The 72,089-nt window shown below is 39.5% G+C and overlaps 2 protein-coding genes and 1 long non-coding RNA gene across 4 annotated transcripts; all 3 read right to left on the bottom strand.

The window, feature by feature from the left end:
* Nucleotides 1–9,063: 9,063 nt before the first annotated feature.
* LOC104414270 (zinc transporter zipt-7.2-like) lies at nucleotides 9,064–10,172 on the bottom strand. Of its 2 annotated transcripts, none has more exons than XM_039299218.1 (2): nucleotides 9,726–10,172; nucleotides 9,064–9,668 (listed from the first exon to the last, which is right to left on the bottom strand). In XM_039299218.1, exons 1-2 carry the CDS (start codon nucleotides 9,931–9,933, stop codon nucleotides 9,346–9,348), a joined length of 531 nt encoding a protein of 176 aa, XP_039155152.1. In that variant the 5' UTR covers nucleotides 9,934–10,172; the 3' UTR covers nucleotides 9,064–9,345. The 2 variants fall into 2 exon arrangements, with proteins under 2 accessions (XP_039155152.1, XP_039155151.1); XM_039299217.1 differs by having other exon boundaries at nucleotides 9,720–10,171.
* A 45,299-nt stretch (nucleotides 10,173–55,471) lies between these two features.
* LOC120287635 lies at nucleotides 55,472–57,978 on the bottom strand. The gene is made up of 2 exons (XR_005545802.1): nucleotides 57,157–57,978; nucleotides 55,472–56,715 (listed from the first exon to the last, which is right to left on the bottom strand). It is a non-coding gene; the product is annotated as an uncharacterized LOC120287635 (long non-coding RNA).
* Nucleotides 57,979–69,282: 11,304 nt separating this feature from the next.
* On the bottom strand, nucleotides 69,283–70,104 carry LOC104414269 (protein RALF-like 32). Its single transcript, XM_010025331.3, has one exon. The coding sequence runs from the start codon at nucleotides 69,898–69,900 to the stop codon at nucleotides 69,550–69,552; it is 351 nt and encodes a 116-aa protein (XP_010023633.2). The 5' UTR covers nucleotides 69,901–70,104; the 3' UTR covers nucleotides 69,283–69,549.
* Between the last annotated feature and the right edge of the window lie 1,985 nt (nucleotides 70,105–72,089).

The raw sequence follows: 72,089 nt of genomic DNA, 5'->3' as shown, positions 1-72,089 counted from the left end.
GCCTTACAAAAAGTTGCTAGAATACGATTAACCACTGGATTTGAAATCAATGCTCATATACTTGGTATTGGTCATAATTCACAAGAATATTCCGTAGCCGCACTTTATTGTGTAATTTTAATGAGCTGATACTTTATCTATAAATCTTGCTCCTTTTTCTTGCGGATTAATCAAACTGATACATTAGCAAAAGATTTCATAATAATAAGTTTTTGGGCTTAACCAGTAGAAGTCTTCAACTTGATTGCCACCTTGGGTTGCCAGAGTTACCAAACATTTGCCGAAGTTGCTTGAATGACAAAGATGGAAAGCATATGCCCTTGTCAGCGATGGTTGCTCTTAAAGCCCTTATCTCTCACTTAATTCTACTCAATTTGTTCACGCACGCCAATAGTGCTCTCAATGAGCTCAGCAACATATCATCTCTTCTTCAAAACCTTCAAATCTTCTGCTTAAAATGTATGGAATCATTTGATCGGACACCTCGAACAACAAATACCATCACATTAATTTTAGTGTACCATCCTATAATATTGGTACACAAACAGTATAGAGAAACTTCCATCAACCTCCACAACACTTCAAGTAGTGCCGTAAGGCGTGCTAACTTAGTAGTGGGCCTTTCACCCACCTTCACTCACCCTAGGTGTGGGAGACTACTATATCCGCCTACCCGGCGGTAGCCAACCTTCACTATCGTGAGGCCCCTTAATTCTTTGTCTATCTTTGTCTTCTTGACAAAGAGGAAATACGGGGGTGACATTATGGGGTCTCTTATCCTAGGGGGGATCTCCTACCTGTTTCTTCCCCTTAAGTCTTCTAAGGACTTGTTTGGGTCCATCCCATAATATTGGTACACAAACAGTATAGAGAAACTTCCATCAACCTCCACGTCACTTCAAGCAACTGAAGTTGTTCATCCAGCGAAACAACGCAAAAGATAAAACCGGCATTTGTCATTGGTAAGAGCCAAAACATGAAATCCCCAAGACACGTTTATGGCTGACACGTCGTCGTTATTGTTGAAGACCCAACTCCAAATTTCCTCTCTTTGCTCAGCAGCCAAAGCAAGGGTACCGAGTTGCTCTGTTATCAAAGTCGGCATTGCAGTCGCGACTTTCGATTCCCGTTCCTATTCTTGTTCTTGTTGCATCATATGCAGTTATGATGCCTCCGGCACTGGCCGTGCACATGGTGCCTCCCTTTGTGACCATGACCGTGACCATGGCGATGACCATGTTTGATAGGTCCACTCCCATAAATGAAAAGACCCCTCAGATGATGCCCATGTCCATGTCCATAACACCCATGACCCCTTGTTATAATATTTTATCATTTCAAATGTGATCTCAGTATTGTATTTCCCAATTAATTTCAATTTATTGTCCAATTTATTACCTGCGTTTATTACGTGATATTTGTCTGTTAATATGTTACCATAACGATCTTGATGGAAGACATCGGTAACATAAGAAACAAAATAAAACGTCAAGTTGTGTAGTCCAAGCCCCAATCACTATAGAAAACACACAATCACGTTTGAGAGATATTGACTAGTGGAACATGATATATAGATCTGGTGATTCCATATTCACATATCGATCATGCTCCATGCATTCGGATAAGCATTTGAGATTTTCCGTATTTGCAGATTTTCATCAATGGCTGGAGGTATGTAAAATTGTTTCTGCAAATCAATCCCAAATTATGCATGTATTTGATTGTGAATAATAGATCGGGATCATCAAGTTTTATTTAGATTTAATCTTACAATTCGTATCAAAGCATGTTTATAATCTCTGCCTTGGTGAAAATTTGGGAATTTTTGTACAGTTTCACTGAATTTTGTATGGGTAAAATTCGGATCTTTGGTGGCTTGGAACATAATTTCAAATTCTTGTCAAATTCGGGCAACCCATCACGCGATAACGGATTTGCATGGTCATACCACCATTAGGTAGAAAACCATTAAGATTATTCAGCATATTACTGATCGTCGGAAGTTAATCGAGCGATGAAATTTTTGGTGGAAGTTAATCGAGCGATGAAATTTTTGGTGGTTAAGATTTTAGGGCAGATTATTTTAGGTTTAATTCTGGTCAATTTATAGGTTGTTTTTGCTGAATCTTAGAGCTATACATTTGTCCCAGCATTGTCCTCGAAACCCATTGATCAATTTGGTTGGATATGGGCTGTGGAAGAAGATCCAGGTGGCGGATTAACAAAAATTGTGGAAAGAAGGCCTCGCACGTGCTCGAGAGCATGGAGGGGCGCACGCGCCCATGGGTCTGCGGCTGCAACGCTCGCACTTGAGAGGGGAGCGGCGGGCGCATGCAATGCACATGCCTAAGAGCCACAAATTAACGCGTGTCGTGGTTTCTTCTTTATGCCCTTCTACATATTGCAGAATTCTGATTCTACTCTTACTTGCGTAAAATTCTGATCTTGCCTCTCCCCATTAAGTAAAATTACGGTTCTACCCTGGCCGCCTAAAATTCCGATTTGCTCCCGTTGGGCGTGGAAATTTACGGTTTTGCCCTTTTGGGCATAAAATTCCCATTTTACCCTTACAAGTGAAATTCCAATTCTGTCTTTGCGGTTAAAATTACAGTTTTAACCATTTTTACACGTGATTTTACTGCTTTTCCCTTACATGTAATTTTTGAATATTTTCTAGTAAAATTAAATGTCTAGTTATCCATATATATTTAATTAATTGAAGATTAGCCACAACATCTTTGATTATATTAAATTATATATATTAAGAGCTTATGGATCACATACAATCAAAAGGACATTGATTGTGATTAGTCACATTAATATTATGAATTTTATCCCACATGAATTTTCAATATTTTAATGTGATTAATTATGATGAAATATTATTTTATCTTTCTTAATTTACCCGCAAGGATCAAGGAATGGAATATAATTTTGATAGTTTCATCGTGAAGTAATTATGAATCTATTTAAATTAGAAACTTAGCCCACATGCAGTTTTTGATATTATGTGATTCATATTTTATAGAATATTTACATTGGTAAAATATGATTTAAGTTTATTTGTCTCAAATGTATTAATACATAAGTTTTACTTTGATTATGATGCAGTCTTACTACCTACAATTAGTTTTGGTATAATTGTTCTCGAGTTTAATGGAAATAACGAAAAAGAATGGAGGGAATTAATTCTTATTCAATTGGGTGCATGGATCTTGATTATGCTCTACGGTTAGACGAACCATGTGAACCTACTAAGGATAGCACTCGAGTTGAGTATACTCTTTAAGCGGTCCAATTGTTTTAGTGTGATGTACATAAAGATAAAACTCACTGCTAGTATTAAGGGTTCAGTCATTTAGCATAACAATGCCAATGAATTGCTGGAGGTTATTGATACACAATTTGAGTCTTTAGAAAAGGCACATGCCATGACCCTGATTATGAAGTTCTCAGAGTTAAAGCCAAGAGGTGTACGTGAGCACATCATAAAAATGAGAGATATTGCAGCTAGCTGAAAAATCTTGAGGTTGGGATATTAGTATCCTTTCTTGTATACCATATCTTGAACACTCTCCCACAAGAGTATGCTTATTTCGAGATCTCTTACGATAGAAATAACACTAAATGGTCAATCAACAAACTTATGACCATGTGTGTTCAAGAGGAAGAGAGATTGCTAATGGAGAAAGGAGAAAGTGTTCATATGGCAACACAGGATAAGTATAATGGCAAGGCAAGCAAAAAGGAAAAGGTAAAATGCCTTTATCTTCCCAAGCTGGGCATTAAGAAAGAATTCAAGTGTTTCTTCTATAAAAAGAAGGGGCATATGAAGGAGGATTGTGCCAAATTTAAGGCCCAGCTTAGGAAGAAAGGTAACCTACTCTCATGTGTTTGGTATAAATCTAATATGGTTGATGTGGGTCATAACACTTGGTGGATTGATTATGGTTCTACAATCTACATTTCAAATTCCTTATAAGGTTTTCAGAACTAGCGGGAAGTGAACAAAACATTTATTCAGGAAACGAGATGCACTCACATGTGGAAAATATTGGGATATGTAAATTAGTTCTCACTAGTGGCTTTGTTTTAAATTTAGAAAGGATCTTTTATATTCCTAGTTTCTCTAGGAATTTAATTTCAGTTTCAAGACTTGTACCTTTAATATACTCTTTTGAATTTTCAAGTTTAACATTCAGTTTATTATATAAATCTAAAATTGTTGGGAGTGATATTTTGTTTGATGGTCTCTTTTAAGTTAATTTATAAGACAATGCCATTTATAATGTGATAAACGTTCACAATAATGCTGGCATAAAGCGATGTGTTGTGAATGAGGATTTCTCTATGTTGTGGCATCGGAGATTAAGACATGTCTTCATCGATAGAATTAAGCGATTAGTAAATGATGAAGTACTTAGTACTCTAAATTTTACTAATTATGACCCTTGCGTGGACTACATAAGGGGAAAGCATACCAACAAGTCAAAGAAATGTGCCAAAAGGAGTACAAAAATATTAGAAATCATACATATAGATATATTTAGTCCAGATATGAGTTCAAATGGTCATAGATACTTAATCTCTTTCATAAATTATTATTCATGATTCATGTATCTTTACTTACTTCGTAATAAGCACAAAGCATTAGATGCCTTTAAGGTATTTAAAACCGAAGTAAAGAAATAATAAGGTTCACTAGGTGGTGGTTTAGTTGTAGTAGTCTATCAACTTTGGTCATATTTTCACTTATTTAGGACCGATACGGACACGGGACACGACAGGATACACCAACACGTCATTTCTAAAAAACTAGAGAATTTTGACATGTTGTTTATTAAATATATTTTTATATATAAATGCTTAAATAAATAAATAATAATAATAAGAGCCTAGAATTAATTTATACTAAAAACATTAATCCAACATTTGTTAATATAATTCATTATTTTAATTTGACAAATTCAACTATATCACATTGCAATAGTCCACAAAATTTGGAGAAAAAAAAAGTAATCCAGGTTTTACTATCAAATTTAGGGATACATGCACTATAGGTCTTAAAACTTATTACAAAAGTGTAATTGAGTCCTAAAATTTATCAAATTGGTGCAATCAAGTCCTTCCGTCAACACAGTTAATTTGTTTGATCGAAAATGCTGAAGTAGTAATTTTAAATTAATTTATTTATCCTACGTGATAATTTTTTATTACTTTTTCTTTAAATCTTATTTAAAAAATAGCAAAAAAAACTTGAAAAAAAATAAAAATAATTCCCAAAAAAAACTAGAAAAAAAGGCAAGGTTGTGAAAGAAAAAAAAGGCAGGTGGGTGGCTAGGAATAATTCTAAAAGAAAAAATTGGAAAAAAAAAAAAGAAGACAAAAAAGGCAAGGTCATGAAAAAAAAAAGAGGTAGGGCCATGGGTGGCTGGACATGCCGCTACCATCGTCGGAGAGGGTCGACGAGGTTGCCGGCCCTAGGTGGCAAAGGGTGGGCGGCCCTTGCCAGCCTAGGCGAGGCTTGAGCGAAGCTTGCCAAGATTTGGGCGATGTAGGCCCTTGCTTATGGCCAGCGAGCCTCCCCAACCCTAGGCGAGGCCTCACTAGCCTTAGGCAAGGGTTGGCGACCCTTGTTAGGCTCGAGCGAGGGCACAACATTGCCCAGATCTGGGTGAGCCTCTCTGGTCCTTGCCTAGTCGGCGATGGCCTCACCTGGGCCGATGAAGGCCGCTCCCTCATTGCCACCTACAACTGGCTAGGTTGACGGCCCCCTCCCTCCAATGGTGGTAGAGGCACCTGGATCCCTACTTTTTTTTTTTCATATATTTATATTTTGACCCCTTAAATATTAAATTTTTTTAGAATTAGCTTTGTATGTGTCGGAATTCGGACTCGCATGTCGGAGCATGTCAATTGACCACGTGTCGGATTTTCCGATACTAATTGATTGTGTGTTGGAACATGTTGAAGCATGTTGGACACGTGTCGAATTGTCGAACAAGACACGAAGGCCCCGAAGAGCATCGGTGTTACATAGCTTTTCACACGCCTCTTAGCTACTAAGTATTCAAGCAATGCGCGTCAACGTTCTTGAAAACTAGGAACGATGGAAAAATGTCGTCGGATGTTGTTTTGGGGAGCAAGTTCCCGCCTGAATAAAAGTAAGGGAGGTCTCCGGTGATGTCGACGCGTTCTGATTTGCGGCTCCACATTTCGGGCTTGGCGTGCACGTTAGATGAGCGGATACTTTTGCTCCTTTGCGCCAGAAAAAGACAACCGACTAAATTGGGGACCACCTATGTGCATCTGATTTCTTTTTGTGCTTATTTTATTGACCATATGTTTGATTTTATTAGGTGTATCCTTCACTGCAGTTAAAATAATTATCAACCGGTTAGAACTTAGAGCTACCACCAATAATAATAATAATAATAATAATAATAATAATAATAATAATAATAATAATAATAATAATAATAATAAGCAATATATTTGTTTCTTGAAAGCATTTTAAAGAGAAACTATGCTTATGTTTACAATGTAACTGTTTTTTTGCCAAAACAACACTATGACACAATTATTGGTTTAATTAAGAAGATTTTAATTATTATAACACTAATTACAAATTTTTTTACTGAAAAAATCGGCATCATATTTTCCTCCTATAATAAGAAATCAAAGATAAACTCATTTTTCTATAAATTATGAATTATGTTACTTTCTGTTTTTTGAAATAAATATTCATATCATCGAGCTAAATGTCACTATTCAATGCATTGACACCTTACTATTTCGCTGGAATTTATCCTGTTATCATATACCTTTCACCAAAAGTCGTTCTTTGATATTTATTTGAAGGGAATAAGTTCTGCGCCGACTCTGAATAGGATATCACATGTAACCAAGAAATCAACAACTTTACTTCAAACAAAATTATATGAACACAAATCGTGCTGAAATTTATTTTATTACAAGCCCTAGAAAATATTGACTCCATAATGAAATTGAATGTAAACAAATTATGTTGAAATTTGATTGATGACAAAACTTGAGAACTCAAAAATGTTAGGTTAGAATGTAATCGATGGCGTGACACCTATGATAAAGATATACACCAGAATTTGATCGATGATGCGGATCTAAGAACTACTGCTAAGAATATGTCGGAATTTAATTGACGCCATGAATCTAAAAGATAAGTATAGTGCATAAAAGTAAAGATAACTAATAGATAGTAAATTTGTTTGATTTATACGAGGGCTCTTCAATAGACTAATGATGGTATTTATAGTGGTTGTGTCATAACCGTCTCTGAGCAATTCTCCTGCAATTGTGCCACATTCCTTTACTCGCGAAAACTTTGTGCTCATACTCTTGTGATACCACAATATTGCCTTTAGGCAGTTGTTCCTACAAAACACGTGCAAGTTGCTCCATGACCTTCATTACTTTGTTCTTAGTGGTTTCAAACTTGTAACAGTGCCTTGCGACCCTTTCTGTGTTTAGCTTTTTTCTTGTACCTTGACAATTTTATTGATCTTGCTATCCATTGTCGATCATTGTTAACTACAAGTTGTCATATATCAACAACTGATTGATAACAATCATCAACGGTTGCCAATATTGACACCAATCTTGATCGTTGATGATGAATCTCGTGTTTGATAATAACACTTCAATCACATGTCTACTCATATCGTCAACCTATCCATTTTTTGGTGCAAACACTTACTAATTCATTGGAATAAGTATCACAAACTTTATCCCCTTTGAATGCTAAAACGACCATTAGTAATACAATATTGTACTACTTATCGTATTTCATACGATGGTAACATTTGTGTAGGAACTTCGGTTGTGAAAATCAAATTATTTGTTGGTGAGCTTTAATGGTTTGGCTTTTGTTCTGGTCTTTTGAGAGAGCCTTGCTACTAAATTACTTTAACTATGCCAAGGCACTTGACCCATAGACAGATTACTTGACGACGGCTTAGTATCTAACTGTAAATAAACTTTTATGAAATGCAAAAATCACTAGATTTTTATAACCTTACTCGCTTGGCTTAGGCCGGGGAAGGAGAGGAGAACTAAAATATAAGATTGCAGGACAGTTCGAAGCAACCAATAGCTTATTTTATTTTATTTTATTTTCGCATAATCAATTAGTATGATAATGATCGAGTAATATTGATTCTTTGGCCCAAATCAAGAAATCCCTTAGATATGATGTAAAATTGTTCTTGTTTTATCGTTTATAAGAGATTTCTCTTACCCTTGTATAGTAAGGGCTTTTGGAGATTTTGACATGATCGGTTAATGAGTACCACTTCTCAGTCACTCAATCGGTCCACTAATCCATCATTCTCTATCTTGTGTGATATCACTCCTAGTAGCAATCCCTAGCCGAAAGAAATACTAAGTGACGCGGATGCATAAACCCCTACTTCTCCTTGATGAGTTCCGTAGGCCAGCAATTCGTTGGTAAGTATGCGCCTAGTTTGTCTCCAAGGGGTTGGTGGAGTGGTAAGGGCTTGGGCGGTGGGTGATTGATCCCAAGTTCAAGTCCCTCTGCCCTCCATCTTACAATATCCTCGACTTAGATGTAGGCCAGTCTATAGGGCCAGGCTAGCTCTCCTCCGGTTGGTGCCTGACCGGTCAGACCCTTATAGTGCGGCCGGTGCAGGAGTCCAGGTCATCGGGAAAAAAAAAAAGGTTTGCTCCTAGTTTGGTTTGGTTAGTTAAATGGCTATTTGATCCGATCAACTTCATAAGCCATAGATAGCGTGCTAGTGCGCATGCTCTTTCCCTATATATGATTGAGTATTCATCCAAACCTATTGTTGGTTGGGCGAGGCCGCCTTCTTTTCTGGCTTAAGCCATAAATTCTATCGTAATCGAAAAAAAGCTTAATCGTTGGGAGATGTTTTGTTTTCTTGATCGCCAATTTGGGTTGCTGCAGTTACTTGAATGAGAAAGAAAGCATATGCCATTGTCGGCGATGGGTGCTGTCAAAGCCCTTTATCTCTAAATTGGATCTGGTAAATTGTTCACGCATGCCGATGGTGCCCTCGATGAGCTCAGTAATATATATCATTTTTGGTTTAAAACCTTCAGATCTGAATAACACATACGGAAATCATCTGTCTGATCCGACGCCTCAGCGTACACAAACAGTACAAGGAAACTTTCTTTAACCTCTGCAACACATCAGCCACTGCTGATCATCCAACGAAATTACCCAAAAAGATAAAACTGGTAGGATCCAATAAATAGAAATCCCCAAGACACAATATTCCTGACACGGCGTCGTTATTGTTCAAGCCCCAATTTCAAGCGTCCTCTCTAATCTGCAGTCACAGCAAGAGTGCCGAGTTGCTCGGTTATCGGAGTGGGGGGCGCAGCCGCGACTTCCTGCTCCTGTTCTGGTTGCACCATACTAGGATGACGCCTCCCGCATCCGCCATGCGCATGGTGCCTCCCTTTGTGACCATGACCGTGACCATGGCGATGACCATGGTGACCATGTATGGCAGGTCCATGCCCATGTCCTAAAAGACCCCTCAGATGATGCCCGCGTCCGTGTCTATGTCCATGTCCCCCATGGACTAAAAGACCCCTCAGATGATGCCCATGTCCGTGTCCATGACCATGACCATGACCATGACCATGACCCCCATGTCCTAACACACCCCTCAGATGAGGCCCATGACCATGACCATGACCATGACCATGACCCCCATGTCCTAACACACCCCTCAGATGAGGCCCATGTCCATGACCCCTTTCTCCTCCAAAACCATTCCCGCAGAGAAGTTCTCCCACTTGGCGACCATGGCCGCCATGATGCCCATGTCGGCCTCTGTTACCCATGCCATGATGTTGTTGTCGACCGTGATGATGCCTTCCCTCGTGAGCCATTCCCATTTTCATCCTCTGTTTAGTCTATCCCCCAACTCCGTTTCAATCTTGACAGAGGAATAGTTCTCTGGTTGATGGAGATGAAAGGAAGAGAGGGCCTTACTTATATAGAGGTTTAGAGGCGGTGGTTTTAACCGTAGCACTAATGATTTCGGCAATCTTTTCACACGCCTCTTCTCTGCCAAATTTCTTGGCTTCGCTAACAATCCGTGTGAACGCGGTGGATGAATACTTTTCAACCATGAACACGGAAAATTTCGTCATGTGTTGCCTTGGGGAGCAAGTTCACGCGTGAATGAATTAATGGAGGCCGCATTCTCTGCGTGGAGATATAGGACCAGAGATGGGGACGGGGGATGTCGGCACCTCCTCATTTTGCGGCTGGACGGTTCTGGCTTGCTCCTCTGGGCCACAAAAAGAGAAGTGATTGTAGTGGTGGAGGCTTGCTCCTCTGGATCTGATTTCTTTTTGTGCTTATTTTATTGACCCTTTATTTGATTTTATTAGGCGTACCCTTCAATGCAATCAAAATGATTATAAACTGATTAGAAGTTAGAGCTACGGAGTGTTGTAACTTCATATTGTTGAGCTAAATCTCTCTCTATTCAATGCATTAACACCTTATGATTTCATTGGAGTAAGCTTCACAATCTCATCTCCTTCTAATGCTATTACGAGATTGTATTACTAATTGTATCTCATAGAATTGTAAGATTTGGATTTAAACTTCGGTTGTGAAATAAAATTACTTGTAAGTATATATCAACAGTTTGGCTTTTTTCTTTTCTAATCTTTTGAGGCAGCCTTACCAAGTAACTTTTGACTATGTCAATGCACCTTGCCCATAGATAGATTATATGATTGATTGCTTAGTATCTAACTGTAAATCGACTTTTATGAAATGGAAAAGGCCACAATAATCACCACATTGATGACCTTGCTCGCTTGACTTAGGGCGGAGAAGGGGAGGACAACTAAATATAAGATTGCGCAGTTTGAAGCAATCCATAGCTTATTTTAATTTACTTTTTGCACAATTTATTTATACACAAAACTGTGGAGAAGGTGAACTTGCACTAAATGGGCCCATCAAGACCAGGCCCATGTCTTTAATAAAAAAACTCAGCCCATCTTCATTTTCCTTCCCATATGATGCGCGTAAAGCATTGAGGGCAGCGGACAACAGGGAAAAAAAAAAAAAAAAAAAGAGATAGAGAAGCTCGACCACGAAGAAGAAAAACAGGGAAAGGGGAGAGAGAGAGAGTGTCGCGCGTAGTGTGGATCCGGACGTTCTGACAAGTCAAATTAGCTGTGAATTGCAACGCCTCGTTAAGTATTCAAGCCCATTACTTGACAAATTAGAGTAATTTTTTGAATTAGGGCACAAATTTGAACATATCAATTTTGAACTATGAGATTCGATTGAGGAATTGTCGAGCTAGGGCATTATGGAGTTATGGGGTTTAACGAAAATAAATTCCAAAATACAAGTTGATCAAAACAAAATTCTAAACTTTCGTGCGTGAGTTATGCTTAACGGACAATGCATTTAATAGAAATGATGAATGTCCATTATATACTAGTCTCTTCATCAGCACGCAGGAGTGGATTCAATGATGAGTGAGCGTGGTTACTCAAGTCATTCATTTGAGTAGTGTTTTACTAGAATTTTGATATCATTTTTTTCGGTTAATTGGTGGGAATATAAGTGTGTCGGCTTGAGTGATTTTCATAAGTTGGTGCTAAGCTTTTCCAAGTGATGCTATCTCTTCTATAAATATGTAAAAATCATGTCTTAAAGTTATAATGATTATATATATATTGAAATAAGAAAATCATATTTTTTTGCATAAAAATTTTGATTGGACATTTAGTACTTTTCGGTTATTTATGATAGGTTTGAGGCATGTTTTAGAAAAGTCGATTCGAAACATCATTGACTTACAAAATGAATTCCAAAATGGGGCGAGAAAGGTCTTGTGAAATGTAGATTTAGTTTGATGAAAGGGGTTGAATATATATATATATAAATTGGTTTGCGAAACTTTTTGATAAAAGAATTACCAAAAACTCTTGACTTTGAGTATGATTTATGAAATGTCATTTGCATGGATTTGTGAAATGCATTATATTTGATAAATTGAGTTACCAAAAATTGATTTGATTGGGTATGCGAAACTGGTTAACAAGATGAGTTATGGTTTTGATTGTGGGATTGTTGGATAATAGGTTTAAGATCATGTCACTATAATTAGAACTCATTGAGGAAGGGGTATGCATATTGCTATCAAGACGTCTTTCTAGGTCGAACCACCAGCTAATATGGGTGGTAGACCTAGCTAAGGGGGGGAAGGGGGGTGAACTTGGTTGTCTTTGTCACGGGTGTTAAGCATGATTATATGTAGATATTAAGCATTAGATTAGTTGATGAAATGGATTATCGACGTTTGAACTGATAGGATTAATCAATGGAGTAGGCTATTGATTTGTAAGTTAATGAGATTGATCAATAGAATGGACCATTGATTTTTTGTTTTGGTATTACCTATTACCGATATTATGAGTATTTTCGATTTGTATAAAAATTTGTTAAAAAGATAGAAGTCGTTTTGAGCTCGTACACATGCTATATCATGGATTTAAAATGAATGAGTTTTAGTATGGCTTTATAAACATGCATAATGGGTGCTTGATCTGCTTAGAAAAACTATGCACTACTCATTAAGTTGTGATTGCTCACTAATTTCCTTCCCTTTTTTTAATTTCTTTTTTCAGTTAGCAGCCAATAAAATGATATCAATATCGACGAAAACTTTTGAAAGTTGGATTTTTTTGTACAGTTTGAGGCTATGCCCTTTAGGAAGAAGGATGACCATGTCACTCAAAACTATTATGCAAAACTAGGAGATACCAATACGCTTGGAATACCATAATGAAGAAGTTGAACACTTAGGCTGCGCATGGTAACATTTCTTGGCCGGGGAACAATTTTTTTTTTCAGAAATAGTTCTTTTCTATTTCTATTCTGGGGAACAATTTCTATGTAAAAAAATCCGTTTGGTAACTACACAAAATTTTTACTCTAGAAATAGAAAAATAATAGAAATGCGTTTGGTAAAAAATAGTTTCTTTTTATATCTATTTGTTTTTTGTTTTTTGCCTGTAGACCGCCGCCACCGCCGGACGCCACCGTCGGTTGGTTGGCCTTCGGCGACTGGTGGCGGTCGTCCAGCGGCGGCGGCAACGGTTGGCTGGCGGCGACGTGCGGCGGCGGCGGCGGCGGTCGGCCAACGACGGCAGCCGTGGCGGCGGGCCACGGCGAGCGGCAGTCAAGGGCGGTCAATGGCGGTCAACAAGAGAAGAATAAAAAAAAAAAAATCACTTATTTCTTAAACTTGTTCCCGAGAACAAGAAACAACTTTTTTTTACTTATCATTATTCCAAAACCATTCTGGACTAACTTTTTGTTCCTGGGAACAAAAAACTAACTTGCCGTTATCAAACAGGTTTTTATTCTTTTTTTGTTCTGGGGAAGAGAAGAATAGAAATTGTTGGGCTGGGGAAGTTTACCATGCGCACCCTTAGTTTACCATGGCGCTTGAAAAGACTAGAAGGACCTTGTGCAAAAGCGGCTCTGACGAAGTAGAAGATATGTCGCGTGCTTTTACAACCTTGAATAAGAAGACGTTTTCCAATTTGATTCAAATCAAATTGACGCGTAGCAGCTACTTTCAAGGTCTAGATCCCACAGAAACAACCTGAAAAAAATCGGAGCAACGTTTCCTCTTTCATGCAAGAAGTCGAAGAATCAGACAGCTGGCACAAGCAAAGGCCTTCCTTTGTGAAAATCTTCTCCTTTGCTTGGGAAAAACTAACTTGACATGTAGTTTGTAGGTCTGCTAATGGCTTTTTTACCTAGAGGTGGTTTCACACGATTAATTTAAAGATTGGAAGGCTCTTAAGGTGATCAAGGATTGCTGAGGACTTGGACAGAAATCAGAATTTCTTTTTCTCTGTTTTTGAATACTCTCGTACTTATACTTGTGAAAAACTGCTTATTTTCAAGTTGGTATTCTTGGTAAGGGTTGTGGTTCTTGTAATCTTTACAGAGGAAGATACTTGTGGTGTAATCCATTAAGTTTTTCCATAGAAGCAGTGGCTTTCGAAAGCTAAAGTGCTTGAAATCCTTGCCTCTATGATTCAAAGACAGATTATAGTGGTGAAGGATTTTCATCTAAAGAAATTATTAGTGGCTGTTATTATGGGAGAATGGACGTAGGCCTAATAAAAAGGTGAATCACTATACATTTGTTTGCAAAATTTTCTCTCTTAGATTGTTATTTGCTGCTTTATAGAAACATTTGTATCCACAACTATTTTTCATTCTACAAAAGATTATTTGCAATTCTTTGGCAAAGAAGTTTTTCCTAAAACGAGCAATTTACTCCTTTTTTATTGCTGTGTTAGCCTTATCAATTCAATGCCTTCAAATGAGTGCCTCTAGCTCTCGAAGACGGTATGAAGTGTAACCATGCCATATTGTCAAACAGAGTCTCTCATCCTTTCTAAAATCCTTCCTTGGATGAACTTGTTTTGGGCTACTTTGATACTTGTTGACATGACTCTTGATGGCGATGCAGAATCGTTAATTTTGTAAGGATTGGAATTGATCAAACTAGCTATTGCAATTTAAAATCAAAGAACTCCTTATCCTTTCCAATTCGATCCTTTTAATATGTGCTATGTGGGAATCTCAACCAACACCGCTTCCTGCTTTGGTTGTCCCTCTTGGCATTTCAGTCAATTAATTCTCTCCATAAGGGCATGGCATGCTAGATATGACAAAATGAAAGGGCCGGCATGAACAGGTGATCCACGGCGGAGGGAGAGGTAGCCTCATGAGCAAAGGCATTCAAGTATACCTGAGGGGAGCTTTAACATGGCGATCAACTTGCCTTTCCTTGCCGGCTAGCCTTGACCTTATTTTTGCTTCCTTCACCACCCACAACCCTTCTTCTAAGCATATATAGTTAGCCATGGTGCTAGACGTCTTCACATGAAGACTTTTACGCGAGGTGCTTTAAACGACTCGACTAAGACGAACTGCCTTAGTACAGCTTTAGGCTTCCATTCCTACTGGTGCAATAATTCATCACGTCTTAGTGAAGTCAGTTTGTAAATGCACCGTAGTTTTCCACTTGTCGAAATGATTATGAAGATCTAATCCAAGAAAGTCGACTTTAGGTGGCAAACTTGGTAGGCGAAAATTTCTTACTTTACTTGAGGGATTTGAATTAGGCCCCTGCAATTGTATTTCACCTTAGATGAAACGAGTTTATTTTATTGAGCTTTACTAGCATAATAGTTATTGAGGTACCGTGAGAATAATAGTTTATTGTAAGTTACAAATTATTGAATAAGTGAGTCCCACAATAATTTATAATTATTTATGATTTGATTTTTTATGGTCCAAAATAAACTTTTATTCTCACAGTAAATTAAAGATTATTAATTATTTATCTATTTCTAATTTATTATTGCTATCGCCTCACTTTAAAAAAAAAAAAAATAGTCCCATGATTACCATCGCTCAAGACCTTTAATTTCTTCTGAGACACTAAAATTATGAAATGCATAAACCCCCACTGCCCTCTGATGAGTAAGCTTCGTAATTCAGCTCTTCGTTGGTCGGTCTGCCAAGATATGGTCGATTTCCTGAAAGTAATCTAATCCGATCACCATTCATTGGCGAGGCCTTCTTTTCTCTGAAGACACCACCGGTAAATGAGGAACTTCACTGGCCTCCACCTCCGACTCGACCAAGAGAGGACTCAGGGTCAAGCCACCCTTTAATTTCGTTCACAGAGAGAGAGAGAGAGAGAGAGAGAGAGAGAGAGCGAAGTTTGCGCTTATGGTTCAGAGGACATCAATTTGGGAAGAAGAAAAAGACATGTTTCAGCAAAATTTGGGGCTTACGGTTCAAAGAAGGAAGAACAAAACGATGTTTGGGGTGGTGGGGGCAGGGAGGGAAGAGGCGACAATCAAGAAGAAAAAGGGACGCCCAAAATGACGTTGTTTGTGGACGTGGATATTTTTCCTTAAACTATTTGCCACGTAGGAGAGAAAAGTGATTAAAAGTCATCTCGTCAGCACCACGTCTTTTGTTATTAAATTTGACGATATTAACTTTAAGACTCAATTAAACCAATTTGACAAGTTTGCGGATTTCATTGTACATTTTGCAAGTTTTAGAACTTAATTGTACTTTCTTAACAAATTTTAGTGCTTTCATTGCACTTATCCCTTTAACTTTTTGCCAAAACAACACGATGACATTATACTTGATTTGATGAAGCTAATTTTGATAATTAAAACATTAGTGACAATTTTAATCACAAGATGATTGGGCCATGTTTTCTTCCTATAGTAAGTACTTAAAGAAAAACAAACACTTTTATGAAAACCAAAATAAATTTGTTTTGAGCATGGATGACTAATGTCGTAGCATACTACTAATTGTATTTCAGAGAATTGTAAGATTTGTGTGTAAACATGCCATAATGTCGTGCAGGGTCTCTCATCCTTTATTGGATGAACTTGTTCGAGGCTACTTTGATAGTTGTTAACATAGCTCCTTATCACGATGCATAGATTTTGCTTTTCTAAGGATTGAAATTGATTGAACTAACTCATACAATTTGAAAGCGGAGAACTCCTTATCGTTTCCAATCTAGTCATGCAAAAATGTGATTTGTGGGAATCTCAACCCACCCAGTCCGGTACCTCGATTTGGTGTCTCTCTTGCCAATTCAATTAATTAAATCTCTCTATTAAAGGCATGGCATGCCAGATATGATTGAATGCATGGACCAATATGAACAGGTGATCCGCGGAGGTATGGCCGCATGAGCAAAGGCATCTAATTCAACTCAGTTGGAACTTTGACACATGATCGACTCGCTTTTTCTTGCCCACGGGCCTTGGCCTTATTTTTGCTTCCTTAACCATCCATAACCCTCTTTTTTTTTTTTTTTCCAAGCATATAATTAGTCATAGCGCTATACGGCTTCACAAGAAGAATGCTTTTACACGATGTGCTTTAAACGACTTGCCTTAGATGAACTGCCTTTATAGGGCTTTGGGCTTGTAAAAGTGGTGCCATAATTCTTCACGTTGTAGTGAAGTTAGTTTGCGAATACTCTACAGTCCTCCACTTCTTGAAATGGTTTTGATGATCTAATAAGAAGAAATAAGTGTCAGAAAAGTAGAAAGCTTGGGATTTGGGAGAATTGTATATTGCTTTTCTATATTCCTTTCAATATGTAATTACAATCTATTTATAATACAGAGAGTCTAAAATAATAAAGGAATAAAAATATAGACAATATCCCAAAGATGTACATAAAATATTCCCTATAATCAAAGAGTCAATTAGGATCAATCGACATCGGCAACGGTATCTTCAACACTCCCCCTCAAGCTCGGCGGTCTATACACATCGAAGACGCCTAGCTTGTTTAATAGATACAAATGTTGCCTCTGACATAAAGCCTTGGTAAAAATGTCTGCAGGTTGCTCTGTTGTTCTTATCTCTTTTGTTCTAATCACCCCACTCTGGATCTTGTCTCGAATGAAGTGACAATCAACCTCTATATGCTTTGTCCTTTCATGAAATACTGGGTTCATTGCAAGCTTAATTGCAGCATCATTATCACAGAATAAGACAGTGGGCTCTCTTATCGGTACACCAAGGTCTTGAAGGAGGCCTCTTATCCAGACTATCTCACAGCTAGTCTTCGCCATTGCTCGGTATTCTGCCTCAGCGGATGATAAAGATACGATTGACTATTTCTTTGTCTTCCATGAAATCGAGAGAATCCCCTAATTTTTATACGAGAATCCTGTGGCGATCTTCTACTCATGGGACAAGTAGCGTAATCTGTGTCACAATATGCTGTCATCTCCAAATTGTTGTCTCGAGACAGCAATATTCCCAATCCAGGACACCCTTTTAAGTATTTTATGACTTTCTGTGCTGCATTCATGTGAGACTGTTTTGGAGCATGCATAAACTGGCTAAGAATCTGAACTGCATAAGAAATGTCTGGCCTGGTCATGGTCAAATAAATAAGCTTTCCAACAAGTCTTTGATAAGCTGAAGGATCTTTAAGCAAAGGATCCTTGTTTACAGGTGACAACCCTTTGTCATATTCAGCTGTCGTTAATCTGATATTCTGATCGATTGGAATAACAGCCGGCCTAGATCCTGACAAACCTGCTTCTGACACAATTTCTAAGACAAATTTCCGTTGGCTAAGACAAATGCCTTTATTTGACCGTGCAATTTCTATCCCAAGAAAGTATTTGGGAGAACCCAAATCCTTAATATGAAATGTAGAATGTAAATACTCCTTGAATCTCTCAATGGCAGGCGCATCGTTTCCCATAATGAGTATATCGTCAACGTATATAAGTAAATAGATTGACGACATACCTTGTTTCCATGTGAATAAAGCATAGTCATGCTTAGATTGCTGGAATTTTGCAGTTGTAAGTGCATTGGTGAACTTGGCATACCATTGACGAGAAGCCTGTTTGAGTCCATATAGGGATTTCTGAAGACGGCACACACTCCCCTCCCCCTGTTTGTGAAATCCCGGTGGAATATCCATATAAATCTCTTCTTCAAGATCTCCATGTAAAAAAGCATTGTGAACGTCCATTTGATGAAGGGGCCAGTCACGGATGGCAGCAATGGAAAGAAAAGACCGTATGGTGACTTCTTTGGCAACCGGAGAGAAAGTTTCCGTATAGTCAAAGCCTTCCTTCTGTGTGAATCCCTTCGCAACCAATCTGGCCTTGTAACGTTCAATGGATCCATCTGCTTTATATTTGATCTTGTATACCCATTTGCATCCTATGGGTCGACGATGGGGAGGTAGATGAACAATATCCCAAGTCTCATTTTCGATGAGAGCTTGTAACTCATCTTTCATAGCTCATTGCCAACGAGGATCCTTGGCAGCCTCATCATAAGAGGAAGGTTCCTGCTGTGCAGAAATTCTACTAACACAGCATCTATGTTCAAGAGAGAGATTAGCAAAACTGACATAAGAGGAGATGGGGTATTGTGTACCACGCCTTTTTGACGATGAACAAACGTAATCCGCTGTCCATGTTGGTGGTCGGACTGTGCGTCTTGATCGCCGAAGATTAGTTGGTTCAGATGGAACATCAATTTGTGAGGTTGTAGAGATATCATCCCCCGGAATATTGGCTTGCAAAAAATCAGGTCCTTCAGGTGTACTTGATGAAGGAAGACTGGAAATTGCATTGTCCCCATCTGGGCTGATAGGTGCATCGATACTTGAGGATGCTTTTGTAGGAGATATCATTTGTGGAAGCATCATCATTGATCCTTGTGGAGGATCGTCTTCATGTAGAAAGGGACGAGAAGATGTCAGGGGATCTTCATGCTGATATGATGGTAGCCTATCTTTGAAAGGGAAGACATCTTCATGAAATGTGACATCTCTGTTGACAAAGAATCTGCCAGTAGATGGATCAAGAACCAAATATCCTTTTTGAAGGGTAGGATATCCCATAAATACACAAGAAAGGGCACGAGGACCAAATTTGTCCCGAGGGCCCGTGGTAGAGACATAGCATAAGCATCCAAAAACACGAAGATGACGAATGTTCGGACGTTTTCCAAACAATGACTCGAATGGAGTCTTTCCACTCAAAATTCGAGATGGCATTCTATTGATCAGGTATGCTGCTGTGACCACACAGTCTCCCCAAAAAATTTCAGGAATTGAAGCTTGATATTTAAGAGCTCGAGCGACTTCTAACAAATGACGGTGTTTCCTTTCTACAATCCCATTTTGTTGAGGAGTATAAACACAGGAGCTTTCATGAAGAATGCCATGGGAAATGAACAATGAAGAACATTCATGATTAAAGAATTCTCGTGCATTGTCGTGCACGAACCCGTTGTAGGGATTTGTTAAACTGATTTTTATCGGGACAATGAAATTTTTGAGATGTGAAAGAACTTGGGCTTTGGATTGCATAAGAAAAACCCAAGTTGCTCGAGTATTATCATCTACAATAGTAAGAAAGAAGCGTGACCCATCACGATGAGGGGTGTGATATGGGCCCCAAATGTCCATGTGCAATAGAGAGAAGGCTCTAGTAGCACGCGATGTACTTTGTGGAAAAGACATTCTAGATTGTTTAGCTAATGGGCATATAGGACACTTAGGATGAGGAAAAATGGCGCTGTGGCCTAGACGCTGATGAGATAAAAAGGTATCTTTATTATGATTGGCATTACATAAGATGCTCTTATTGAATGAAAAATTCTTTGGGAATGCCGTCCAGAAATAAAGTCCCTCGAAATTCCTACCCGAGCCCATCAGTGTCCCAGTCAAAGGGGCCCTGGAAGAGACAAGTGTCAGAATCGAAAATGACCTGACAGAAATTGTCTTGACAAATCTTGGATACATAAATGAGATTGAACTGAAAATTTGGAATGAAGAGGACATTTTTTAGTGTGATGGTAGAGCTCAATTTAACATCCCCAATTTTATCTACTGAAATATCACTACCATTCGGGAGGCGAACGGAATTGTGATTTGAGGATTTTTCTAATTTGGAGAAGAACCGTTCATCACAGACTATATGGTCACTAGCACCTGAATCAATAATCCATGCGTTGCTCGAAATATTGCAGTTCAAACAATGAGAAATACTTGCATAGCTAGGCATTTTTTCTTGAATGCCCATCTGGCTTAAAGTCCTCATGATTTGTTGGAGTTGGTCATTGCTGATGGGCTGATTCACCTTAGCATTTGCTGCTATAGAATTTCCAATAGAAAATTCTCGTTCCTTCTTCTCTCCCGGTCTTCCATGCAATTTCCAACAATTTTCTTTGGTATGATAAGGTTTTTGCAATAATCACAAAATTTACCTTTCCATTTGTTTGAACTATTTCTGGTCGAAGACATGGCAAAGTTTGGGCCGTTGGATCGCTTTAAAACGGACGCTGATGGTCCGTCCGATCGTGGTGCTGCAAGGGCGAAATTTGAGCCGTCCGATCGCGCAAAAGAACCTCCACCGTCGGATCCGAAGATTGGATCTCGGCCATTCAATCCGCGCGAGCTACCTCCACCGTCGGATCCGAAGATTGGATCTCGGCCATTCAATCCGCGCGAGTTGCCCGAGCCGTCCGATCTCCCGAAATGATCCTGGCCGCCCATTTGAGATATATAAAGGCCTCATCTTCTTCCTCCCGAAACCCTAGCGTCCCGCCCTTTTGAAAAACCTCCATGGCCGGACCTTGAAGACCCGAGCCGCTGCTCCGACGAAGCCTTGGCCGCGAGAACGACGCGCGCCACTCTTCACATATTCGGACAACGCCGGCCCTCTGGGATTCTTCTTGAACCGCAAGTTGGTATATGCGGCGAGCGGCGGGACCGGATCCATGGCCAAGATCCGCTCAAACGGTAAGTAGGTTTCATTTAACGCGAGTAGGAACCGTGTAACCTTCTCCCGATCTCTCATGGCCCGGTATTGAGCCAAGGTCGCCTCGGGTCCCTCTAATTTCTCCTCTGTCATGTCGATTTCATTCCATAGGGCAGCGAGTTTGTTGTAGATTGCTGAGATCGACAAATTTCCTTGCTTGAGGTCTGATAATGCCTGCATTAGGGTGAAAATTTTTGCTCTATCGAGCTTGCCATACATTTCCCTTAAATTTTCCCAAAATTTGTTTGCATCTTCAGTCGGTGGTGCTCCGGCCGCAACCTCCGCCGTGAGACAATTTCCAACCCAGGTCCGGACAAGTTGGTTGCACTTGCGCCATTGTCGTGCAAGCCGCTCATCGGACGGTATCGGGACGGTGCCGTCCAAAAAGCCGTCTTTATCTTTGGTCACAAGCGCTCGCCGGAGCTCGCGAGACCACAAAGAGTAGTTCTCCGGTCCTGACAGTCGCTGAGAGATCAGGCGCAGCTCCGGTCCGTCGGCGGTCGCGGTGTACAGCGGGTCTCCAGGTTCCAGTCGACCGCCGAGACCTGCAAAAGGAAAAAAACCGGGTCCGTAGGTCGGGTAAGGATTATTCGCCCCATACCCAGGACCCGAACCACTCTGACCCGGGAAGGACCAGTTCGCCCCGTATCCAGGACCCGCTCCAGGTATGTGTGATGAGCTTTCCTCTAGCCCACCGATCCTTCCGGGGTTGATTTGAGGTGAATTCTGTGTCGAACCTCCTTGATTTGGTTGGATTGATATAGGTACCCATTGAACGTATGGTCCTGTGGGGGGATTTCCAGGATTGAATCCTGTGTTGAGCTGTGCAGTCTGCACGAGGCTTGTTTGACTTTCTGATGGATTTATCTGTTGTTCTGCAGGGATGACTTGTGGATTTCCCTCAATCCCCACAGAAACGCCGGAAGTTGAATCTTCAGTTTTTGACATGATTTCTCCCTAAGAAGGCGTTGCGGAAGCTAGGCCAAGGTGGGAGGCTCTAATACCATGTCAGAAAAGTAGAAAGCTTGGGATTTGGGAGAATTGTGTATTGCTTTTCTATATTCCTTTCAATATGTAATTACAATCTATTTATAATACAGAGAGTCTAAAATAATAAAGGAATAAAAATATAGACAATATCCCAAAGATGTACATAAAATATTCCCTATAATCAAAGAGTCAATTAGGATCAATCGACATCGGCAACGGTATCTTCAACAATAAGCAATGAAAGTTCGACTTCGAGTGGTGAGCATGTAGGGAAAATGTTTCTTAGTTTACTTTTGATATCGCTTGCTCAAGACCTTTATTCTCTATCGAGACCCGATGAAAAATGCGAAACGAATGACCCCTCCGTGCCCCTCGATGAGTAAGCTTCGTAGTTCGGCTCTCCGTAAGTGGTCTGCGCAGGTTTGATTGGCTGTTTGAAGGGCTATCTGATCCCATCAAGTTAAAATCTGCCATTCATTGGTGAGGTCTTCTTTTTAGTGAAATCCGGTGAATGATGAACTTTGCCGGTCTTTGCCTCCATTTTCGATCAGGAAAAGACTCAAGGTGAAGCCACACTTTATTGTGTAACTACTACAAACAATTTAGCTGACACTTCATCTGTGAATCTTGTTCCTTTTTCTTAAGGACTCATTAAATTGGTACATTAGCAAAAAATTTCATAATAATAAGTTTATGGGCTTAAGTAGTAGAAGATGTTCGATTTCTTGATCGCCAATTTGGCTTCCCGGAGTTGCCAAATCTTTTGCCGGAGTTACTTAATTGACAGAGATGGAAAGCACATGCCATCGTCCGCCATGTTTGGTGTTAAAGCCCTTATCTCTTAATTAGTTCTGGTCAAATTGTTCATGCATGCCAATGGCGCTCTCGAAGAGCTTAGCAGCATAATATTTCTAATTCAGAACCTTCAAATATTCTGCATAAAATATGTGGAATCATTCGATCCGAAGCCTCAAACGACGGATACCATCACACTAATTTTTAGTGTACCATTGCATAATATTGGTACACAAGCAGTACAGAGAAACTTCCATGAACCTCCACATCACCCATCGACCTTTACAACACTTCAAACAACCCAATCTGATCATCCAGCGAAACCACCCAAAAGGACAACTGATATTAATTATTGGTAGGAGCCACAACACGAAATCCCCAAGACATTTATTGCCGACATGTCGTCGCTACTATTCAAGACCCAACTCCAAGCGTCCCCTCTAGTCAGCAGTCAGAGCAAGAATACCGAGCTGCTCGGATATCGGAGTCGGCGTCACAGCCGTGATTCCCTGTTCCTGTTGCTGCTCTTGTCCCTGTTCCGATTCCAGTTCTGGTTGCTCCATATACATGTGATGCTTCCCGCAGCGGCCATGTGCATGGCGCCCCCCTTTGTGACCATGACCATGACCTTTGCAATGACCATGATGACCATGTTTGGAAAGTCCGTGCCCATGGACTAAAAGAACCCTCACACGATGCCCATGTCCATGTCCATGACCCCCATGCCCCAAAACACCCCTCAGATGAAGCCCATGTCCAAGACACCCATGTCCTCCGAGACCATGCCCAAAGACAAGTCCTCCTACGTGGGGACCATGCCCACCATGATGCCCGTGTCTGCCTCCCTTACCCATCCCATGATGACAATGTCGACCGTGATGATGCCCTCCCTCGTGAGCCATTCTCATCTTCATCCTCTGTTTAGTATATCCCCCCGGCTCTGATTCAGTCTTGATACAGGAATAGCCGTCTAAATGATGAGAGATGAGAGGAAGAGAGGCCTATATTTATAGACGTTCTGTAGGCGGTGGTTCGGCTTGTAGCAGCCCATCAAATACGGCGATCTTTTCACACGCCTCTTCTCTGCCAAACTGCTTGGCTTAGCTACTAAGTAGGTAAGCAATCCGTGTGAACGCTGTGGAAACCTACTAAAACTGCGAGCGATTGGAAACTGTCGTAATGTGTTGTCTTGGGGAGCAAGTTCAGGCGTGAACGTGTCAATGGAGGTCGCTGTCGGCACGTTCTGATTTGCGGCTTCACGCGTCTCGCTTGGAGTGCACGTTAGGTGTGGAGATGATGCTGCCTTTGGACCACAATAATTTATTTCTTGATTAAGTTTTAAATAGAAAGTATACTTTAAGGATGCCTTTGTTGCGCTGGTTCTAATTTTTTTTTAAATAATCATTTATATTATTGATTAGGCAAACAAAAAAAAATTCATGATAAATTATTATCTAATGAAAGGTTTTTATTGATTAATTATTTCAAACTGCCACTTTTAGGAATGTATTTTCCAAAACATTCAGCTTTTGCAAAATAAATGGAACTTAAAAGCGTAATTTTTTTGCCCAATGATTAATCAATAAAAAACTAATGATAATTTTTTATCGGGGGAGGGTTGGCGCCTGTTTTCCTTCTATAATAGGAAATCAAAGATAAGACACATTTCTTTCCATAAAAAAAATATTTCCAAAATAATGGATTATGTTAATTTTTGTTTATAAAATAACTAATTATACTACTAAGGTGAATATCACTATTTGATACATTAGCACATTACGATTTCATTGGACTAAGTTTCATGATCTCATCTCCTTGGAATACTAAAACGACACAATTACTAGCACTAGATTGTACTACTAGTCCTATTTCATAGGATTGTAACATTTCAGTATGAACTGGTTGTGAAAATCAAATAATTTGTCAGTAAATTTCATTCAATGGTTTGGCTTTTGTTTCAGTCTTCTGAGGGAGCCTTAATACTAAATTACTTTTGACTATGTCAATGCATTTTAAACACAGATAGATTACTTGACCATGGCTTAGTATATAACTCTAAATATAGTTTTATCAAATGTGAAAAGCCACAGTAATCGCTACATTGATGACCATAATCTATGTATATACATAACGCAAGGTGATTAGAAAGCAAATTGCTATTTTGCCAACTAAGCAAAGGAAAAAAATGCCACATTATGCTATCTTCAGTTCTACTTAGTTTTTTTTACTTGAAATGCATTAATTAATTCCAAAGAGAAACTTTGGAATTAAGAGGGTTTGCTTAATGCCATTAAAGAGAAACTTTCCTTCTATATTGTATTCTTTTAGGAAATTATGACTAATATTAAGAAGCATCCCTATCTGTGTAATAATTAGTTATTTGGGCTTAGGCCCCTGTTGTTCCAAAAGAAAAAATAATAATACAAGCATCCCAATCTATGCTAAAATAAATGCGAAAATTGAGTTGAGATTAGGCCGAATCTTGCAACACCAGCCGTAAATACAATTGTATTATAAGTAAATATGACTTCACTATAAAAAAATATCTCATGTGATGGATGTAGTATATCTTTACCTTTAGAAACCTAAGTCTACTTCATAATACCGATTTTAAAATTAGTGTCTTTTAGTTTTACAATATAACATGTAATAGAATATAATATTTTTTTTTAATGATAACTTGTTGGATAGTCTTGCGCTTCTCTCACCTCAAAAGCTAATTCAAATGGTGAAACTTTCCTTCACACTTGTAAACCAACCACTAACCTCTTTTATAATTGATGTGGGATAATTTGAATGTGAGTAAAGGAATGACAATTGCTTAAAGAATGGCAATAAAACAATCGTGTTGAATTATATGTAAAACTAAGTCAACGGCAAATTCAATATCATATTTATACATATAATATAATAGGAACATAAACTCGATCTAATGAGTAAAAAGTGAATTTATAAGCAAGCGACTTCAATGTAGGCTGACTCTATTTCCACAGCTGTACAATTGAGATCTCCATAAAGCGCCCCCCCCATCCATTAGGGAAGTTTGGACCGTGGCCTCTACTTGTCTTCACATCTCCAACATCTTGTCTTCCGTTTGTACACTAATAGATTAAGCTATTGAAGTAAACCGCGGTGCATTCAATTTCAAATCGGTGTTAGAGTTAGAGATCTCGAGCATAATTCCTCACATCCCCATTTCACCCATCTAAGGGTTCCCCTTTCATTTTTAGGCGTTCCGAAAATTCTTTTGCTCGAATGCATCAGATTGGCATCCCTCGATAGTACCAAGTTAAGACTTCATTCATTTCGTGAAAAATGTGCCATTTTCGGAAATTATTTTTAAGAAGCCATTTTCTAGGAAAATAATTATATTTTTTAGTGTTCGACTAAAACTTAAAAATGAAACATAAAATATTTTCTGTCATTTCGCTAAGGAAAATCTTTTCCTACATACACTTACTTTCAATAATTTTATTATTATTTTTAAATTGATTTTTTATTTTTTTTCCTTTCCTTTTTCTTCTTCTTCCTTGGCCTTTTCTTTTTCTTTTCTTTTTTTCCAATTCTTCTTCTTCCTTGGCCTTGACCGGTTGCTAGCTACCGTGACGGTCGGCAATTGACCATTGGCAAGCTCCAGCCTATGGTGAGGCTCAAGCTTGCTAGCTTCGCCAAATAAGGCGAGGCAAAGCCTTGCCGGCACTGTGGTAAGGCCAGAACTTGCCAATGGCAGGTTGCTGGCTATCGCCATGGTTGGCCACCAGCCAAGGAAAAAGAAGAAGAAAAAAGGAAAAAGAAAAACTCTTTTTTAAAGAAAATAAAAAGGAAAAATAATAAAAATAAAATGAAAATGTGTTTAGTGAGAGAAAGTAAGCTGGAAAAGTTATGGAAAATATTTTTCACTTTTCAAAAATAGAAAACATTTTCCCACTTTTGAAAGTGTTTTTAATAACAGAAAATATTTTCCTTGACTAGTTCATTTTTTGTGAAATGAAAATGAATGGAGCCTAAGACTAAAAATGTTTGCTTTCAACAAAATCAACTGCAATATGTGCTTTGCCCCTATGCGCTCTGAGTTTGTAAGATTAAGATGAAAATGATTAAAACTGAAACGAAAATGGAGAGAGTGAGGAAGGATGGGATAAGAGAAAAGAAAATAGAGACCTAAGGGGTGCATGGTAACATTTCTACTTCTTGGTTTTTTTGTTCTTTTATTCTCTAGAATAGAAAAAGAACAAAAATCTGTTTGGCAATGTCAACTAATTTTTTACTCCCTGAAATAGAAAAGTAGTCGAGGAATAGATTTGGAATAGAAATAAGAAATTTTTTTTAAAAAAAGTAACTTTTTGTTTTCGAGAATAATTTCTAGAAATAAGTCATTTTCTTTTCTTCTTCCTCTCCTGCCGTTTGCCACCCCTTGCCACTAGGGGTGAGCGCGGTTCCCGGTTCTTAAAGGACCCGTTCCGGTTCCTGGTTCCTTTTTTCCGGGAACCAAAACCGAAACCGATCGAGGAACTGAAACTGGAACCGGTCGCGGAACCGGTCGAGGAACCGGTTAGTTAGGGTTCCAAAGGAGCCCCCTCCCCGCTTGGCTCTTCCGAGTCCTAGAAAAGAAAGTGCTGCAAAGAACTCAACTTAGTCTCACGCTGCCGGACGCCGCTCGCCCTCAAGGCCACCGCTGCCGGACGCCAGTCGCCGACGTCGCTCGTGCGAACCATCGCCGCTCAACGCCCGTCGCTGCCATGCTTTGCCTTTGCCCGTCACTAACGCTACTCTGACTGTTGCCCGCTACAACTACCCAACGCAAGCAGATCTGAGCCGAGCTCATCTTCGCTCGCAACCGACCACCTTTGCTCAGCGCTAGAAGCCCCAACGCCCTTGCTGCTAGGTCCTCCTCTGCTCCACCGCCGTTGCAACCAGACGCCAAAAGCCACCATTCCTGCCGCAATGCTGCTGCTGCTGTCTCCGCCTCTACTCCAACGACCCAACGCTAGCAGTCACGACGCCTAACGCCATTGCCCCGAAGACCAACGACTGACATCTCTACTCGGCGCCAGAAGCCCCGACGCCCCTATTTCGGGTCCTCCTCTCGCTCCTCAACGCCCGCAAGTGCATGCCGCTTTATTCTTGGTTGTGAATGCTGGTAGAGCTAAGTTGCGTGTCTGACTTCCTCATTATTGTGAATTATTTAATACTTTTGAGGCTTTATTCCCCTTGTTTTCTCTTGACTAAGTGTGTATCTCCAAGTGTGCCCTCTCTTCTTGTTCTAACCCTCTTTGTGTCAGTTTCCACATTTGAGTTGACCCTCTGCGGATGATTTCTTACTTTTAATATGGTTGCACTTATGCCTTGCTTCTCATGCAAAACTCTGTTTCTGCGATGATAATATATTAAAGGTCGGCAAGTCTGTTGGTGCCATGCCATTTTCAGGAGCGAAATTGGGTATGATGGATGGAGGCTCAATTTTGTTAGAGGCTTTTGGGTGGCTATGTCAAAGACTACTTGGATGCTAGTAAACCTTACTTTGCTGTTGGTGAGTACTAGGATTCCCTCAGCTATACATATGGAGAAATGGATCACAATCAAGATGCACACAGGCAGAGAATTATCGACTGGATAAACGCTACAAATGGCACAACTAGAGCATTTGATGTCACCACAAAAGGAATTCTTCATGCCGTAAGCACTATCACTGATAGATAGGCACTTTTTTAGATGTTCTGGAAGCATAGACACTCTGATTAAGTGCACTGACTCTAGATAGAGGAAATTCATTTGGTGTTTTGTTTTTCTTTTTGGATGAGTATGCATACCATGTCAATTAATTTGTTCACGTTATGATTAAAGTAGAGATGTACAGCTATTACACTGCTGGACCCATTGTTATTCAAGTAGTTATGCTCTTGGATGTTGCCGGTGAAGGAGAGCTGTAGACTAAAACTCAGGCTCTAACCCTTGAATTATGTACTGATCTGCACTTTATGAATCTCACTAATTAGGTTGCTGAAGGACAGGCTTTTATAGATTACTTGTATGAGCTTAAACTATACCGCTGATTATCTTCAGAAGCAAAAGCTCTTGATTCCTTATTCTCTCTTTGTGCTTTCTAACCGAATTAAAGGATTTAACTTGGCAGAAAGTGCCATTACCTCTACCAAAAAATTTATAGAATCTGTAGTGTTTGTTACCCTTCTTCAAGTTTCAAATATGTGTGCCTGATATTTCAATATTTATCCATTACCCAACATCTGGCATTATGGATAACTGTAATTTTTAATTTGTTAACAGGCCAAGCGTAGCAAAACTTCTTCACAGACTTACAAAAAAGATTTCTATGTTTTGATAAAAACATATGGTTTGAGAAGAAAGATCGGTGACAACCAGCATCTCGACAGTGCTGAAGATTCCGATAATATGCGCGTACGTTATAATTCAACTCTGAAAATGAACTAAAAAAAAAAAAAAAAAAAAAAAACCTGTTAGAACCTGAATCGACCCCTAACCCGTGATCGGGTAGGTTCCAGGTTCTTGGTTCTGACGAGTAGGTTCCAGGTTCCAAATTTTTTCAAACCTGTACCCAAGAGTAGGTTCCAAGTTCCCGATGGAATCGAACCAGAACTTGGAACCGCTCACCCTTACTTGCCACTCATAGCCGCCTGCCTCAACCAACCATCGCCGATCGCTTCACCAGTCACTAGCTGCCGTCCGCCACCTGCCAATGCCCACTAAAGGAGGAGCAAGAAGAAGAAGCAAAAGAAAGAGAAAAAAAAAAAAAGATCTAAAAATTATTAAAAAATTAAAAGAAATTCTACGTTATAAAAGAAATTATGGGTCACACCAAACACATTCTTACTATTTTTCTATTCCAAAAATAAAAAATTTACGTAGTTACGAAACACATCTTTTACTTAAAAATTGTTCTAGAAAATAGAAATAGAAAAAGATCGGAAAAAAACATTACCAAACGCGCACCTAATGTTCTTTCCTTTAATGTGGAGGGGCAAATTAGGCAAGTTCATCACAAATTTGAGTGAGGCTGTGTTCCCCGTGATGCTCTCTCTTCTTCTTTTTCTTTTTTTTTTTTTTGTCTCGTGTATCGACTTTCATTATAATTGTACCCACTATAGCTCCAAAACTACAAATTTAAAGAAGAATTTTGGGTAGATACAAATTCTCAAAAAAATTAAAAGACAAAAAGCCCATTTGAAGCGTGGGCACATGCACTAGTCAATCATTATTCTCAAAATATAAGCACTCTAATAGATTAAACTTTTGGAATAAACGGTTGGGTATTCGATTTGAATTAGTATTAGAATAAAAATCTCGAGTTTGATTCCTCACGTTCCACTTCACCCATTTTTGGTTTCCCCTTTTATAATGAGCAATGAGTTAAAAAAAAAAAAAAAAATCGCTACATACATCAAATTTGCATGTCTAGAGCCTTCCTTATTGAAACGTGAGTGAGAGTGCTAAGAGATAAAGTATATATGATACCGCTCTTTATGGCATAAACTTTCGAAGAAAACAGTTGGGCAATGGACTTCTAACTCAAACCATCGTATCCAAGCACGAGTTAAAGTTTCAAATCTTGACGGTTCCTCTCAAGCTCTCTGCTCATATTATTGAATTCCCTCCTTGCCCGTACAAAAGAGGAGCCTTATCCTTCCTCTTTCTAAATGAGTCCTTCGCACGCGTGAATGAATCAATGGAGGTCGGTGGACATTGGCCAGAGATGTGGATGTCGACACGTTCTGACGTGCGGCTTCACGTTTCTGGCTTGGTGTGCCCGTAGGATGGGGAGATAACTTTGCTTCTTGAGGCCACAGATTGAGTTGGAGAGACTTGCTCTGTTTATCCAATTTCCTTTTCTCCTTATTCTATTAACTACATGTTTGATTTTATTAGGCATACCATTCAATGCGGTTAAACTAACTATCAACCTCCCCAAGAAAAGGCGACGCCTCTGTTTCTTGATGACATTTGAGGAAGAAACTATACTTTTAACACCACCGGCCGTGGTGGCTCCGCTGGATAAGGCCATACTGATCCTCAGCCCAGAGGTGAAGGGTTCAAAACCCAAAGGAGGCGCTAGGTGTATTAAGTGTGACTCATGGGTGGTGGGCCCCGCTAAGTGTCACCTAGGGGTTTACTAGCGCAAGTCAATGACCGGTTGCAAAAACAAAAAAAAAAAAAAAAAAAAAAAAAAAAAAAAAAAACTATACTTTTAAATTTACTGCCAAAACAACACGATGGCATTGTAATTGATTTGATTAAGCTAATTTTGATTATTAAAAGACTAATGACAATTTTAATCACAAGAGGATTGGGGCCATGTTTTCCTCCTGTAATATGTACTTAAAAATAAACACATGTTTTTATGAAAACCAAAAAAGATTCGTTTGGAGCAGGGATGACTAGAACATATCGTAGGGTATTACTAATTGTTTTTCAAAGGATTGTAAGATTTGTGTGTAAAAATGCCATGCCGTCCGGCAGGATCTCTCATCCTTTCTCATCCTTTCTTGGATGAACTTGTTGGAGGCTAGTTCGACAGTTGTTAACGTGACTTCTTATCACGATGAGTAGACTTTGTTTTTCTAATAATTGAAATCGATTGAACTAGCTCATATGAACTCCTTATCGTTTCCGATCCAATGACACAAATACGTGATTTATGGGAATCTCAACCAACGTGGTCTGGTACCTTGATCTGGTGTCCCTCTTGCCATTCAATTAATTAAATCTCTCCATTAAAGGCATTGCACGCCAGATATGATTGAATGCTTGGAGAGATACGGATAGGTGATTCACGGAGCTATGGCCGCACGAGCAAAGGCATCTAATTGAACTCGGCTATAGCTTTGACACATGATCAACTCACTTTTCCTCACACATTAGCCTTGGCCTTATTTTTGCTTCCTTACCCACCCATAACCCTCTGTTTTTTCTTCTGAGCATATAGTTAGTCATATGATTATTCGGCTTCATAAGAAGATTGCTTTTACATGAGCTGCTTTTAATAAATTGCCTCAGACAAACTGCCTTTATAGGGCATTGGGCTTCCATTCCAAGTGGTGCGATAATTCATCAAGCCGTAGTCAAGTTAGCTGGTGAATCCTTTATAGTTCTCCACTTCTTGATATGGTTCTGATGATCTGATAAGAGGATATAACCAAAGAAAGATCAACTTACGGTGATGAATATGTAGGCAAAATGTTTCTTAGTTTATTAGTGATATCGATTACTCAAGACCTTTGATCTCTATCAAGACTTGACGAAAAATGTGAAATGAATAACCCCTCCTTACCCTTTGATGAGTAAGTTTCGTAATTCAACTCTTGGTTAGTAGTGTCTACCCAGGTTTGACTGGTTGCTTAAAGGGCTACCTGATCTGATCAAATTAAAATCTGCCATTCATTGGTTTGGCCTCCTCTTCTGTGAAAACTGGTAAAAGATGAACTTTGCCGGTCTTCGCCTCCAGCCTGATCAGGAGGGGATTCAAGGTCAAGCCACACTTTACTATGTAATTACTACGAACAATTCAGCTTATACTTCATCTGTGAATCTTGTTCCTTTTTCTTACGGACTGATCAAATTGGTACATTAGCAAAAGATTTCATAATAATAAGTTTATGGGCTTTAAGTAGTAGAAGAAGTTCGATTTCTTGATTGCCAATTTGGGTTGCCGGGTTCCCAAATCTTTTGCCGGAGTTACTTGAATGACAAGATGGAAAGCATATGCCATTGTCCGCGCTATTTGCTGTTAAAACCCTTACCTATCAATTAATTCTGGTCAATTTGCTAATGCGTGCCAATGATGCTCTCGAAGAGCTCAGCAACACGTCATTTCTAATTCAGAACATAATTCAGAACCTTCAAATCTTCTGCATAAAATATATGGAATCATTTGATCCGAAACCTCAAATGACCGATACCATCACACTAATTTTTAGTGTACCATCGCATAATATTGGTACACAAGCTGTATAGAGAAACTTCCATTGACCTCCACAACACCCATCAACCTCCACAACACTTCAAACCGTTGAATCTGATCATCCAACGAAACAACCCAAAAGATAAAACTGGTACTGATTATTGGTAGGAGCCAAGACACGAAATCTCCAAAACATATTTATCGCTAGCACGGGCGTCGCTGATATTTAAGACCCAGCTCCAAGTGGCCTTCCTCCCTAATCAGCAGTCAGAGCGAGAGTACCGAGTTGCTCGGTTATCGGAGTCGGCGTCGCAGCTGCGACTTCCTGTTCCTGTTGCTGTTCTTGTTCCTGTTCCGGCTGCTCCATACAGATACGACGGCCCCCGCAGCGGCCATGCGCATGGCGCCCTTTGTGACCATGACCGTGACCTTTGCAATGACCATGACGACCATGTTTGAAAAGTCCATGTCCTTGGACTAAAGGAACCCTCACATGATGCCCATGTCCATGTCCACAACCCCCAGGCCCCAAAACACCACTCAGGTGAAGCCCCTGTCCATGTCCATAACACCCATGTCCTCCGAGACCATGCCCAAAGAGGAGTCCTCCTCCGTGGGGACCATGCCCCCCATGATGCCCGTGTCCGCCCCCCTTACCCATCCCATGATGACGATGTCGACCGTGATGATGCCTTCCCTCGTGAACCATTCTCATCTTCATCCTCTGTTTAGTATATTTCCCTTCCTGTGATTCAATCTTGATACAGAAATGGCCGTCTAAATGATGAGGGATGAGAGGAAGAGTGGCCTTCTATTTATAGAGGTTCAGTAAGCGGTGGCTTGGCTGCAGCAGCCTATCGAATGCGGCGATCTTTCACATGCCTCTTCTCTGCCAAATTTCTTAGCTTAGCTATTAAGTACTCAAGCGTAAGTACTCAAGCGATCCGTGGGAACGCTATGGAAACTGTCAAACTACGAACGATGGAAATTGTCGCCATGCGTTGCCTTGGGGAGCAAGTTCAAGCGTGTGAATGCGTCGTGTCAATGGAGGTCGCTTTCTATCTGCGTAGGGAAATGGGACCAGAGATGGGGATGGGGGACGTCGGCACGTTCTGATTTGCGCTTCCACGCGTCTCGCTTGGAGTGCACGTTCGGTGAGAAGATAATGTTGCTCCTTTGGGCCACAATAATTTATTTCGTGATAACATTTTAAATAGAAATTATACTTTAAGGTTGCCTGTTTTCCTTTCGTTCTGAAAAATATTTTTTTAAATAATTATTTATATCACTTAATAGAATAAATAAATTTAGAAAATTATAATCTAAAAAAATAATTAGACATAAATTTTTATTGATAATAAAATATTTTTAATTGATTAATTATTTCAAATGGTTATTTTAAAGAAAATATTTATGAAATATTCATCTTTTGCGAAATAAATGAAATTTAAAATTGCATTTTTTTGGTAACGTTATTGCTAATTTAATTAAGATATTTTTAATCAATAAAAACTAGTGACAGTTTTAATCGGAGGAGGGTTGGCGCCATGTTTTCCTCCTATAATAAGAAATCAAAATAGAGACGTTTTTTCAAGGAAAAACAAAAAAATATTTTTTCCTCCAAAATAATGGATTATGTTAATTTTTGTTTTCCAAAAAAAAAAACTAATTATACTATTGAGGTGAATTTCACTATTTGATGCATCAGCGTCTTATGACTTCATTGGATTAAGTTTCACGGTCTAATCTCCTTTGAATGCTAAAACTACATTTACGAGTCCAATATTGTATTACTAAATGTATTTCATAGGATTTTAACATTTGGGTATAAATTTCATTGAAAATAGTGAATCATTAGTCAGTGAATTTTAGTGTTATGACTTTTGTTCTAGTCTTTCGATGATAATTTAGTATCTACTAATTATGTCAATGCATCGTATCTACAAAATAGATTACTCGACAGATTACTTGACGATGGTTTAGTATCTTGTCCCCATACATTAGGCAGGTTTTGATTATGGTCTCTACTCGTCTTCATATCTCCACCATCTTATCTCTAGTTTACAGTAATATATAAAACTTTTGAAGTAAACGGTTGCACATTCAATTTCTAATTGATATTGGAGCTTGAAATCTCAAGGTTCCTCGTGTCCTCATCTCTCCCATCTATGGATTCCCTTTTCATTATAGCCTTATAGGCAACGAGTTTTGAAAATTCCTTGTGTTCGAATGCATCGGATCGGTACCCGTCAGATGGTACAGGGGCTAAGACTAGTGTCTGCTTTCAACAAACTCAACTACAGGACATGCATTGCCCCAATGCGCAATGGGTTTTTGAGATTAAGAAAAAAAGGATAAAAGCTCAAGAAAATGGAGGGAGTGAGGAAGAAGGTATGAGAGTATGTAAAAGAAAGCATAGACCTAATGTTCTTTCTTTTAATATGGGGGCAATTTAGTCGAATTTGATCATAAAATTGAGCAAGAACAGTGTTCCGCTTGATATTTTTTTAACATTTTTCTTTTTATCTCGAGTATCAACTTTCATCATTATTGTCCCCACTATAGCTCCACAACTACAAAATTAAAGAAAATTTTTGGGTAGATATGAATTCTTAAAAAAATTAAAAGACAAAAAGCCCATATGAAGCGTGGGCGGATACGGTAGTTGATCATTATATTTTAAAAAAAAATCTTCCGCTCTTTACTCTAATAAATTAAGCTTTTGAAGTAAATGATAGCACATTCAATTTTGAATGAGTATTAGAGTGAAAATCTCGAGTTTGATTCCTCACTTCTCCGGTTCACCAATTTATGGTTTCCCTTTTATAATGGGCAAAGGGTTTAAAAAAATTCTTCCGCTACATACATCGAATTTACATGTATAGGGCATTTATCATTGAATGTATTCCTGTGGCAAGAGCATTAAGAGATAAATTATATGCGGTACCTCACTTTGATAATTTAAATTTTGGAGTAAATAATTTATAACTTAAATCATCCTATCCACATTAAATATCAAATCTCGACACTTCCACTCATGCTCTTTGATCATGTTACTGTTCCCACCTTGCCCATACAAAAGACTAAGAGGAGCCCGATCCATCGTCTCCCATAAATGAGTCCTTCAGAGAAATAAGGAGGCGTAATTTTTTTAAAAAAATTATTTTGACAAGAGAACCGAAGAACGAATTGTACACGAATCCTATATAAGCAACACTAAGAAAAAAAAGAAAAAAAAAATAGCAAACGTTACAATAACAAAGCCCCAAGATTCGATCCGAATCGACCAGACCACAAACCAACGTGGTATCGACAAGTCGAAACACTAATCATAAAAGTCAGCGACATCAACCATGGTGATGATGGTGATGTCCTCCTCCAAGGCCATGTAGATTATGTCCCCATCCATGAACTGGAACAGCATGACCTCCGTTCATGTGTCCAAAAAGACCATGCCCATGATGATGGGCATGATGGTGATGAGGATGCAAATTCCCTAGAAGCCCATTTATGGCGTGCCCAAGCCCGTGCCCGTGCCCGTGCCCGTGCCCGTGCCCATAGATGATCCCCGGACCAAACCCGCCATAATATCCTCCCCCGTGATGGCCATGTCCCAGGAACCCATGCCCATGATGTCCTCCAGGACCAAACCCGCCATAATATCCTCCCCCGTGATGGCCATGGCCGGGACCCATCTGTACTCCATGGCCATGATGTCCCTCACCAGGGTACATGTAGTGATACTGCTGCTGATGATGTCCATGATGAGACATCTTTCTGCTCTGGTAGACGCTCGCTTTGAATTTCAAGTTGCTGTAAGTTTGAAGTAATGGATTGGAAGATCGATCGGATGATGCGAAATTAAGAAGGGATTGGACCTATTTATAGGGATGATAAGGTCAACGAAGCGAGGCCATAGTTTCGCTCGGCCGCCAGATCCTACACACGGCATTTCACGGACAAGACGCGTCCCTTGATCTCTGCGTGCTTAGTTTTCTCTGCTTAGTCGTTAAGCATCCGCGTGGATCTGGTGAAATGTTTTGAAAATTACAAAAATTCGAAGTTGCGTGTTTGTTTAAGGAACGGCAACTCTAGGTGTTCGAGTGGAGACAGGAGAAAATAATTTAAAACAATTTGTGATTGAAAATGATTGTGTGAATCGATCTAGAATCAGCATTGATTCTATATAGTCCTCCTTATTATTTCCTTTATTAGCCACACATGGTATTATAAGTAGAGACTTATACATGTAAAGTAAAACAAGTTGAATCAACACGATATACAAAATTACCGCAATTTCTCTTCTTTTTCACTTAGTGTCACAATTCTTAATGAGAAGAGGATTGGTGCCATATTTTCCTCCTATAAGAAGAAATAAAAGATAAACACATTCTTTTTTTAAAATAAAAAATTAATTGAAAACCAGGCATTGTCTTAATTTTTGTTTATGAAATAACTATTCATACCTCTTCAGCTAACCGTCACTATCAAAGGCATTAACAACTTACGATGTCATTTGGATAAAGTTTACCGACCTCATCTCCATTGAATAGTAAAACTAGAATTACTAGTACGAGATAGTACTGGTAATTCTATTTCATAGGATTGCGACATTTGTGTATGTACTTTGGTTGTGAAAATCAAATTATTTGTATTGAATTTTAATGGTTTGGCTTTGTTATAGGATGCCTTTGGGAAGATTTCTGGAGAAAGTTTTAAAAAAATGCAAAGGGCGTTAAGTTAAAAGAGTCTTTCAAAATATAAATTATGTTTGGTAAATTATATTGTAATAGTCCATGATGAAGTACCTTGAGAAAAATAGTGTGGGGATAAATTATATTTGTAAAAAAAAAAAGAGTTGGCCGACCAAGGAGAGGCAAATGCTAGTGAGGAGCAAGCGGTTCAGCGAAGAGCAAGCAGTCTGATGCAAATGGTCCAGCAAGGGTAGGTAGTTCAATGAGGGTCGTGCGACCTAGATCATGCAGTCCCGGCAACCTCCACGCAGAGGTCATGGCGCAGCGGGTCACGTAACTCTTCGGCAAGGGTCGTGCGATCTGGGTCACTGCGACCCTTGCTAAAGAGTTACGGCAAGGGTCGCAGTGACCCAGATTGCATGACCCTTGCCAGAGGGTCGGCATGATTTGGGTCCCCACAACTCTCCCCAGAGGGCCGCTCGATTGCCTGCCCTTAAAAAGCAATCGCTCATAGCCATGCTGATCCTATTCAATAGAGAAGAAGAAGATGAATAGTCATCGAGGGTAAAACCAGAAAAATGAATAAGTAGCAAGGATAATTTCAGAAGAAATTTTTTTATTAACCCTACTCAACTCAGCATGTCGATAAGCTGCCTAGAGCTTTTGTAGGCTCACATTTACAAAAATGCGAAATGAATAACCCCTCCTTACCTCTTCATGAGTAAGTTTCGTAATTCAACTCTTGGTTAGTAGTGTCTGCCCAGGTTTGACTGGTTGCTTAAAGGGCTACCTGATCTGATCAAATTAAAATCTGCCATTTATTGGTTTGGCCTCCTTTTCTGTGAAAACTGGTAAAAGATGAATTTGCCGGTCTTCGCCCCCAGCCCGATCAGGAGAGGATTCAAAGTCAACGCACTTTACTATGAAATTACTACGAACGATTCAGCTTATACTTCAACTGTGAATCTTGTTCCTTTTTCTTACGGACTGATCAAATTGGTGCATTAACAAAAGATATCATAATAATAAGTTTATGGGCTTTAAGTAGTAGAAGAAGTTCGATTTCTTGATCGCCAATTTGGGTTGCCGGGTTCCCAAATCTTTTGCCGGGGTTACTTGAATGACAAGATGGAAAGCATATGCCATTGTCCGCGGTGTTTGCTGTTAAAACCCTTACCTATCAATTAATTCTGGTCAATTTGCTCGTGCATGCCAATGACGCTTTCGAAGAGCTCAGCCGTATCATTTCTAATTCAGAACATAATTCAGAACCTTCAAATCTTCTGCATAAAATATATGGAATCATTTGATCCGAAACCTCAAATGACCGATACCATCACACTAATTTTTAGCGTACCATCGCATAATATTGGTACACAAGCTGTATAGAGAAACTTCCATTGACCTCCACAACACCCATCAACCTCCACAACACTTCAAACCGTTGAATCTGATCATCCAACGAAACAACCCAAAATGATAAAACTGGTACTGATTATTGGTAGGAGCCCAGACACGAAATCTCCAAAACATATTTATCGCTAACACGGGCATCGCTGATATTTAAGACCCAGCTCCAAGTGGCCTCCTCCCTAATCAGCAGTCAGAGCGAGAGTACCGAGTTGCTCGGTTATCGGAGTCGGCGTCGCAGCTGCGACTTCCTGTTCCTGTTGCTGTTCTTGTTCCTGTTCCGGTTGCTCCATACAGATATGACGCCCCCCACAGCAGCCATGCGCATGGCGCCCTTTGTGACCATGACCGTGACCTTTGCAATGACCATGATGACCATGTTTGAAAAGTCCATGTCCGTGGAATAAAAGACCCCTCACATGATTCCCATGTCCATGTCCACAACCCCCATGCCCCAAAACACGGCTCAGGTGAAGCCCCTGTCCATGTCCACGACACCCATGTCCTCCGAGACCATGCCCAAAGAGGAGTCCTCCTCCGTGGGGACCATGCCCCCCATGATGCCCGTGTCCGCCCCCGTTACCCATCCCATGACGACGATGTCGACCCTGATGATGCCTTCCCTCGTGAACCATTCTCATCTTCAATCTCTGTTTAGTATATCCCCTTTGGCTCTGATTCAATCTTGATACAGGAATAGCCGTCTAAATGATGAGAGATGAAAGGAAGAGGGGCCTTCTATTTATAGAGGTTCAGTAAGCGGTGGTTTAGCTGCAGCAGCCTATCAAATGCAACGATCTCTTCACAGTTCACACGCCTCTTCTCTGCCAAATTTCTTAGCTTAGCTATGAAGTACTTAAGCGATCAGTGGGAACGCTATGGAAACTTGTCAAACTGCGAACGATGGAAATTGTCGCCATCCGTTGCCTTGGGGAGCAAGTTCAAGCGTGTGAATGCGTCGTGTCAATGAAGGTCGCTTTCTATCTGCGTAGGGAAATGGGACCAGAGATGGGGATGGGGGACGTCGGCACGTTCTGATTTGCGCTTCCACGCGTCTCGCTTGGAGTGCACGTTCGGTGATAAGATCATGTTGTTCCTTTGGGCCACAATAATTTATTTCGTGATAACATTTTAAATAGAAATTATACTTTAAGTTGCCTGTTTTCCTTTCGTTCTGAAAAATATTTTTTAAATAATTATTTATATCACTTAATAGAATAAATAAATTTTAAAATTTATCATCTAAAAAATAATTAGACATAAATTTTTATCAATAATAAAATATATTTAATTGATTAATTATTTCAAATAACTATTTTAAAGAAAATATTTATAAAATATTCATTTTTAACGAACTAAATGGAGTTTTTTTTTTTTCGTCATTCCTACTTCTACCCTCTACACTCACGTGATCTGTTCACACCGCCTTGCATGCTGCAGCCGCAAAACCCACTCTCGAAACGACGCATCCCTACCCCCATCCCTCGGAGGTGGGGATTTGAACCCTACCTCCCTTCCATGTTGGAAGGGTGGCCATGACGGCGAACCCCAGTGGTTAACTAAATGGAGTTTAAAAGTGACTTTTTTTGCCAGATGACATTAGTGCTAACTTAATTAAGATAGTTTTAATCAATAAAGAACTAATGACAGCTTTAATCGGAGGGTTGGCGCCATGTTTTCCTCCTATAATAAGAAATCAAAATAGAGACGTTTTTTCAAGGAAAAACAAAAAATATTTTCTTCCTCCAAAATAATGAATTATGTCAATTTTTGTTTTCCCAAAAAACACTAATTATACTATTGAGGTGAAATTTCACTATTGGATGCATCAGCACCTTATGACTTTATTGGACTAAGTTTCACAATCTCATCTCCTTTGAATGCTAAAATTACATTTACGAGTCCAAGATTGTATTACTAAGTGTATTTCATAGGATTTTAACATTTGGGTATAAAATTCGTTTAGAATAGTGAATTATTAGTCAGTGAATTTTAGTGTTATGGATTTTGTTCTAGTCTTTTGATGATAATTTAGTATCTACTAATTATGTCAATGTATCGTATCTACAAATAGATTACTTGACAAATTACTTGACGATGGTTTAGTATCTTGTCTCCACACATTAGGCGGGTTTTGACAATGGTCTCTACTCGTCTTCACATCTCCAATATCTAGTTTACAATAATATATAAAACTTTTGAAGTAAATAGTTGCACATTCAATTTCTAATTGGTATTGGAGCTTGAAATCTCAAGGTTCCTCGTGTCCTCATCTCACCCATCTATGGATTCCCCTTTCATTATAGCCTTATAGGCAACGAGTTTTGAAAATTCCTTGTGTTCGAATGCATCGGATCGGTATCCGTCAGATGGTACAGGGGCTAAGACTAGTGCCTGCTTTCAACAAACTCAACTACAGGACATGCTTTGCCCCAATGCGCAATGGGTTTTTGAGATTAAGAAAAAGAAAAGGATAAAAGCTCAAGAAAATGGAGGGAGTGAGGAAGAAGGATGGGAGTATGTAAAAGAAAGCACAGACCTAATGTTCTTTCTTTTAATATGGGGGCAATTTAGTCGAATTTCATCATAAAATTGAGCAAGAACAGTGTTCCGCTTGATACTCTTTTGTTAACTTTTTTTTTTATCTCGAGTATCAACTTTCACCATTATTGTGCCCACTATAGCTCCACAACTACAAAATTAAAGAAGGATTTTGGGTAGATACGAATTCTTAAAAAAATTAAAAGACAAAAAGCCCATATGAAGCGTGGGCGCATACAGTAGTTGATCATTATATTCAAAAATACTCTAATAGATTAAGCTTTTGAAGTAAATGATAGCACATTCAATGTTGAATGAGTATTTAGAGTCTGAAAATCTCAAGTTTGATTCCTCACGTCTCCGGTTCACCAATTTATGAGTTCCCTTTTATAATGGGCAAAGGGTTTTAAAAAATTCTTCCGCTACATACATCGAATTTACACGTCTAGGGCCTTCATCATTGAATTGGTATTCCTGTGGCAAGAGCGTTAAGAGATAAATTATATGCCGCACTTTGATAACTTAAATTTTGGAGTAAATAATTATGCAATCAATTTATAACTTAAACCATCCTATCCACATTAAATATTCAAATCTCGACACTTCCTCTCATGCTCTTTGCTCATGTTAGTGTTCCCACCTTGCCCGTACAAAAGACTAAGAGGAGCTTGATCCATCTCCCAGAGATGAGTCCTTCGGAGAAATAAGGAGGCGTAATTTTTTTAAAACACTTATTTTGACAAGAGAATCAAAGAACGAATTGTACACGAATCTTGTATAAGCAATACTAAGAAAAAAAAAAGCCAACGTTACAATAACAAAGCCCCAAGATTCGATCCAAGTCGACCAAGCCACAAATCGGCGTGATATCGATAAGTCGAAACACTAATCAAACAAGTCAGCGACATCAACCATGGTGATGATGGTGATGTCCTCCTCCAAGGCCATGTAGATTATGTCCCCATCCATGAACTGGAACAGCATGACCTCCGTTCATGTGTCCAAAAAGACCATGCCCATGATGATAGGCATGATGGTGATGAGGATGCAAATTCCCTAGAAGCCCATTTATGGCGTGGCCAAGCCCGTGCCCGTGCCCCTGCCCCTGCCCATAGATGACTCCCGGGCCAAACCCGCCATAATATCCTCCCCCGTGATGGCCATGTCCCAGGAACCCATGCCCATGATGTCCTCCAGGACCAAACCCGCCATAATATCCTCCCCCGTGATGGCCATGGCCGGGACCCATCTGTACTCCATGGCCATGATGTCCCGCACCTTGGTACATGTAGTGATACTGCTGCTGATGATGTCCATGATGAGACATCTTTCTGCTCTGGTAGACGCTCGCTTCGAATTTCAAGTTGCTGTAAGTTTGAAGTAATGGATTGGAAGATCGATCGGATGATGCGAAATTAAGAAGGGATTGGACCTATTTATAGGGATGATAAGGTCAACGAAGCGAGGACGTAGTTTCGCTCGGCCGCCAGATCCTACACACGGCATTTCACGGACAAGACGCGTACCTTGATATCTGCGTGATTAGTTTTCTCTGCTTAGTCATTAAGCATCCGCGTGGATCTGGTGAAATGTTTAGAAAATTACAAAAAATCGAAGTTGCGTGTTTTTTTAAGGGCAACTCCGGGTGTTTGGGTGGAGACAGGAGAAAATAATTTAAAGGGATATGTTCAACAGAAGTCCTAAAACCCATAAAGAAAATATAATTGAGTCCTAAAATTTCTAAAAATTGCAATCAATTCTAAAACTTGTCAAGTTGGTCCAATTAAATCCTAAAATTAACACCGTCAGATTTACCAACGGAAATTGCTGACGTGACGCCGACGTCATATTTTAAATGAATTTTTTTATTTTACATATGGCTTTTTAAAATTATTTTTTATTCAAAATCTTTAAAAATTAGATTAAAAACTAAAAAGGAAAAGCTAAATTTATTTAAAAAAACAAAACTGTTAAAAAAAAAAAAAAGAGGTACTAGTGGAGCTTTCGCCGCCGCCCATCGCCGAGGGGGCCGACAATCGGGTGGGGTGGCCAGCCCTCGCTCAAGTAAGGCCTCGACAACCCCTAGTGAGGGCTGGCCACCCCCACTAGGTCGGGCGAGGATGCCTAGATCTGGGCACACCTATGGCACCCCTTGACGGCCCCTGATCCGTGAAGGGTCACCACAGGTGCTTGTCACTCATCCTACTACATACCAGTAAGGTAACTTTTTTTATTTAAGTGTAACCATAGTTTATAGGGGTTGATCAATAGAATACTTTTTCATTTATTATATATATATATTTGTAAAGGTCCTAACGCAGTTCATCAGTAGAAGCATAAACGTATCTCACCATTTTTCACTTCAATAACCATAATGCAATGCACACCAACTACGCACCAGAAGAAAAGATAAAGCCGATTCACTTTTATTTATATTTTCACGATAGACATTTCGGGTCGATACAACAAAAAGGCTAAGATTTTCAACTATACTTTGCTATAACCCAAAAGAGAACTCGACCCTATATGAAACATATACATCCCTCCATCGACAAGCGTCGGCTATCCCCAAAAAGAAAACGTTAGCTCCCACTAGTCATACATGCCATCACACCCAACCCGGTGCATCGGGCGGTGGCAGCGGTAACATCCCTAGCATCACCACATTGCGTCAAATGTGAATGGACAAAAACTCTTGGATAATAGGGGCCATCGGCTGAACCCACGTCGTACATCACCAATACTTGGACTCGGACATACTCCAGACCAGGTATACTAATACGGGAATGCTCGGTGCACTCCACCTCAACGTCAGTAGGTATGCCATAGAAGGTACCACGCACAACTTGTGAAAGAGGCATATTTCTAATCTGAAATGTTAATTCCCAAAAGGTGTGAGTACAATCACTAAGCAGTAAAGATCCGCCAAACTACAGAGTACATCAAACAGAACAATCAAGGTATCATGAATATAACACATATTATTCATGTATTCAAGCATACCTCACCTTGCAGCCATGCATATATCATCATGAAACTTGTACCTAAATCATCAAGCAGCCATGCATATATCATCATGCAACGTGCATATATCATCATGCACTCTAGGCTTGCATTCCCATGAGGTTCATACCATGCACATGATTCAATTCTCGATCTTTATCTTTCAATTATATCACATCATTTTTTTCTTTCTAGGGACCAATGTTTGCATCCCTCAATTTATCGCTCGCATCCAACCTGGCATCGCGAGGCACCTCTGACACACACCTCCGAGCATCCAGCACACACACTCCGGGCATCTCGTACCCCAACTAGCATCACAAGATATCCCCCCAGCACACACCTTCGAGGCTTGTAGCACACACCTCTGGGTATCCCGAAACTCCGGAGAACATCCGGCACACACACTCCGAGCATCCCAATACTCCCGAGGCATCGTTGGCTCACACCTCCGACAGTCTTGTTATTATCTCAATTTCAACATGGTATTTGATGCAACAATTGTCAAAGGTCTCAACCAGCATTTGATGTCATATAACATGCCATATGTCATTACATATGCAGCATAATCAACCATTCAAGACATTATATCACATGGAACAATTTCATTTATTTTTTAAAATACAGCAAATTTCTGATGAAAACATATTGCACTCCTTTGGTCATAATTCTAAAAAAATTAGTAAACAGCCTTATTAAATTATAAAAATTTGGCATGTTATATACAAGATCTAGAGGAAAGTATTCCATGAAGAACACCATATCAAAAGAACATCACACTAATCAATACAATCCATGCATCACAGTCCTTAAAATTTCGGAATATTGCCATACACAGTTTCATTCACAAATTCGGTAAAAATCCTAAATCAGCTCCAAAAATCCTGAAATTTTTATATGTTATAGAAAAGGTCCAGAAATAAATATTTCATGTAGAAATTGAAATCATATTTGTGATAAATTAAAAAAATATAATCACCGTAGCCGTCTCTAACCCTCGGCAAAAATTCCCAGATCTGACCATTTCAAATAAAATCATTTCACCAACCTAAACTCATCCATTTCCTCTAAAATTTTATTATGTTACTCCTTAACATGTCATCTTCAACTTTCATTCAGAACATGAAATCTAATTTCAACCGGAGAATTTTATAAAATTCACAAAATCATACTAAGTCAGCTTTACGATTTCCAGATCTGACTTCTTCAAAGAAAAATAGTTTCACCGGTCTATACTTGTTCATTTATTTTGAAATTTTGATATGTTACTCTCCAAGAAGTTCTATACAACGTTCATTAAGGAATTGAAATAAGATTCCAACTAAAAAGTCACATGCAGCTTACAACTTCATCAAATGTTGGACTGCCTTCCTAGAAAACAGAATGCAAGGCTACCCTATTGCTCCCTAGAGCTTCGAATTTCTTCACTTCTACCACAACCAAAGTTAACCATCCCTTACAACACATATCACAGCAAGAAAAGGGTAGGATTTTGGACTCTACTTGCCTCAAATCTGTGCACAAACACAGCGACAAACGGCAGGCAAGGCGGCGAACGAACGGCGGCGACTAGGCGGCGAACTCCTCCTCCTCCTTCCTCTTCTTCTCTCGCACGCTCGCTCTCTTTCTCTCTTCCTTTATTTCTCTCGGACGACCACTCTCTCTCTCTCTCTCTCTTTCTCTTTCTCTCGTGGGACCCCCTCTCTTTCTCTCCCTTTCCTCGCTTAATCCGCCCCCCTCTTCTTTCTTCCCCCTCATGATTAGGTTGTAATCATTTCTTTGCATGCAGGTGACACTTGGTAATTGCCATGCAAGATGGGCTTTATCCGGCTGGGCTTGGGCCAGCCTTGGTCGATGGCAGCTCCTCTCCCCTTTGGGCTTCGCAGACCAGGCCCAAATGGCCGAATGGTGGGGCTGATCTTGGGCTAATAAAATTCAACCCACTCTTCTAATTTTTCCTTTTAATTATCACCTAATTACCCATCATATAAATACTTAATTTACCTTATTCTCTTGGCCATAAAACTTGAAATCATAAATCAATAAATTTCACCTTATAAAACACATGGCCAATAATAGAATTTTCTTTCCTATCAAATAATTTTCCATTAAAAGCTCGACCATAAATCTTATTGCAAATCATGGATCAAATGACTACAATACAACTTGATGTTACTTCCATCACCTATTCATAGGCCTTAATGTATCTGGAGGTTGCCATGAATTTTGGGATGCCACAATTCTCCCCTCCTTAGAGAATTTCATCCTCGAAATTAGACATCACTTATGCCTTTTGAAACAAGTAAGGGTACATTTCCCTCATCAATTCCTCACTCTCCCATGTGGCTTCCTCCACACCATGATGTCACCATAATATCTTTACCAACGGGATTTTCTTGGTTCTAAGAATTTGCTCCTTTCGATCCAGTATTTGCACAAGCTCTTCAATGTACTCACTTTCTCGTCCACTTTGATGGCTTCATGATCGAGTATATGACCATGATCTGGCTGGTACTTTCTCAGCATCAACACATGAAACACATCATGTAAATATCCCAATTTTGGAGGCAGTGCCAAATGATAAGTTACATCTCCTATTCTTTCAAGTATCTCAAAAAGTCCAACAAATCTAGGGCTTAACTTACCCTTCATTCCAAATCGAGATATTCCTTTCATAGGGGATACTTTAAGGAATACATGATCTCCCACATTAAACTCTAAAGGCCTTCTACACTTATCGGCATAGTCTCTTTGTTGGTTATAGGCTGTCTTAAGTCTTTTCCTGATTATCTCGACAGCTTCTGTAGTAACTTGCACTAGTTCGGGTCCTTTCAGTCTTTTCCTGATTATCTCAACGAACTCCTCCTTCTTCCTCTTCTTCTCTCGCACGCTCGCTCTCTTTCTCTCTTCCTTTATTTCTCTCAGACGACCACTCTCTCTCTCTTTCTCTTTCTCTCGTGCGACCCCCTCTCTTTCTCTCCCTTTCCTCGCTTAATCCGCCCCCCTCTTCTTTCTTCACCCTCATGATTAGGTTGTAATCATTTCTTTGCATGCAGGTGACACTTGGTAATTGCCATGCAAGATGGGCGCTATTCGGCTGGGCTTGGGCCAGCCTTGGTCGACGGCAGCTCCTCTCCCTTTTGGGCTTCGCGGGCCAAGCCCAAATGGCCAAATGGTGGGGCTGATCTTGAGCCAATAAAATTCAACCCACTCTTCTAATTTTTCCTTTTAATCATCACCTAATTACCCACCATATAAATACTTAATTTACCTTATTCTATTGGCCATAAAACTTGAAATCATAAATCAATAAATTTCACCTTATAAAACACATGGCCAATAATAGAATTTTATTTCCTATCAAATAATTATCCATTAAAAGCTTGGCCATAAATCTTATTGCAAATCATGGATCAAATGGCTACAATACAACTTGATGGTACTTCATCACCTATTCATAGGCCTTAATGTATCTGGAGGTTGCCACGAATTTTGAGATGCCACAACACCGGCCCTCGCGGGGGGCCGGCGACCATCGCTCGCCTTGAGTGAGGCCTTGCCAGCCCTCACCTAGGGTTGGCGATGCTCGCCCAGATTTGGGCGAACCTCATGGTCCTCCTCCTCCTCCTCAGCCTCGCCATTCTTGTCAATGTCATCGTCGACGGCAGGGGCGGCGTCGTCCTTATCGGCAAAGCTAGCGGAGCGGGCGACGGCCCCAAGCTCCTCCTCGTCCTCCTCGTTGACCAACTCGTCGAGCTACAGCTGCTCCTCCCCCTCAGACCCGTTTGACAAGTCCTTGTCAGACGATGCCTGCTCGCCTAGATTTGGGCGAGCATCGTTGACCCTAAGCTAGGGCCGACAAAGCCTCGCCCAAGGCGAGCGATGGTTGCCAGCCCCCCGCAAGGGCCGGCGTGCCCAGATCTGGGTGTCCTCGCCCGACCTAGCGAGGGTGGCCGGCCCTCACCTAGGGCCGATGAGGCCTTGCCCGGGTGAGGGCCAACCACCCCACCTAAGGTTGGTGACTGTCATCGGCCCCTTCGACGACCGTTGTTGGCCCCTCCGGCGATGAGCGGCGGTGGAAGCTCCACCGATGCCTTTTTTTTTTTTTTTTTTTTTTTTTGAACAGTTCTGTTTTTTAAAATAAATTTAGCTTTTCCTTTTTAGTTTTTAATCTATTTTTTAAAGATTTTGAATAAAAAATAATTTAAAAAAGTCATGTGTAAAATAAAAAATTCATTTAAAATATGACGTTAGCGCCACATCAACATTTTTCATTAGTAAATCTGACGGTGTTAACTTTATGACTCAATTGAACCAATTTGACAAGTTTTAGGACTTAATTGCATTTTTTTTTATAAGTTTTAGGGCTCAATTGCACTTTCTTGTCAAGTTTTAGGACTTTTACTAAACATATCTCTAATTTAAATTTAGCTAAAGACAATTTGTTGGAGATAAGAGAGAATCAATTTGTGATTGAAATTGATTGTGTGAATCAATCTAGAATTAGCTTCGATTCTATATAGTCCTCCTTATTATTTCCTTTATTAGCCATACATGGTATTATAAATAGAGACTTATACACGTAAAGTAAAACAAGTTGAATCAACACAATATACAAAATTACCATAATTTCTCTTCTTTTTCACTTAGTGTCACAATTCTTAATAGGAAGAGGATTGGTGCCATATTTTCCTCCTATAAGAAGAAATGAAAGATAAACACATTCTTTTAAAAAAAATAATTTTTTTAATTGAAAACAAGGGATTGTCTTAATTTTTGTTTCTGAAATAACTATTCATACCTCTTCAGCTGACTCTCACTGTCAAAGGCATTAACAACTTACGATGTCATTTGGATAAAGTTTACAAACCTCATAAAGTTTACAAACCTCATCTTCGTTGAATAGTAAAACTGTCATTTGGATAAAGTTTACAAACCTCATCTCCGTTGAATAGTAAAACTAGAATTACTAGTACGAGATAGTACTGGTAATTCTATTTCATAGGATTGTGACAATTGTGTGTGTACTTCGGTTGTGAAAATCAAATTATTTGTAGTGAATTTTAATGGCTTGGCTTTGTTATAAGATACGTTTGGGAAGACTTCTAGAAAAAGTTTTGGAAAAATGCAAAGGGCGTTGAGTTAAAAGAGTTTTCCGAAATATAAACTATGTTTGGTAAATTATATTGTAATAGTCCATGACGAAGTAATTTTGAGAAAAAAAATAGTGTTGGGAGAAATTATATTTGCAAAAGACTTTTGTTATTTAAAAAAAAGGAGTTGACCGACTAAGGACAGGCAATTGCTAGTGAGGAGCAAGAGGCTCGGCGATGGACAAGTAGTCTGATGCAAACGATCTGGCAAGGGTAGGCGGTTCGACGAGGGTCATGCAACCTAGATTGCACAGCCCTGACAACCTACACGCAGAGGTCATGGCGCGGCGGGTTGCGTGACCCTTCGGCAAGGATCGCAGTGACCCAAATTGCATGACCCTCGCCAAAGCGTCGCATGATTTAGGTCCCCACGACTCTCGCCAAAGGGTCGCTCGACTACCTACCCTTAAGAAGCAATGGCTCATAGCCATGTCGATCCTATTCAACAGAGAAAAAGAAGATGAATAGTCATCAATGTTAAAACGAAAAAAAAAATGAATAATTAGCGAGGATAACTTTGGAAGAAATTTTTTTTATTAACCCTATTCAGCTCAGCATGTCGAGAAGCTGCTTTAGCTTTTCTATGCTCACATTTCCAAAAATGTTAAATGAATAACCCCTCCTTACCTCTTGATGAGTAAGTTTCGTAATTCTACTCTTCGTTAGTAGGTCTGCCCAGGTTTGACTGGTTGCTTAAAGGGCTACCTGATCTGATCAAATTAAAATCTGCTATTCATTGGTTTGGCCTCCTATTCTGTGAAAACTGGTAAAAGATGAACTTTGCCGATCTTCGCCTCCAGCCCGATCAGGAGAGGATTCAAGGTTAAGCCACACTTTACTATGTAATTACTACAAACAATTCAGCTTATACTTCATCTGTGAATCTTGTTCCTTTTTCTTACGGACTGATCAAATTGGTACATTAGCAAAAGATTTCATAATAATAAGTTTATGGGCTTTAAGTAGTGGAAGAAGTTCGATATCTTGATCACCAATTTGGGTTGCCAAGTTCCCAAATCTTTTGTGTTGTTACTGATCAAACAATAAACAAGAGACAGAAAACCAGAAGCTATAGATTTCGAATGAGGAAGAGAAGCACAGAGAAAACAGAATACGAACTTGCATACATCAGTTCTATCTAAGAAAACTGTCAAGTACAGGAAAACTTAAACAAGAACAATAACTGCTTACAAACCACACACACACGTGCAGCATATAACTGCACCTAAACGTGCTAATTCACTTCCTAAATAACAAAAATACCAACTACATAATATAACCAACTTAGCAAGAAAAATTAACCATAAGAAGAAAAACAGAACAGAGGAACATTAGTCGAAAAACCAACAGCACTGAGACATTATAATCCAACAAACTCCTCCTTGGATCAATTGCTGCTACATACTCCAATTTTCTTTCTTAATACTTCAAATCTTCCAGCTTGAAGTGGTTTTGTGAACATGTCTGCAAGTTGATCTTCAGATCTGCAATAAACCAGCTTAACTTCTCCATTTTGTTGCACCTCACGTAGAAAGAAGAACTTAACCTTGAAATGTTTAGTTTTGCCATGAAAAACTGGATTCTGAGATATTGCTAGAGCAGCTTGATTATCCACATTGACTTCGATACAACCACTAGAATTCAGCCATAAATCTTTCATTATCTTCTTCAGCCACAAAGCTTGATTTGTAGCTACAGTAGAAGCTATAAATTCTGCTTCTGCAGTAGATTGAGCTACAATTTCTTGTTTTTTAGAACACCAAGAGAAACAAGCTAATCCAAAACTAAAACAATATCCAGATGTACTCTTCATATCATCCATCGAGCCAACCCAATCACTATCAGAAAAACCTTGTAAATTGAATTCTTGACCCCTTTGAAACTTCACACCAAAGAACAAGTTTCCTTTTAGATACCTCAAGATCCTCTTTGCTACAATCAAATGAAGCTTACTTGGATCACTCATAAATCTGGATAGAACACTTACAGCAAATAGAATGTCTGGTCTAGTTGCTGTAAGGTACATGAGACACCCTATCAGACTTCTATACATCAAGGCATCCACAACATCTGTTCCATCAACCTTCTGCAACTTCTCTTTAGCTACCATCGGTGTACTGACACTTCGACAGTCTTCCATCTGAAACTTCTTTAAAATTTCCTTCAAATATTTCCTCTGGCAAATGAAGATTTCATATGGACTTTGCTTAACTTCCAGACCTAAGAAATAAGCCATTTTTCCTAAGTCTGTCATCTCAAAACCTGCAAACAAACCTTGCTTAACATTTTCTATCAGTTCTGCATCATTTCCTATCACCAATAAATCATCCACATAGAGTGACAGAACTACCACACTTTGATTTACTTTCTTGATATAAAGAGTGAACTCACTTAAGCTTTTTGCAAAACCAAAATCCTGTAAATATCGATCTATCTTTCCATACCATGCTCTTGGAGCTTGTTTAAGTCCATATAGAGCTTTGCGCAATCTGTATGCACTTTCCTCTTGCCCTTTAATACCGAAACCTTCAAGTTGTTCAACAAAAATTTCCTCTTCAAGCTCTCCATTTAGGAATGCAGACTTGACATCTAACTGAAAGATAGTCCATCCCTTCTCTGCTGCAACAGCTAACAAAAGCCTTATTGTGTCCAGCCTTGCAACTGGAGCAAAAGTTTCAAAATAGTCTACTCCCCATATTTGAGCATAGCCTTTCACAACCAATCTTGCTTTATACTTATTGACAGAACCATCAGGATTGAGCTTTGTCCTAAACACCCACTTAACTCCAATCACATTCTTGTCTAGTGGCCTGTCTACTAATTCCCAAGTCTGATTTTTCTGAATCATTGCTATCTCCTCCTGCATTGTTGCAATCCACTTCTAATCTTCATTGGCTTCTACAAAGTTGGATGGTTCGAGCACTGCCACATTACTTCTTTCATAGATCTCAGCAAGTGACCTTGTGCCTCTCACGGGTTGATCATCTATACTCTCTTCCATTTCCTCTGTAATTCCATTAGTCTCCACATCTGTTTCAGGCTATCTTTCGAAGTGCTTCAATTCTGTGATCCTTCCATCTATCCAATTCCATTCATCTTCCTCTAAAAACATGACATCTCTGCTCACAGTTATTTTCCCTGTCATGGGATAGAAAATTCTGTAAGCTCTTGATTGAAGACTATATCCAACAAAGATCCCAATCTCTGCCTTTTTATCAAGTTTGTCCCTCTTAACATCAGGAACATGAGTGTAACACAAACATCCAAAAACCTTTTAGTTTTTCACAGAAGGTTTAATATCTTGCCAGCCTTCGAGAGGTGTTAATTTCTCTAAGACTTTTGTAGGCAATCTATTTAATAGAAATACAACAGTATTGGATACCTCAACCCAGAACCTCTTAGGCAAATTCTTCTCTTGCATCATACATCTGGCCATCTCCATAATACTTTTGTTCTTTCTCTCATTGACCCCATTATGTTGAGGTGAGTAAGGAGCTGTAAATTGCTGCACAATTCCTGCTTGCTCACAAATCAGCTTAAATTTGTTAGCTATATACTCAGATCCATTGTCAGACCTAAGAGCTTTAATTTTCTTCCCACTTTGATTCTCAACTAAAGCTTTAAACTTCATAAATGCATCAGCTACTTCAGTCTTAGCTCGCAGAAAATGGATCCAGCTCATCCTAGTCAAATCATCAGTAAAGGTAATAAAATACTACTTCCATTGAGAGAGGGCTCAGACATAGGTCCACATACATCAGTGTGAACTAGTTCCAGCTTTTGACATATCCTCGAGACTCCTCCTTTGAAGGGAAATCTAGCTTGTTTGCCAAGAAGATAGGTTCTGCATTGTGGAAGTTCTTCCTCCAAGCTTGGCAAGTCATCTACCAAGCCAATTTTTCTGCATAAACATCATACTCCTCCTATGAACATGCCCAAGTCTTTTATGCCATAGCTCTGTATTTTCTTCTTTGCATTTCAAAGCCATCTGTTGCATCTCATGTGGTTTGAACATAAAAATTTTATCCCTCATTGGAATTCTCAAGACTTCTTTGCTGTCAGCATTTTTAATGAGACATTCCCTTCCTTCGAACTTCACTTTATAGCCCTTCTCCACTAACTGACCAACACTTAACAGATTTTGGTCAATATTTGGCACAAAGAGAACATCCTTGATTAGCTTTACCTCCTGGTTTCCTTCAATAGCAACTACACCTTTACCTTGCACTTCAATATGCTGTCTATTGCCAATTCTGACTCTGGACCTTACTGTCTTGTTTATGTTCCTAAATAGCTTTAAATTACCAGTCATGTGATTGGTACAACCACTATCTACCAGCCATGTATTGTTTTCGACTGAAGATTTACCAGCTGAAGCTACAAATAGGTGCTCTTCATCAACTTCATTTACTGCCACTTGTGCTTCTCCTGCTTGCTGATAAGTTTTCCCTTTACAAATAACTTCCATGTGACCCAACTTGTGGCATCTTCTGCACCTAGCATCTGGCTTTCTCCAACATCTAAAAGATTGATGATTGGTTCCACCACAGTACTGACATGGCCTTTTATTATTTTTCCATTTGCTAGATCCACCAGTGTTCTCTTCTTTTGGTAAAAACCTCGAATCAGGAACATTTCCTCTCAAATGAACCCATTTCTTCCCTTTGCCTCCATCATTTTGATTTACTTTAGCTTGCAATGCCCCCCTCTACATGTTCTTCTCACCTCATTAGTCTTCTATGTTCTTGTGCCTGTAAAGCATTCAACAACTCTGCAAGTTTTATATCAGCCAAGTCCCTTGTGTTTTCCAGATAAGCTATAGTAGCTTCAAATTTCTCTGGAAGAGACACCAGGATCTTCTGAACAAGCCTATCATCCTTCAAGTCAATCCCCAAAACTCTGATTTTATCAGCTATCCCCACTAGCCTATCAGAGTATTCCTTCACTGACTCAGACTCTTTCATCTATTGTCTCTCAAATTCTCTCAAGAGATTCAGCACCTTCATACCTCTTATCTTCTCATCTCCTTCATATTCTTCCTTCAAGAAGTCCCATATGGCCTTTACAGAGTCACACTTTATAATTCTGGTAAAGATGGTAGGCGAGACAGCAGCATAAAGGCAAGATTTTGCCTTGGCTTTTCTTGTGGTTCTCTCTTTATGAAGTTTGATTTGATTCATGGTCGGATTATTTGGAAGTGGAGTAACTTCATAATCATCCTCCACAGCTTCCCACAGATCATGACCCTCCAAAAATGCTGTCATCTTAATAACCCATGCTTGATAACTCTCTCCAGTAAATACTGGAGAAGCCATCGCAAAGAAACCACTCGACCCTGTCTCCATCACCCTTTAACTTCTTTACACTTTGATACTTGCTTCACTTCACAGTCCCTCAAGATCATTCAAGCTCTGATACCACTGTTGTTACTGATCAAACAGTAAACAAGAGACAGAAAACCAGAAGCTATAGATTTCGAATGAGGAAGAGAATCACAGAGAAAACAAAACACGAACTTGCATACATCAGTTCTATCTAAGAAAACTGTCAAGTACAAGGCAACTTAAACAAGAACAATAACTGCTTACAAACCACACACACGTGCAGCATATAACTGCACCTAAACGTGCTAATTCACTTCCTAAATAACAAAAATACCAGCTGCATAATATAACCAACTTAGCAAGAAAAATAAACCATAATAAGAAAAACAGAACAGAGGAACATCAGTCGAAAAACCAGCAGCACTGAGACATTATAATCCAACATTTTGCCGGAGTTACTTGAATGACAAGATGGAAAGCATATGCCATTGTCCGCGCTGTTTGCTGTCAGAAACCTTACCTATCAATTAATTCTGGTCAATTTGCTCATGCATGCCAATGATGCCCTCGAAGAGCTCAGCAACACATCATTTCTAATTCAGAACATAATTCAGAACCTTCATATCTTCTGCATAAAATATATGGAACCATTTGATCCGAAACCTCAAATGACCGATACCATCACGCTAATTTTTAGTGTACCATCGCATAATATTGGTACACAAGCTGTATAGAGAAACTTCCATTGACCTCCACAACAGCCATCAACCTCCACAACACTTCAAACCGTTGAATCTGATCATCCACGAAACAACCCAAAAAGATAAAACTGGTACTGATTATTGGTAGGAGCCAAGACACGGAATCTCCAAAACATATTTATCGCTAACCCGGGCGTCGCTGATGTTTAAGACCCAGCTCCAAGTGGCCTCCTCCCTAATCAGCAGTCAGAGCGAGAGTACCGAGCTGCTCGGTTATCGGAGTCGGCGTCGCAGCTGCGACTTCCTGTTCCTGTTGCTGTTCTTGTTCCTGTTCCGGTTGCTCCATACAGATATGATGCCCCCCGCAGCGGCCATGCGCATGGCGCCCTTTGTGACCATGACCGTGACCTTTGCAATGACCATGATGACCGTGTTTGAAAAGTCCATGTCCGTGGACTAAAAGAACCCTCACGTGATGCCCATGTCCATGTCCACGACCCCCATGCCCCAAAACACCGCTCAGGTGAAGCCCCTGTTCATGTCCATGACACCCATGTCCTCCGAGACCATGCCCAAAGAGGAGTCCTCCTCCGTGGGGACCGTGCCCCCCATGATGCCCGTGTCCGCCCCCCTTACCAATCCCATGATGACTATGTCTACCGTGATGATGTCTTCCATCGAATTTACATGTCTAAAGCCTTCATCATTGAATTGGTATACCTGTGGCAAGAGCATCAAGAGATAAATTATATGCAGTACCGCACTTTGATAATTTAAATTTTGGAGTAAATAATTATGCAATCAATTTATAACTTAGACCATCCTATCCACATTAAATATTCAAATCTCGACACTTCCTCTCATGCTCTTTGCTCATGTTACTGTTCCCACCTTGCCCGTACAAAAGACTAAGAGGAGCCTCATCCATCATCTCCTAGAGTTGAGTCCTCCGGAGAAAGAAGATGGCGTAATTTTTTTTAAAAATTATTTTGACAAGAGAATCAAAGAGCGAATTGTACACGAATCCAGTATAAGCAACACTAATATTCCAAAAAAGAAAAAGCCAATGTTACAATAACAAAGCCCCAGAGACTCCATGCTGTCCTCCTATTCCCTCTCTATCGGGAAGACAAAGATAGACAGGGAATTAGGAAGCCTCACCAAGGTAAACACCACGTCTGAAGTGAGTGAGAGTGGGTTAAATACCCACAACTAGATTGACATGCTTTATGGCACTGTCCTCAACCACAAATTGATCCAATTCCCTCGGTTGAGGACAGTAATATTCCAAAAAAGAAAAAGCCAACGTCACAATAACAAAGCCCCAAGATTCAATCCGAGTTGACCGGGCGACAGACCGGCATGATATCAACAAGTCGAAACACCAATCAAACAAGTCAGCGACATCAACCATGGTGATGATGATGATGTCCTCCTCCAAGGCCATGTGGATTATGTCCCCATCCATGAACTGGAACAGCATGACCTCCGTTCATGTGTCCAAAAAGACCATGCCCATGATGATGGGCATGATGGTGATGAGGATGCAAATTCCCTAGAAGCCCATTTATGGCGTGCCCAAGCCTGTGCCCAAGCCCATGCCCTTGCCCGTGCCCATGGATGACCCCATGATGGCCATGTCCCAGGAACCCATGCCCATGATGTCCTCCCGGACCAAACCCGCCATAATTTCCTCCCCCGTGATGGCCATGGCCGAGACCCATATGTACTTCATGGCCATGATGTCCCTCACCATGGTACATGTAGTGATACTGCTGCTGATGATGTCCATGATGAGACATTTTCCTGCTCTGGTAGACGCTCGCTTTGAATTTCAAGTTGCTGTAAATTTGAAGTAATGGATTGGAAGATCGATCGGATGATGCGAAATTAAGAAGGGATTGGACCTATTTATAGGGATGATAAGGTCAACGAAGCGAGGCCATAGTTTCGCTCGGCCGCCAGATCCTACATACGGCATTTCACGGACAAGACGCGTCCCTTGATCTCTGCGTGCTTAGTTTTCTCTGCTTAGTCGTTAAGCATCCGCGTGGATCTGGTGAAATGTTTTGAAAATTACAAAAATTCGAAGTTGCGTGTTTGTTTAAGGAACAACTCCAGGTGTTCAGGTGGAGACAGGAGAAGATAATTTAAATTAACTTATTGAAAAGCCAAAGACAATTTATTGGAGATAAGCGAGAATCAATTCGTGATTGAAAATTATCATGTGAATCGATCTAGAATTAGAATTGATTCTATATAGTCCTCTTTATTATTTCCTTTACTAACCATACGTTGTATTATAAATAGAGACTTGCACATGTAAATTAAAACAAGTTGAATCAATACAATATACAGAATTCCCGCAAGTTCTCTTCTTTTTTCACTTCGTGTCACAATTCTTAATGAGAAGTGGATTGGTGCCATATTTCCCTCCTGTAAGAAGAAATGAAAGGTAAACAATTTTTTTTAAAAATAATTCTTTTTTTGTTGAAAACAAGTGATTATCTTAATTTTTGTTTCTGAAATAACTATTTATAACTCTTGTGCTAAATGTCATTGTCAAAGGCATTAACACCTTACGGTGTCATTTAGATTAAGTTTCCCAACCTCACCTCCTTCAAATGATACAACTACAATTACTAGCACGAGATTGTATTGCTAATTGCATTTCATAGTATTGTGATATCTATGATAACTATTTTCTGACGGTTTATGATGGATGACTAGCGATATTCATAACGGTTTATGATGGATGATTGGCGATATTCATAATGGCTGATGATAACTGCCGTCTGACGATTCCTAGCGGTTATAATTCCTTAAGTAACTTCTGTTGATTACCTCCATGTTTCTACACTTCATCAAGTCTCACATCCATATTTTCAAATCATTACCCTTGCTGTTGCGTAAACCATTCCATGATGTGGTTTCTTGTAACAACGGGTGTCCAACAATCTTGCTTTCAGGTGGTAAATGGTCCCTCAAAAATGTGTGCCTTTGGTCTCAATTGCTTCATCGATTTAAACTTCAAAGCAACTTGTTAATATCCCTTCAATAAATATTCGTCACAATGTTTATATTAGCAACTACCAACAATCTGACATTATATTTCTACAACCAAACACGTGGCATTAATGAATACCAATATCAATCAACATAAGTTGATTCCTATACGTGTCAATGAGTTGACACACTTATAGTGATATCCATGCGCTATGTGCGTAAACATTCATGTCCATGTGCTATTCACGTGTTTGTTCTCATTCACATGCCAAGTAGACTTTTTGGTGCCAACGGTTGTATTAATTCCACCACCTTCTGTTATTTTCTGTTCGTTCTTATACAAACTTCATTTCCTCTCTTATACTTAACAATGTGCTTAAGCTGAATTCTATGAGAGATTTTTTGCAACGAGTTTGAAACTTGTTGGTTATTTTGTTAATTAACAATCTCAAGTCTAAGTTATAACGATAAAGAGTTCAAAATTTTAGCCAAGGAATTCCACTCAAAAAATAATCTGAACTAGAAAGTTGGTTACAATAGGGAGTTATCGGAGATTAAACTTTAAACACAAATTGTAAATAAATGTTCTAGACAACATAACTTTATGTATTATCCTTTTAAAATAGAGCTACAATCATTAAGTTTATCAAAATAATTTCGAAATTTTTGGAAAAAAGGTAATGAATTTGTAAACTTATCTTATTTGACACAAAAGAACAAGAAACAATGCTTAAGGAAAGGCGGAAGAAAATTCTGAGATTGACTAATTCATTATAGGAATGTTTTGCCTCCTCCATCAATCTTACCATTCTGAGATTGACAATATGGAAGGAAAAGGGAAAATAAAAATCCAAACCAACCGGTCCAGTGTCAAGCCTCCACACAAAATATCGAGATTGAATTGACCTAATCCTTTTGTTAGAGACGCCCAAGCAAAAATGATAATGTCAGAACATTAACCAGTCGTTTAACTTCGCTGAGTTTTTATAGTACAGCGCTAAGACAATAAATTCAATGAAGAGTTAACTCTGCAAATGTCAAAGATCTTTTCCTCAAACTGAGTATGATCTTGCCGCGGTGAGCACTGAATTTTTTTAGATTAATATGGAAAGGATCAGGTGCTAAAAGACAAAAGCCATGTGAGGCGGAGGCCCGCAGTCATTATTCTTTTGATATAGAATATATTCCCCGCTACATTTCTATAGATTAAGCTTTTGAAGTTGCACGTTCAATTTCAAATTTGTATTAGAACCAAAAATGAGTTTCATATTTGTATTAGAACCAGATTATATTCCCACTACGCTTTTATTGATTCTTTACATCCCTATTCCATCCCATATATGGTTCCCTTTCATTAGGGCAATGGGTTTTATTTATTTTGTGCCTACATAATTGAATTTGCACGCCTAAGGCCTTCATCATTGAATTAGAATGCACATGAGCAAAAGTTATAGGAGATAAAATATATACGGTACCACGATATAATAATTTTAACTTTTAGAAGAAATGGTTACGTAAATAATTTCTAACTTAATCCATGGTATCCAATCACAGGTTAAAGATTCAAATCTTGACAATTCCTCTCAAGCTCTTTGCTCAAGTTTTTGGGCTCCCACCTTGCCCGTACAAAAGAGGAGCGTTGTCCCATCGTCTCATAGAGTTGAGTCTTATGGGAAATTAGAAGGCTTGATTCTGTTTTTTTCACTTTATTTTGAAAAGAGAATAAAAGAACGAACCGACAAATACAGTACAAGCAACACTAATATTCCCAGGAAAAAAAAAGAAGAAGAAGAACGAACGAACGAACGAAACAAGGACAAAAGCCCTAAGATTCGATCCAGGTCGATCGGCCACAAACCGGCGCGATATCGACATGTTAAAACACTAATTGGAAAAGTCAGCGATATCAACCACGGTGATGATGATGGTGATGTCCTCCTCCAAGGCCATGGGGATTGCGGCCCCATCCAGGAATGGGAACAGCATGACCTCCGTTCATCTGTCCAAAAAGACCATGCCCATGAGGATGGGGATGTTGATGATGCTGCAATTTGCCTACAAGCCCATGTATGCTGTGCCCAAGCCCATGCCCCTGCATGAACCCATGATGGCCATGTCCCAGAAGACCATGCCCATGATGTCCTCCTCCCAGACCATACCCGCCGTGATATCCTCCCCCATGATGGCCATGGCCATGACCGAAATGCGCTTCATGGCCATGATGTCCCTCGCCATGGTATAGGTGGTGGTGGTGGTGGTGGTGCTGCTGCTGCTGCTGCTGCTGCTGATGATGTCCTGGGTGAGACATTTTTCTGCGCTGGATTTAGACGCGCGCTTTCGATATTTCAAGTTCTGGAAATTTGAAGTATTCGACTGGAAGACTGATTAGATGATGCGAAATGAAGATGGGATCGGAGGTATTTATAGGAATGACCGCGGTGAGAAGGGGGGCCTCAACGAAGCAAAGGCCTCAAATTTCACTCGGCCGCCAAATACTACACACGGATTCTACAGATAGACGCGTTCCTTATCGCTAGGTGCTTAGTTTTCTCTGCTTAGCCATTAAGCATCCGCGTGAATATGGGGAAATGCTTCGAAAACCACAAAATTCAAATGTAACGTGCTTGTTTGAAAAACAACTCCAGCTGCTTGGGTGGAGAAAGGAGAAGATGATCATCCAGTATCTTCAGCTGGGGTCGTAGATAATGGAGTGGACAAGTCTTTGATGTACTTATCCATTTGTTTGGCAAATACTGACAGTATTTTTTGGTACTTAGCTGAAACTCAAAAATGAATTAGAAAATATTTTCCATTATTTGATATGTAAAATTTGATTTGATTTTCTTAAATAGACATACACTATTCAAGTGTTAGTAACTAGTACATGGACAAGCAGAGAATCGAATATGAGCACAGAGTCTCGGGTTCAGCCTTGATGGACCTCAATCTGAGTGCCTAGATCGAGGCATGGGCACCTAGGTCTCGGGCCTAGCCTTTATGAACTGTGGCATGAGCAAAACAGTTCATTACTTAAACAATATTATAGCATCACCGTAGCGAATTGTAGTAGAAGCGAAATTTGTGTAATAATGTCAAACGATGAACCCGAGCACAGGCAATAGAATCTTGGGCTTCGACCTCAATAGACCCTGGCTTAGGCACTAGGGACCCGAGCTCGAACATTAAGGACCTGAGCATGGCCTTTGTGGACCCAAGCCTAAGTGCCGCGCATTAGAGCTTGTGTATTGGGGACCTGAGCACAGCTTTTGTGGACCAAGGTGTCGAGGCCTTCAACCTCGGCCTTGATGGACCCGAGGCCAAGCATCAAGGATTTGCACTAGCACCAGGGTCCTAAGCACGGGCATCAGGGTTATGAGTCTAGCCTCGATAGACCCATACTTGGGCGACGTAGATCTTGAACGCCAAGGACCTAGGAACTAGCATTTGGGTTTTTTGTGGCCAAACATAGAGTTTTAAGTATAAGGGCCGATATTTAGTCATATTTAATTTTTGATTTTTTAAATAAGAAAATCATTTTCCTGATTTTAAGTATCGGTTTTCCATTGACTTATTTTCTTAAGCGAACCTAATGCCGAAAAATGATGAAAATATTTTTCCAAAAAATGTTTTTTGCCAAATAAATTGAGCCTTAATATTTTCAGGTAAGCTTTTCCAAGAATTCTTGCTAAATTAAGATGAGATTTCATGTTTGGTTTTCGATGGAATATATTAGGTCTAAGTACACATAAACATCTAAGTTGGTACCACTTGGACGCATTTTCCCACAACTTTCGAGTAGGGAATAAAAACCACGATCTGACACTATTTTCCAATTTGTACCCTACCGTCATAATTGATTAAAAAAAATGCAGGACCAACTAGACAGAGGGAGGAAGAGTAGGAAACACAAAATATACTATACTCCATTACTTCTAGAGGCCCAATACCCTAAAAAACCTTAAATTTTATCTCATCTTAATTCTACCTTTTATCTCATAAAAAAAGAAAAAAACTCTAATTTTAGGTCATGTGTTAATTTTATCCTAAATTTTTTTGCCCCATAAAAAACCCCAAACTTTAAGTACAATCTCAAATTTACCCTAAACTTTTTTTTTTGTATCATTAAAAACCCTTAACTTTAGGTCAAGTACCAATTCTATCCTAAAATTTTTTGGTTTAAAAAAAAAATTCAAGCTTTAGGTCGATTTCAATTTCACTCCAATTTTTTGTCTCATAAATAATCACCAACTTTTACATAAGTCTCAAATTTGCTCTCCATTAACCTTTTGTCAAAATAGCTCTAGGGATGCTACGCTTGTCAATCTTTCGTGATTGGGAATGTCCTATCTCTCACAATCAAAAAGCTTGTGCTTAGGTTGCTCAAATAGCTCGTGCTTGGGTGTATTCTATCTCTCGATTGTCAATGAAAAATTTTGAATGTAGGGTTAGGGGTTGATTTATGACTCAAATAAAAGTTATTTATTATTTTTTATGAGACTATAAAAATTTAAGGATAGAGTTGGGATTAGTAAAATTGGTACAATATCTAAAGTTGAGGATTTTTAATAGAACAAAAAAAAAGGATGGAATTGGGATAAGACCTAAAGTTGAGAGTTTTTATTGGATAAAAAGATTTATGATAAAATTGAGACATGACCTAAAGTTCAAGATTCTTTTTTAAACAAAGAGTAAAATTGAGACAAAACTTAGGGTCCGTTCGTTTCATGGGAAATATCACATTTACTGAAAACATTTTTTAGAAAGTCATTTTCCAAGAAAATGACTATATTTTTTGGTGTTCGGCTAAAATCTGAAATTTGAGTGAAAAATATTTTTCCATTATTCTTTATCTAATTTGATTTTTGAGAAAAATTACCAAAAAAATTAAATCTTTATTATTTTATTTTTCTTTTTCCTCCCTCCTTCCTTCTCTTTCCTCCACCGCCATGTGCCTCGACGTGGCTAGCTACTCGCAGCCGCCCAAGATGCAATTGCCGGATCCAAATAACTCAAGGCTTGATCGATCCAATCAAGTCGCAAGCTCGCCACCAATGGACGCAACTTGCTTGGCTCAACCAAGCCTTGAGCTCGCTGACCTCGGCAAAGCTTAGGTTCGCTTGGATCAACCGAGCTATGAGCTCGCCAACTAGATCCAAGCAAGCCCGAGCTCCGCTGATGTTGGCGAGCTCATAGCTCACCATATCCGGCGAGCTTGTGGCTAGCGAGATTTGGCCTTGGGCGAGGTTGGAGTTGGCCTATGGCCGATTGCCGGTTGCCGTCGTGGCCTATGTCCAGCCAAGGAAGAAGAAAAAGAAAAGGAATAAAAAGCTCAATTTAAAAAAAAAAATAAATAAGAAATAAGAAAAAGAAATTAAAAATAATTCGAATTTAAAAAAAAAAAAAAAAAAAGGAGGGGGAGTTAGAGGAAGAGGAAGTGAAGGCTTATAGGGGTGTGAGATAAGAGATATTAAGTGTGAAAATTGGAAAACATTTTCCCCTAATTTAGAAGAATTTTTTTCCCTTTATGGAAAATGTTTTCTCCAAGCAATTCATTTTTCTCTAAAACGAATATCGAAAAATTTGGAAAAAAATTTCGGAAGTTATTTTTTGTAAAACGAACATAGCCTTAAAATTGGAGATTTTTTTAGGGTATTAGGCATTCTTCTAGAGCAAGACATATCACTTGCGGTTGGTAAGGCGAAATGGGGCCACTCTGGCCCAATTCTATACTTCGATTGATGGATGAAAAATCTCACCAAGGAAAAGTCATAAGAGGCCTTTCTCTTAAAGAGGTTATTCCTCCTTTTTCCCGTAAGTCGGCAATTGCATACCTGATTCCATTAGGCCAAGGACGTATTGCATAGTTTTCTTCAAAAGGGCAATTTTACCTTTCTGCTGTTCACAACCTTAAATATTTACAGAATTTGCACTAAGGCTATATTTTTCTCAAAAAGGATGAGCTTACATTTGTTTACATGGTATGGATGCAATGTTTAACCAGGAAACAAATATGACAGCAATAATCAATTAGTTAATTCAATGAATGCGTGATTTAATATTTAAATTTCTTATGACTCATTGTTACGCTTAATCTAGTCTTTATTGTCAACTACTATATGTTAAAATATTTCATTGGGAGCTAATATAAGCCTTTAAAAATTCGAAATTAGGACTTCTTGCTCTAATACAATATGAGATTTAGTGGGACTGTTATCAATTATTCTAAAAATTCAAACCGTTAAATGAAATTATTGCTTAATAATTAAATATTATTATATTAAGTCTTGTAATATATGATTATCACCGAAGTCATATAAGTGCTATGAGATTAAAAGGTGTGTCAGCGCAGAAGACTCGGCACCTTTTTTTCCTGGCGAGGCAGACACAAATATCACTTGTTGTGTGAATTAAATAAGCAATTCTCGTTTGAGCACTTCATCATGCTTTGATTTGTGTTAATTTTTTTTTTGTCAATTTAATTTGCAAGGGAATAAAAGAACAGATAATAAACAAATCCAGTACAAGCAACACTAATATTCTCAAGATTAAAAAAACAAAAAAAAACAAAAAAAAAGAACGAACGAAACAAGAACAAAAGCCCTGAGATTCAATGCGGAGGCGATCAGCCACTAAACGGCGCAAAATCGACTTGTTGAAACACTAATTCACAAAGTCAGCGACATCAACCATGGTGATGATGGTAGTGGTGGTGATGATGATGTCCTCCTCCAAGGCCATGTGGATGATGTCCCCATCCATGAACCGGAACAGCATGACTTCGGTTCATGTGTCCAAAAAGACCATGCCTATGAGAATGGGCATATTGATGATGCTGCAATTTCCCTACAGGCCCATGTATGGCGTGCCCAAGCCCATGCCCTTGCATGACTTCATGATGGCCGTGTCCCAGAAGCCCATGCCCATGATGTCCTCCTCCCAGACCATACCCGCCGTGATGTCCTCCCCCATGATGACCATGGCCGTGACCAATATGCGCTCCATGGCCATGATCCCCTCGCCATGGTACAGGTTGTGATGCTGCTGCTGCTGATGTCCTCGGTGAGACATTTTTCTGCTCTGGGTTTAGACGCGCGCTTCCGATATTTCAAGTTCTGGAAATTCGAAGTACTCGACTGAAAGATTGATTGGGTGATGCGAAGTGAAGATGGGATTGGAGGTATTTATTAGAATGGCCGTGGCGAGAGGGCGGATCTCAACGAAGCAAAGGCCCCAGATTTTACTCGGCCGCCAAATCCTACACACGGATTCTACATATGGACACGTTCCTTGCCTCTGGGTGCTGTTTGGTAGTTTGGATAATTTTTTTTTTTTTATTTTTCTATTTTTTTCTATTTTTCCTTTTTTTCTTTTTCTTTTTCATTTTTTTTTCTTCTTTTGGCGGTCGCCAGGCCAAGGCCTTGGCGGCGACCGGCCCGAGGGCCGAGCTCGCCCGGCGGGCGAGGCACGGCCTCGCGGAGCCACCGCGGGCGAGGCCGAGGCTCGCCACTGGCAGAGCCTTCGGCCTCGCCGGCTGGCGAGCTCGAGGCCGGATTCGGGCGAGATCGAGCTCGCCCCGGGCCGGCGCGAGGTCGCCTCGCCGGCCCGGCGGGCGAGCTCGGCCTCGCCCGGATCAGCCGTGAAGCGTCCGCGTGAATCTGGTGAAATGTTTCGAGGACCACAAGATTCAAATGTAACGTGCTTGTTTAAGGAGCAACAACTCCAATTGTACGGGTGGAGAAAGGAGAAGATAATCATCCAGTATCTTCTGCTGGGGGGTCGTAGATGATGGAGCAGACAAGTCCTTGAAATAATTAGTCTCCATCTATTTCTCAAAAATGAAATTTTTAAAAAATATTTTCTGGGAAATTATTATTCAAGAGAATGACAATATTTTTTCGTGTTTGGCTAAAACCTGAAAATGAGCTATAAAATATTTTCAATCGTTTCAAATGAATATTTTTGTTTAATTTTCCTAGATAAACATACGCTATTCGGATACTTCTAACTTACGAATGAGCAGTCAAAGAATCGGATATGGGTATCAAAGTCCTATGGCCGGTCTTTGATGGACCCTGACCCAAACACATGGGATCAAGGCATGGGCACTTGGCTCCTAGGCTCAGCCTTTATGGACTATGGCACAAGCAACGAGGTACCAAGCCAGCCTCAATGGACCCCAAGCATGGGCACTAAAGTCTTGGCTTCGCCTTTGATGGACCAAGGCACGAGCACTGGGGTCCTTGGCTTTTGGCCTCAATAGACCCTAGCTCGGGCACTAGGGACTTGAGCCCAACTTGAGCATTGAGGAACCAGGCCTAACTAAAGGGGCCAAGTCTTGATCATTGGGGACTCGAGCATGGCCTTGGTGGGCTTGGACTAGGGTGCTTGGGATTTGAGCTCGGATACTAGGATCCCGTGCTTGGCTATTGTGGACCAAGCCCGAGTGCTTAGGGTTCAAGCCTAGCCTTGATGGTCCTAGACGCAAGCACCGGGAACCTCAGCACAGGCACTAGGGTCCCAAGTTCAACCTCGATGAACTCGAGCATGGGCATCGGGATCCGCACTAACACTAGGGTCCCAAGCACAGGCGAGGAACTAGGGTCTTGAGTCTGGCCTCAATGGACTCGTGCCCGAGTGCCCTAGATGTGGTCTTGAACGTTGGGTCCCCAAGAATCAATTTTAAGGTTTCTGTGCCCAAACATGGTGTTATGGGTTCAAGTGCCAAATTCTAGTTATATTTTGGAAAAATTATTTATAATTTTTAAAGAGGTAATCATTTTTTGAATTTAAACATAGAATTTCCATTGACTAAGAAAACAATTTCGTTGACCCATTTTCTTAAGCGGATCAAAAGTCAAAAATGGGGAAAATATTTTTCTTGAAATAAATGAAGCCTTAATATTTTCATATAAACTTTTCCAAGAATTCTTGCTAAATTAAGATAAGATTTTTTTTTTCAAAGTTTGGAGAAATTTTCAATGTAAAATATAAGGCATAAGTACATACAAATGTCCAAATCGGTACCACTTTAGACGCATTTTCCATCAACTTCCAAGTAGCGTATAAAAACCAAAAACTGACACTATTGTCCGATTTGTACCCTACCGTCATAACTGATCAAAAGAGAAAAAAAAAAACGTGGGACCAGCGAGGTAGGAAGAGTGGGAAACATAGAGTGTATAACACTCCCTTTTCTCTAGAACGATACGTATCTCCCGGGGTTGGTAAGGCGAAATGGGGCCACTTTAGCCCAATTCTAAACCTTCAATTGACAGATGAAAAGTCCGCCGAGGAAAAGTCATAGGAGGTCTTTCTCCCCACAAAGTCGACGGACTTTCGTCATCATACCTAATTCTACGAGGCCAAGGACGTAGTGCATAGTTTTCTTCAAAAGGGCAATTTTACCTTTCTGCTGTTCACAGCCTTAAATATTTACAGAATTTGCACTTAGGCTATATTTTCTTAGAAGGGATGAGTTCACAATTGTTTACATAGTTCTATGGATGCATTGTTTAACCAGGGATCAAATATAACAGCCATAATCAAATAATCATTTTGATGAAGGTGTTTTTTAATATTTAAATATTCAATCACTTGTCCTCACTAGTCTTTTTTATCGGCGAAAAAAATTAGTTGGCTTGTTCTTACTAGAAAACATGGTAAATTGAGGTGCCTCAAATCACCACTCTCGACTTCTATGACAAAATGTGGTCCAAATGTCCCCTACATCTCCCAGTATAAGTTTAGACGGTGTTATCTCGCAAAGGAGGTTTATGTAACTTAATTTCACAGCTCAGAAAAGTGCTACAGCTATCATCTTTTCAAATATTACGGTTGTCCCACCCAGCATTATTTCTTCTACTGTTCTAATTCCGAGATCTGCAGATGCATCATTTCTAGCCAGACATTTTGATTGTCCTGTCTGCTTCCGTCTAAGCACGCATGATTTGAAAACAAACAAAAGAAATGATTGTGTGATAAAGATTCAAACAAATGAAATCATGCATTCACTGAGTCAAAAGGCAGCCACAGATTTTGGTGAATTGTCTATTCTTTCTCGTCCAGTTTTGCTATAGTTACCTTATTTTCTACGTTTCAAGTTGATTTGACGAGTCCCTCAAATAATCTCTCCAGAAATTTTCGCTCGAACGTCTTCCTGTTTTTGTGGAAATCCACTAGGGATTTCAGTATTTTGCACTTTCTAAATTTGTTTGCAAATAATTTTTTTTTCTCAGCCCCTTACATGTTTGTGATAAGCGGAGCCAACAATATGAGCTACTATTTTGCAAGAAATTGCTTCTTCAATGTCAAGCACTTCTGGTTGAAACAGTAATCTTTTTGAGAGAAACAGACTTCTATGCTGCAAACTGAGGATGTTGTTGTACTCTAGAGAATTAGAACATAATCGGAATCTAATCAGAAACTGTAGATCAACCCAATAAACTTTGTATGAGGAGATAATTTCGAAGCAGTTCATGAAGTATATTACCAAACTAATCAAGAGCGTTTGTGTTTCCATCATTTACTTAGCAAGAAACTCACAGACCATCACGATCCAGACCTGCACTGGTAGTACTTGGCGCAACCTCGGGTATGGGGATTTGACGGAGTAGGTAGACATCCGCTGTTGGTGTAGGCATTGCCGCTCCCTCCCCCATTGCAGACTGGCTGGTCTCTCTTGAGCGCACCGGGAGATATGTACTTCTTCTGCTCGAGTAGCCTCCGGTTGATTTCAGAGTCCATCTGGAACTCCGCTTCCTCACTGCACTCAGCTATCGAGCCATTGCACGCTGGGTCACGAGCATCGACCTTGTGAGGAGTGATTCCGCCGGTGCTGAGAAGACAGAGGACCAATAGGAACGCGAATGAGAGAAGCTTGATGGGAGAAGTGGCCTCCATGTTTTCAATAGTTTATGTGAAGTCCACTTCAGAAGGGTGAATTATAGGAGCATCTGAACCCGACTCTCTTTCCTGTGCAAAAGACGGTAGTGGAAGCTGCACTGCGTCGACAGAGTGGACCGCACTTCACCAAACTCATAGACCTCTCTTCACACCAATTTCCTCTTTTTCGGCATGGGAAGCATGTAAGGCTTGACCTTTCCCTGAATGCGACTGGGTGAGTGGGTGGCACGTATGCGACTTGAACGGGGTTTGGTTTTGCTCTTCTTCTGTCTCAATCATGTACATGCTCCTCGTCTAAAGCTATTTAAGGTTTGAATACTCTCTAGGACCATAAGAAAATGTGGTGTCTTGTAGACTTTATCTAGTATGCTTGAGAGGTTGAGGAGACGTGACTAGCACAGACCCTTTGGATTTTATCATAAAAGTCTCACACTCGTTATGAAATATTCACATTCAAATATTCGGATTGAATCATACCTACTTGGTATAATTGTAGAAATCATAAACTCTCCCCAAATGTGGTAGCAAATACTCAAGGTACAAGTTGGCTAGATTTTTGCTCATTATATAGCTTGTTGTAACATCATGAAAGTCATATGTTTCATTTACCACTAGGCTACTATGCTAAGTGGTGTCTATTGTAGACTTGCACAAGTCACATTGTTTAATTAGTATGACGGGCCAATCACTCTCAAAATGCTCACATATACTCAACCAAAATTTGAATTTACATTAGTCACTAGGTAGCAACTCTAGTTTGGTTATTCAAGTTCATGATAACACAAACCTTGGGATTATCATAATCTAAAATTTGGGAAAAATTTAGGAAGTGAGGTGTTACTAGTCAGTGACTCTAAATTGCAAAATTTAAAGTGCTACACTATTCTTAGATGAAATGAGTACATAAACATGCACATGTGGGGCTTTCAAGATTCTATTGTTTATTATTGAACTGGTTCACTTAGAGAAAAATTCTTTAGCGTGGATTGAGGATACAATTGACTTTTTAAATTCAGTACATGGGGCATCGTTCGTAGCTCAAGCTCTTCATGTACTTTCTGTTAGTCCGAAAAAGGAACCTATGGGACAGACTGCAGAGATGGACAATATAACCAATTCCAAGAGGTGGCAGTCGGGGTAAATGAATATTTCTTAGGGTCTGTCATGCCTCTTTTGGGTCGAACTATATACCCTTTAAACTAACAAAGATGCCCTCAAATTAGGAGATTGGATCAACTGATAACGACTTATGTCTTCTTTCTGATGCATAAATTTTATGCAGCATGACTTTTATATTTAAGAAATGACACAAATGGTTTTTGAACTTTGTCAATGTATAATATTGTCCTTGAACACTAATTTGTTCAATGGGATATCTAAACCTTTGGCACGTGTTCAATTTGGCTTATGGGACCATAAGAAAATTGCTCAATGTTATCATACCATTTAGGGACTATATTAAACATTCACCAAAAGTCTAAGAACCACATTAAACAAATTAAAAATTCAGGAATGACAATGCACATTTAGCCAAAATTTAAGTAATTAGAGTTCAGGGACGACATTAGAAATGGGTTATTTTTTTCTATAATTATGCTAAACATTCTTAAATTGATAAACGTTATTAAAAAAAAAATCTGAACGTTTGGCGTTTCCTGCTGTATAAGCTTATATTTAATAAATTTTACCGTTGAAGTAGTTTAGTCAATCTATTTGACTAGTAGTAGATCGCTAGCTAATCTGTTTGTTTTCACAACTGGTAATCACGGTAAGAGAGCATGTCCCTACATTGATATGCACAGTCCTCTACAAGTTGTGCAAGAATATATTGAATGATTTAGTAAATTGGCAATTATGGAACAACCCCCATACAATTAGTAAGGCATATTTGGAATGACTTCTATTTTATTCGAGATTTTACCATCACTTAACGTCGAGCACATTCAACTTATCAAAGAATACAAATGCTAGAATTCAAAGTAATTCAAAGTTAATGCGGAATTTCATCTGTAAATGATTTCAAACTTTTTATGAAGTCGTTTGAGTACTTCAACTTCTATACAAGCTTCGCACGAATTAATTGTTTCGGATAAGATTTACTTAAGTTCTCCCGAGAAGGTCTGTCTTAAGTCTTCAACGGAAAGAAATCATAGCACTCCAAATTCGATTTAACTTGACAATTACTC

The sequence above is a fragment of the Eucalyptus grandis genome, chromosome 8 (genome assembly GCF_016545825.1).
Source record: "Eucalyptus grandis isolate ANBG69807.140 chromosome 8, ASM1654582v1, whole genome shotgun sequence".
Classification (NCBI taxonomy): domain Eukaryota; kingdom Viridiplantae; phylum Streptophyta; class Magnoliopsida; order Myrtales; family Myrtaceae; genus Eucalyptus; species Eucalyptus grandis.
Note: the sequence above shows the minus strand (reverse complement) of the source record. Positions and strands in the feature narration are given on the sequence as shown.

Excerpts from the sequence above, each read along its gene's own strand:
- LOC104414270 (XM_039299217.1), bottom strand. The coding sequence starts at position 9,933 with ATGAAAATGGGAATGGCTCACGAGGGAAGGCATCATCACGGTCGACAA. Across the intron at positions 9,669-9,719 it reads GGGTCATGGTCATGGTCATG|GTCATGGTCATGGTCATGGT; the intron begins GTCATGGTCATG and ends ATGGGGGTCATG.
- LOC104414269 (XM_010025331.3), bottom strand. The coding sequence starts at position 69,900 with ATGGAGGCCACTTCTCCCATCAAGCTTCTCTCATTCGCGTTCCTATTG.